Source organism: Patella vulgata, chromosome 8, assembly GCF_932274485.2.
Source record: "Patella vulgata chromosome 8, xgPatVulg1.2, whole genome shotgun sequence".
In the NCBI taxonomy this organism is placed as follows: domain Eukaryota; kingdom Metazoa; phylum Mollusca; class Gastropoda; family Patellidae; genus Patella; species Patella vulgata.
In genome coordinates, this window is record NC_065886.2 from 15,439,008 (window position 1) to 15,498,378 (window position 59,371).

The following is a 59,371-nucleotide window of genomic DNA, read 5'->3' on the forward strand; positions in this document are numbered from 1 at the left end:
GTTGTAGCAATCGTGTTGATCATATCGAAACGTATCGGCACGTACCAGATTGTGGGCTCAATAGAGACAACCCTATCGTAAAGCATCGCACCACAGTGGGAACCTAACATTAGTCACATCCTTGCGCGTGAGTTTGTGTGTCTATAACATACATTTTTCATTTAAATAGATTAATCAGAATTCAGGATGTTTACTGATTTTAGTTTTGTTTTGGCTTATTGTTGAACATGTATTTTTCAGTTATGAAGTGATAGCCTTTGTAGAGTAAATTATTGTGGGATCCTCGCTGGTTGCCGCCAATCAAAAGGCAACCACCACAATCCAGGATGAAAAACTATTGAAACTCGACTACAGAGAAATGTACATACACCAATCGATTGAATAAAAGCAATTAAATAATTAATTAATACAAAAAAACATAGACAAAATAATCAATTCTGGAAGAACGATCTTCAAAAAAAAACATCAAAAAAAGAAATTTTCAAGAATACTTGACAGAATCTTAATAAATTGTTGCCATTTAATAGCTTGATAAATTATAAAACAAAATACTAAAAGTGCATACATGTGAATATATCAAATTAATTTAATATTTATGAGGATTATTCATAGTTTTTACTTCAAGAAAATCACACAAACTAAATAACAGAATACATTAACAGAGTCAGATACATGTAATTAATCAATTAACTTGTTTGGGCTGAATATAAAATATTTTGGTTAAGTTTTGAAGGATACAATCCTTTCTAACAGATTCATCTTATTTTATATGGACTTTTTAAAAAAGCAAGTAAGAATGTGACATCATGGCAGCCATTTTGGAATTGGGACACCATATTAAAGATTGATGTCTGTCAATCCATTGTCCAAGAAACATGCCTACCAAGATTCATGTCAATCGTACCTGAACTGGCAAAGCCATATGCTTTTTCAAAAAACGTAGTTCCCTAGATCAACAAATGAAATGAAATGAAATGGGGTTTAACGTCCTACTGTTCTGCTCCGAACTGGGCTAATGAACCTAGATCAACAAGGTTCATAAGAGTCCTATTTATTATACACAAGGATTTGACCCTAATGTCAGTGGGAGCCACACCCATACCCAACATTTTACTGAAAACTGTATTGTAATGGTGTTTACTGACAAGTGTTCAAAACAAAATATCAGAAACAATTTGAAAGAAAGGTATCACACAAAATGTGGAGATATAATAAGTACTATTTCCTTTAAGAACAGCAGTTTTTCTTTTTAAAGTCCAAGAACAAACCAACCTAGTAAACACACTTACCTTATTTCACCATACATACAATATGTGCTGGATGTTTTTACTTAACGTCTTGTTATGGTTTGTGATTTCATGAATAAATATATTTTGAGAAGATATATTTTCCCTTGTCAATATCCCTTTGAAGTCATAAATAGATGTACATATATATATCATGCATGTTTATCAAAAAAAATATGATATTTTCCAATATACATATAGCCCTGTTCATTAATCCTTTTACTCCATTTGACTGGAATTAAAGGTCCAATAATGTCATCTTGACAAAACAAGGTCATTTAGGGACTAACATATGGTACAATTTTAAATAATTTGCTTGTGTATAGGGGTCTTTAGCAGTGGGAGGAAACGAGGAAACATAAGGACACACAGAAAACCAATGAGATTGGGTCGGTGGCCCTAATACATGTCACGTACAAGCATAGAATCAAAATCACATCATTTAACTCAACGACAGACCTAATGATCTAAAGTGCAAGCTTAAGATCACTCGATAACCCACCTCCCCATCCCCATATACTTTCACAACATACACATTAACATGTAGGCTTCGAAAAGGCATACCAGTCGAAATATGATTCAAATCAATCGATCATAATGTAACTCCTAAGTAATAATTGTTTAATAATTTAAAAAAGTACTATTGGTTGCTCTTCTCAAATACTTACAGTTTAAAAAATAACATTATTCACAAGACTTGATTGACTACATATTCATCAAGAACCAAAGAAATAAGATTTAAATTGTTTTGGCCGTAACTAAAACTTTTCAGTCCACATTTTTGTAAAATACAAACAAGGATCGTGCATCTGGCCTTCTGTTGGATTGTTTTATTAAAATTATTGCCAGCTTGTTTTCCCAAAAAAGATTATCTACTATATTCATTGTTAACTGGAAAAATTAAATCTTTATGCCAAATGGAATCTGTTAGTAGTCTCAACAACCAGGCCTCTAACTCAAATCTTTATGCCAAATGAAGAAATCCTTATGAACAGGGTTACTGAAGAGTGCGGATATTGCATAATGTAAGGTGGTATAACATACAACAGCATCCATGTTTCAAAAAAAATCTCAAAGTTTGTGAACATGTTGGATTGAAAATAAATATTTCTACGTTAGTAATCTGGACCTCCTCTTTTCATTTCAATTAATTATATCTTTAAATTAATTGAGAGTATGAAAAGAAATCACCACATCAATTGTGATATTTATAAAATTGGATCCAAAGAGAGAGACAGACGTGCTGTTTAACATGCATCGCTGTTGTAGAGATTAGATGTACTAAAATCATACAAAATGTCTAATAATAACTACAAGTCACATTTTCTCACCAAACCAAATTCGCTTTTCATTTATTTTGTATGTTGATCAAAGTGTTAAACAGGAGTAAATACTCAATGGTTCTGTATGTCATCATTTCGAAGGAGTTAATTTACTTTGACAATCGTCACTGATTTGTATAAAATAAATTTTCATTTTGAAGAGATGTTCTGAGTGATACACATGGCAGCTGCCTTTAAAATCCCAAATCGACGAGGACAGATTTGATAATGCAATTCAATTATGCTAAATTGCTAAGCGTCGTGAGGCAGCAGAAAACTTGGGGTACTTTTTATAAAATATATTGATTTTCATCATGAGACAATAACTTATTTGGCCAACGGCCAATAATGCACAGAATGTTGAGTTCCAATATGATGTTATCAGGGTAGTTATATATATCATACACATAATAGTGCCAAGTAAACGAGACGCAGCTGTACTATTTTATTTTCAAAGAAAAAATATGACAGCCTTCATATTCCACAAATGAGACATGACATTTATATCATAATAATAGAAATAACACCAAATAAATATTATTATATAACGGTTATATAAAAAATATTCTGGTTCTCAGACTTTTTCGTGTCGCATTTCGTGGTAAAGGGAAGTATCTCTTAAATGTACATTATAAATGAATGAAATGAAATGGGGTTTAACGTCCTACTGTTCTGCTCCGAACTGGGCTAATGAAGACGGGCATACAGTGTGCTATGAGGGAAATTTTGCCGGGACAGCAGCACAACGGCCTACTCTTATATCGAATTTGCTTAATTTTTTATAAATCTTTGGATTGCATATTTAAGTAGACGATAATCATAATCCTATGAACAACTAATGAGAAAGAAATGACTGAAATGATACCTCAAGGGGCAGACGGATAGAAGGAGTTGTATTAATTATAGAAATACAAAATCAGTGCTGAAATCTGCAAGACCGAGTTGACAATTTCTTGCTACTTATAACTTGTATAAACTTAGTTAAAACCTAGCGATGGAAATGAAATAAAATCTGGTTTAACCCAAATTAACTCTCTACTTTTCTGAACCAACTGGGCTAATGAAGACAGGATTTACTGACGGCAAAACAGCATTAAAAATTATTTAAGCAAATTTTTAGATGAATGTTTGAAAGAATAAGAAATTATTTAGTCACCACAATGATCCTTGGAGAAATAAAATAAAAAACTCCCGAATTATTGGCAGGACACATCTGAGAACCAGAATAGCTAGTAATTAGATATTTGTTTTAAAAAGAAGTTTTCATACAAAATAAACCCAAAACGAATTTGGTGAGAACTATGTATATAATAAGATATTTTTAAATAATAATAAAACTTTAAATCTGGATTTACGTTTTAAATCTTAATTATATATATATATATATATATATATATATATATATATATTTATTTTAATATATTACATCATGGCAAATTTTTTTTATAAAAACAAAGAAAAATACACAAAAATAACAACTTGGACTTGATTTAATGATTTTCAACTGACGCTATTTTAGATCCACTGTTTCACAGTATTCTCGTAAGTGTGGTGCAGAGCCCCCTACATTCTGTTGTGAACAACGTGTAACCAGATCGCTGTATTTACGGCCGTTAAGAAAACACACTAATACTACAGTCATATTATCACAACCCAACCCCCCCATCTGACAATCTGGAGCTAAACAACGCATCATTAATTCTTCGCATATCTAGAAAGAAAGAGAAAGGAATGGGTTTGTTAAAGTCTCACAGCCTTGGTATTAAAACTATTTTGTTTGAACACATCCAAAATCATTAAAGAGATTCCAATCTTCATGAAGACTTAGAAAAATTCTCTGTAATATATTTACATGTTGGTCTTTGCTGTGACTATACGCCCCCCCCCACCCTTCCCCCTCAAGGTTTGTGACAGTCAAGGTTCTTGAAACATGTTTTGGTACATTGACATTGTAATGATGGTAGATCATTAAAGCTTCTATTTTACTTAATGCTTAAAGGGCTAATCCCGATAATTTTTTGGAGATTAAAACTGTTTAATTTTGTTTTAAAATCCCTTAAGTCCTCTTCCTAAGGGCCGAGCAACTAACTCAATATTTGTGATAAGTTTTCAAATAACTGAAACCCGTCAGTCTTCATCTGTTAATGGAGACCAGTGTCCCAAGCTGTATTATGCGGTGTCTGGATAAAACCAGACATTTTTTGTATAAAAATAATGTGTAGGTGACATTTGCCATTCGTTTTCAAGTACAGCATTTGGTTCATTCACCGTATAGACCTCTAAAGGAACGGCAATCGATTATCAGGTCTCCCAGTGAAAAAATTGACCCAAAATCTTAAAAGGGTTACGTGTCCGGATAAGCAGTTTTGACGGTCACGTCCAAACGACTCAAAATTTTGAGCTGAAATTTTGAGATAAGGTCAATACACCATTCCTCTATATTTTGGCGTTTAAATTTCATACATACTCAGACTTTTATTTTTGAGACTCTGTTCAAATAAGGGACAGTCCCTTTAAACATTAACAGCCCAAACTTGTCTCAAATTTAAATATCACAATAAAAAAAACCTTTTGTGTATCACTGCTCCATTCATTACAAAGAGGGAGGGAGGATAGAACAAAAACAACTTTAAAATACTCACTACATCCGGTTCCATGCCCTGAGCAATTCTAGCTCGAACAAAGTCTACAACTTCTTGATTTGTTAAAACATCCCAAATACCATCACAAGCTATTACCACAAACTCATAATCTTCTGTTACATTCTTCTCTACCACATCTGGATACGCTAAAAATATAATACATTTTACTCATTAGATCTCCCAAAACTAGAGTTAGATCTCCCCAAATTAGAGTTAGATCTTCAAATACTAGAGTTAAATCTCCCAAAACTAGAGTTAGATCTCCCAAAACTAGAGTTAGATCTTCCAAAACTGGAGTTAGATCTCCCAAAACTAGACCTCCCAAAACTGGAGTTAGATCTCCCAAAACTAGAGTTAGATCTCCCAAAACTAGAGTTAGATCTCCCAAAACTAGATTTCCCAAAACTAGAGTTAGATCTCCCAAAACTAGATCTCCCAAAACTAGAGTTAGATCTCCCAAAACTAGAGTTAGATCTCCCAAAACTAGATCTTCCAAAACTAGAGTTAGATCTCCCAAAACTAGAGTTAGATCTCCAAATACTAGAGTTAGATCTTTCAAAACTATATTTACATCTTCCAAAAATAAATCTCCCAAAACTAGAGTTAGATCTCCCAAAACTAAATCTCCCAAAACTAGAGTTAGATCCTTCAAAACTAGAGTTAGATCTCCCAAAACTAGAGTTAGATCTTTCAAAACTATATTTACATCTTCCAAAACTAGAGTTAGATCACAGATTTACATTGTTATCTGTCTTCAAACAAGTTGAAATGGGCTCTATCCACCCTTCATCGGTTTGGATTTTGCTTCCGGACATCTCTCATCAGCAGATTTTCATGTATCTAGTTGCATTTTGTTTATTCTGAGTCAAACATCTGTTACATATTTTCTAAATAAAAACACTTAAAGATATTTTTCCAACATGCCGCAACGATATAAATATCTTGAGCTACAATCAATCATGAAAAAGTCATTCTTGTCTTAACTAGCTGATTTTTCTTGTGAGCTATGACCCATTATCATTGAATATGAAATCTATAAATTAGCCAGCAGCCATCCCAGATTTCTCTCCGTAATCATTGAGTTTTGGATTTAGATTTAATGATTCAAATAATTTTCCAGAATAAGTATTACTTACCTGTGACTATCTGTTCTTCAGCTCGTTTTTGAGCGTTTTTCTTAAAAACAAAATCACCTAATGCTCTAGATAAAGCTAAATTACCTGCAAAAATAAAAACATTATAAAAATTAAAAAATAAAATCACCTAATGTTCTAGATAAAGCTAAATTACCTGCAAAAATACAAACATTATAGAAATTAAAAACAAAATCACCTAATCACAATTTTTGTTTAGTGCTTTGTAAGTAAAAAGAATATTATTTCAAGTTGCATTTTAAGACAAAAATTATGGATTTTCAGAAACAGGCTACAAACTTACCATTAACTCTGTTAAATTCTACCCAGCCACCAGCTGATATTATACGCCTAGATTCCCCTTCATTACTAGGTTTATGATCAAAAGATAACTGTTCTACACGTCCACCAACACTAGCTACAGCACGTGAATCACCTACATTACCCTGCAATACAAACATTGCCCTGTATTAAAACACAATATCCACACAAATAATATTGTATTAAAACTCAATATCCACACAAATATTGTATTAAAACTCAATATCCAGATAAATATTATATTAAAACTCAATATCCACACAAAAATTATCTACAGCTTATTGTTACAACAGGACATGGAGCAATTTCTAATTGATCTCGATGTCTTTAAACTGAACCATCCATTAACCCAATCAACTCGTTCATTTTATGATTGTTTACTTTATATTGACCCAATCAACTCTATTTATAGTGCTCTAAAAACTTAGGTGGTGTTTGGATCTTCTCAAATAACCATCTATAAATACTACTTTGGGCCAACACCAGGATTGCCATACGCAAGGAAAACTCTAATGGAATGCTTACAACTTTTAAACTTTGAAGTCTTGAACTTTTAGTTAATTTTTAACAACATGGAACTTATTGGACGAACCCTTTTAATATGTAAATAATCTACGGGTCCAGCTATGTGGTTTTTACTGTGAGCACTTCGCTTTTCCACATAAAGCCAGCGGATTCTTTTTCCCCATGGGTTTTTTATTCAATCCGCCCTGACGACGCCAAACATCAGTCAGTTGGACCTCCTGTTTTAACTTTATTATGACAAAGGGAGGAGATGACCCGCCCTCTCTTCTCATGACAGCAAATTTATAAGTGTGCTTTAAGAAACTTTGGAATCCGAGGACCCCCTTTTTTTTTATTTTGTGTTTTTACCAATTTTCAAGTGTAAATAATTTAATTAAATCAACCTGTCCATAATATCATATTCATTGTATTGGACGTTAAATCTGTAATAAACAACAACAACAACACCAGGATTGAACCCTACTGGTTACTGAGCATGCACCTTGCTTACTTAGCCACAGTGCCTCCTTCAAATAGAGAACAATTTTTGTCGTTCTGTATTATAAATACTACTCTCTCTGGACCAACACAAGGATCGAACCAGAAAGCTCCTGTTTAGTGAGCATGCGCCTTACACACTGTGCCAACACCAGGATCGAACCAGGAAGCTCCTGTTTAGTGAGCATGCGCCTTACACACTGTGCCAACACCAGGATTGAACCAGGAAGCTCCTGTTTAGTGAGCATGTGCCTTACACACTGTGCCAACACCAGGATCGAACCAGTAAGCTCCTGTTTAGTGAGCATGCGCCCTACACACTGTGCCAACACCAGGATCGAACCAGGAAGCTCCTGTTTAGTGAGCATGCGCCTTACACACTGTGCCAACACCAGGATCGAACCAGGAAGCTCCTGTTTAGTGAGCATGCGCCTTACACACTCTGAGCCTGCTTTGCTCCTTCAAATAGAGAACAACTCTTTTGTTAGGTATTACACAAATGAGGTCTATATAAGTAACTTACACAATATAATTTTCTATTTTTAAGTAAAACTATAACGGCTGTTGTACCCGCTAATTCATCTTTCATTGCATCATCTGAATCAAACAAAAAACAAAAATTATACAAATTCTGTCATTAAACACAAACATAGTTCAATAAGATTAGGCTAACAATAGACACGCTAAATATAAACAATTTTATTTCAATAATTCCCCTGTGTGTAGGGGTCTTAAGCCGTGCGAGGAAACCACAGGACCTGGAGAAAACCCACAGAGTTGAGCAGACGACCTTACTCCTTGTCGCGTACAAGATCACGATCGCAACCACACCACTTGTCTCAATGGCAGATCTTATGACCTAAAGAGCACATGTTAGAAAAGAAAAAATTTTAATGTCAGTTAAACTGATTATAATGAAGGTCAATATTTTGAAGTCCTTGGCATGACTTTGTATCAAGACAGTAATAGCTAGAACAAGGGAAATAACTCTTGTAATATGACAAAGGCCTAAAGAAGGAAGTTTTAATGCATTGTCAACATAATCTTTCTGTAATTCTTCAACCTAAATATAGTAATGGTTATAGTTGTTGAGCAAGTAGTTTGTGTTTTGTCAAGGCACTAAAATCGACACTTTCCTGGAAGTTCTCAGATTTGGACCCAATGTGAATATTTATTATCAAAAATGCTGTGTCATAAACTGTAATTGGGGAGAAGTATAACAGGTATGAAAATAAATATTGTGTGGATAATCGGGGCTGTTGTTAAAATTGTCATAGAGTTAGTAAAGTTACATGTACCTCAATTAACCAAACACTGTGTGGATGCAAATCTCTAGCGAGAATAAGCTTCAATCTACTGAGAATCTATCAAATGTCATGTTGTGACATGCTATAACTTGGGGAATTAACAGGTCCCAAAATTAGCTCTTGTCATCATGGTAAATTAAAAATTGAAACACAGCTGTATGTACCTGTATAAGACAGGTATCAAGATATTTTTACCTTTTAGCATATCTTCATCAACTGTTAGAAATCCCTGTTTAATGGCTTCACTAATATTACCTTGTGCTAAAATATACAACATTTCAATAAAATGAAATGGAACATGCTTTAACCAGTCCTTCATGTTTATAAAGTTGTGCGGGAGCCATAAAAAACTCCTGATACCTTGAATATAATATGCAGTTTAAAAGTAAACAAAAACTGAAAGTAGTTTATTAATCTCAATATTTAGGAGAGCGATTTAGCTAATTTGCAGGAGTCTTTAATGACTCCTTCGAAGGAAAGCCGACGTGCGTCGAGAGGAGCAGGAGCAAAAGCTCCCCTTAAACGTGAAGGGCTGCTTTAACATCCTATTTGTCAGCTCCTACATGTATAGGGCTATTAAGGACAGAAATAGAGAAAGAGAGAAATGGGGTTTAAGGTCCACTCGACACAAACCCGGTCATTTCGGGACCAACACATGGTACAGTTTTATTTCAATAATTCACTTGCACGTAGGGGTCTTTAGCAGTGGAAGGAAACCAGGGGACCCGGAGAAAACCCACGAGGTTGGACAGGTGACCCTACTCCTTGTCACATACAACCGGGGAATCGAAACTACGCCAGTTGATTCAATGACAGACCTTATGATACAGCGCGCACGTGCTAACCATTCGGCAATCCAACCTCCAGGACAGAAATACACCATGCATTCAGGGCTTGCCACAAGCAAATTGGCGGCGAGTAGATGAATATAGACTTGCGCGAGTGAGGCGAGTACATGTATTTACTCACGCAGAATGATGTGCGTGAGTAGCCATTTAAATTTCATGTGCCTAATGGCAATGCTCTTGTCACTTCGGTGGAAGCGGACGTTGAATAAAGCTATTTCACACACAATGACAATGCATACTCTTTTATTTCCTTGGCAAAAAAAAATATCTGTAAATCGTCTTCCCATGACAAGAACGTTGCAAGAGAAACTGGGCTTCCCTTTGCCATCGTTGGCGTGCTGAGGGGATTCGGGTAAAGCTTAGAAAGGTAAAAGAACAGGCAAAACAATTTCAATCCCATCAATTTGCAGAAAAGATGCGGGATCGAAAGAATTGCTATTAATAGAAACGACAACATCCGCTCAATGTTTGATTATCCAGACACGGCAAAGGACATCCGCTTAAAAACCGCCTGGCAGTACGCGTCTCAAAGTATTTTTAGTAACAACAGTTGGCACTGGAAAGACACGCCGCGTGCGCAATAGTGCATCGATATGAAGGCATACAAATTGTTTACGGCTTTTTATATTACGATATTCAATTATTTCTGATTAAATTATTTTTTATATTTGCGCGAGTACTTAATCACTCAATAAATTTAGTTTTACGCGAGCGTAGCGTGCGCGCGAGTAATTACTCGCGTCTCGTGGCAAGCCCTGATGCATTGCAATACAAGGTAAATTATTCCTGTACAGCAGCACACCAGTCTACTCTTACTTCGAATTCCAACAGTCAAGGATGCTTTTACATGTACGCCAATGTGTACACAGGACCATCCAAACAACTAGACATGTGTTGCCAGGCAACAAAACATGGGCATGCCAGAAGCTACATGTTGTTTAAACTCATAAAAATTTCAGATCATAAATTAAGCCTCTAAGGTGTAAACGTTTTGTGTGGGGAAAAAAAAAAAAAAAAAAAAAAGCAGGAAGAATAACTTTGGACGTTATCAAAAATCACTGAAAATCAACAGGATCCTTCCTATCAATGAGCTACATGTACACACAACCCATAATAATGGGTGTATAAATTCTTCAAAGTCTTCGTCAATCAGTTACGACAGATTACTTCCTGTGATATAATAAGCATTTATAAAATCTTAAATGACAATATTGGCGTCAGTCATTATCACATATGTGATAGAACTGGTTAAACACATTTCAAATATAATTTTAACACAGAGATCATTGTTACAATAGATGCGTAAGTGATGAAAGCAAAAGGAAAACATGAGTTATCCTTCTATATAACTCACTGAAGTGACGAGTGATAACAGATACACAGGCGAATTTCTGCCAACTAATAATTCCTTCGAAGTAAAAAAAGTTGTTATGTGAGACTGTGAGAGGATATCTAACAATTCAAAAAGTCATTAAATGTCATTAGATAAGAGAAAACTAGAAATAGTTTGTGCATTCCCTTGTTTTTATTCATTCTATATTTAATAAAAACATGGTAATGCACAGACTTTTTCTATCTTTCTTGTTTTCTCTTATCTAGTGACAGTCAATTATTTGTTTGAATTGTCAGATATCCTCCCACAGTCACATATAACAACTTTTGGTCTTTGAAGAAATTATTAGTGAACAGAAATGCACCTGTGTATCTGTTATCATCCGTCACTTCAGTCAGTTATATAGAAGGATAACTCAGGTTTTCCTTTTTGCTTTCATCACTTACGCATGTATTGTAGCAATGATCTTTGTGTTAAAATAATATTTGAAATGTGTTTAACCAGTTCTATCACATATTGACTGACACCCATAATGTCCTTTAACAATAACATACGAATTGAACTGCATATAAAAAATCTCTAATATAATAATGAGGACAACAGTATGTGTGTCGAAAATTCAAGAGTGTAACTGATAACCTACCATATTGTGTGTGTAATACTATTTTCTTGTGTAGATTATTACCAGCATACTGGGCTATTTTACCACCTTCAAATATAAAATGTTTAAACATTAATTCTAGTGAAAGTGAATGGATACATGTATCATCTACAATAACCTTTGAATGAATCTTTGTTACAGAGCTTAAAATGGCTGTTGTTGGCAGTGTTGATTTACAGAGACAGGAGACATTTTTATCAGGTCATTAATGACCTCATACACTGGACACATTGTATGAATACAATTAGCCTACTGTTCATTACTGGGTGGCGTTTCAAATAGGCTTCACTCGTCTTTATCAAATGAAATGAAATGGGGTTTAACGTCCAACTGTTCTGCTCCGACTGGGCTAATGAAGATGGGCATATGCCATACAGTGTGCTACGAGGGAAAATCTGCCTTGGCAGAGGCACTATGGCCTACTCTTATATCGAATTCCAACTGCCAAGGGATCTTTTGTGTTCACGACATTGTGTACACGGGACCTTGTCTTTATCAAGCAATACACACATACATGTAAAACAATACATCCTTCTCAAATGTACCATTAAGTAACTTTTAAATTTTAAGAAACACAGCCTTTCATAAATCCTGGACGTGTGTATTAAAGGAGCTAAATCTTTAATCTTTCGCATCTAGAAATGGACACAAATGGGTCGCACCACATATAATAATGTACATGTAATATGAATGTATATAAACTGATTTACATTCAACCGTTTCTGTTCTTAATCTAATTTCTAATCAACTATGTTCGGCATCTGGTTATTCCAGTCTACATCGTTACAATTCTCCCCTGGAATATGTTTAGCCTCATTCATGGAATCGCGTTATTACAAAGGGCGCTCAAAAGCATTCTAGACTTGAACGCGATTTGTGTGCCAATTTTAAAATGTTCACTGTGTCTTAAATATTGGATATCAGGAGCCAAACTTTTCACAGTAAGGTAACAACATTAGTGTAGATTTAAATTGACCAATAAGTTGTATTTGCAATGTCGAAGACTGTGGATAATATTGGGTTAAAGACTTAGCTACTTTAATAATAACAATATTGGATATGACTCAAAATAGAAATCAGGAAAGAGAAATAATTCCAATTGAGTTCTTACCTCCATGCCCATCAAAAACACCAAAAAAACAGGATTCTTTATCCCCCGGTAATGATAAAAGATGTATGTGGGCATCTTCCATATCTAATGATCGTAAAAGATAAATAATTTGTTTTCACACAAAATCTTGTGTTAAATCATAATTCATACATGTATTCATACACCCACATATATGTATTCATACACCCACATATATGTATTCATACATCCACATACATGTACGAATAGGAAATTAAATAGAGTAAAAAAACTGATAACTGTAGCCTACTTAATGCAAAGAAAGCAGAAATCAAAAATAAATAAAATATGACTTTTATTAACAAAAGTATGAGTATGAATTAAAGTCCACTCTTGTCTAAGCTCATCATTCTTCAGATTTTAAAGTTACATTAGTGTTTTAGAGACTTTCTCCAGTTTCTACATAAATAATTTTCAATTTGACATGATACCTGAGTCCTATATTTACATGTACATGTACATGAGGCCACCATGGTGTTCAAATTAGATTGTACATGTACATGTATGCACAATTTTAGACGGATCAGTTAATACATCTAAATACATGTACATGTAATGGTCATTTCTAGTTCGGCAGCGCTTGGATTATTAATAAAATTAATAATGTCAGTCTAGGGTTTATTTTCTTTTAGAAAGTTATAATGCATTTTCGAAGGGATTGAAGTTATGGAGAGGGGTCTTACATAGGCTAAGTCTGTTCCCCAAGCCCATTCATTATCTGGAATAAAAATATTGTTTTTAAAAAAAATTGAACGAATTTATTGTTGTACAATTTAAGTGATATGCCCCAGAGTGTTTGTGGATATCATCGGTCTTGATACAGCTTTTTTTAACAAGGATACTTATTCGCCATCCCTGCATACAAGATGATCCAACTTTTACAAAATTATTTTCACATTTTGACGTCTCCTTTGTCGTAACCGGCTCAGATAATGTTTGTCCCATACCTAAAAAACAAAACATAAGATGTGATATACCACATTTATAAACATTGTGCTGTGTTTATACCATTAACTAGAAATGTTTTTCTCAGCTTTTATTGTTCAATTCCATTCCAATCTGAATAAAATACAGGTCTATATTTCGTTTTTTTATACGTTCGATGGCCTACACTACATGAAGATCTGACAAGTTATAGTGGGAGTTCACGTCAGGGGTCAAACGAGCGGCTTTTGACCCTATATAGCGTTGACGTTTCTAGTGGTTTACCCACAGTTCCATGCATAAAAAGGCCAAGAACTCGTCATAACTCGTTTCATTGGCTAGTTCCTCACATCAAGTAAAACGCCTGTTATATAACAACTCTTCCAGATCCTGGTGTAGTAAAGACAAGTAAAACGAAATTTTGAACTATAAAAACGAAATAGGATCTGTGTTTTAATCAGATTAATTTCATTCATTTCAGGACAATATTTTAAATGTCCAAGCAGGTATAAAATTATACAATAATTATGATTAATAAAAGCAAAATGCAAGGTCTCCATTTTAGTCATTTTAATTAAGTATAATTGGAATATACCACACTCTGATAAGTTATAACTCTGGTCCAGGGCTGTCGGTAATTTTTCACAGTTGATTAGCAGTAGTGTTAATCAAAAAGTCTAATTTTGCCAAATTTGATTAGCAAATTTAAAAATAGATTAGCAAATTTAAAAATTAATTAGCAAATTTAAAAATTAATTAGCAAATTTAAAAATTGATTAGCAGTTCTTCAGTTTCAACATACAACAACTAAATAACAAGATATTACTTTAATTCATAACAAATGATGAAATTTCATTCTTAGATGTTTTAGCACTGCTACGTACATGTAGCTGTGACAGTTTGTGAATGTGATGTAGACTTTTAGTTAGGTCTTATGTCTGAAGCCAATTCTTGGCAGTGGCTTTCGAAGCCTCACTCATTTTAATTGTCATTTCTTCGTCAGTAAACAATTTCGTCTGCTTGTTATTGTGTGTTACTATTTTTGTTAAGTCGGACACACAAGGAAATTAACGAATAAACTTGATTAACTAGACACAAACAATATAAACAATAATATTTTACGGGAATTCTTACTTTGATTTCCCATTTTACAATACGTTTACATGTATTTATTTTTTATATGGTATTTACAATACGTGGGGAATACACTGGATTTATTTTTTTTCAAATTGAATACCGATATAATTACTTGAAATTGACCTGTCTCGCAACATGAGTGGTAGTTCTTGATTCCCTTTTTCCAGTTTAATAGTCCCTATTCTTAGAGTTATGTCCCTGTATTATATAGTATAATGAATTGTGTCTAGGTAGTTTGAGATGAAAATGTCAGACGGAGAATTCAGTTTTGTTTATAAAATTTGATTTGACATTTTATACATGTTGAAAGTGTTGAGAAAGCCTTCTAGTCTTCAAAATGTGGATAAATTTTCATGTCAATATCCAAAATGACAAGCATATTAATAATTCACAGACTGTAAATCAAAAAAGTTAGATTTTAATTTTTGATTAGCAACAGACAAAATATGTATCGCAAATTGCGCTGTGATACTGGTTGTCGGCAGCCCTGCTCTGGTCAGTTGATTCTGTTGGTATTACAGCATTATTTATAAGTTAACATTGGTAAATTATTAAAGATCCATTATGTAAAAGCTAAATCTGTCTATTGCAGGTCTTTCTTTTGGCCTCAAATGTTATATAAATTATTAATTAGACATTTATTCACAGACAAGCCCATAATCAACTCTCTAAAACATTGGATGGTTGTGATTTTGAACTGATTGCAACACGATCGCTGTTTAAAGATGCATTATGTAAGATTTAAATAAAGAGCTGGCCATTCTTGCTATAATAATAATAGTTCAAAAATAGATAATGAAAATTAATATATTGAAATTTTAATTCAAATTACTTTTTTTCTGAACAAAGTTATGAGTGTTTGAAGATACAACATAGATTTTTCATTATCGTAGCAACGGTACTTGACAACTGAGACTTAGCCTAAATTGCCCATTTTATCGTTAAATCTTAAAATCTCGCAGATGTTTCAATCCATTTTAATCATGGCCATCTGAAATTCTAAAGAAATGATTATATTATAGGTTTGTCATGTTAATAAATGTCTAAATAATAATATACATGTATATAACATTTAAAGCCAAACGAAAGATCTGCAATAAGCAGATTTAACTCTTACATAATGCATCTTTAATAATGAATTTCAGAGAGAGAAACAGAGAGAAATGGAGTTACTGTCCACTCAACACAAATTAGGTCATTTCGGGACTAACACATTGTTCAATTTTATTTCAATAATTCACTTGCGCGTAGGGGTCTTTAGCAGTGGGAGGAAACCGGAGGACCCGGAGAAAACCCACGAGGTTGGACAGGCGACCCTACTCCTTGTCACGTACAACCGGGGAATCGAAACCCCGCCAGTTGACTCAATGACAGACCGTTTGATACAGCGCAGCATGCACTAATGAATTTCAAAATGGATAAGACTTTGTTTATCATTGTAACAATGGCAGCAATGAAAATCATTCATAATTTCGCTCAGAGTGAAGTAATTTCACTAACAAAATTTTCAATATATTCCTTTTTTATTATATATTTTTAAACTATTATAGAGAGAACTGTCACCTCTTTCTCTACATGTAAATCTTACATAATGCATCTCTAGGTTGTAAAAAAAGCGAGAGCTAAATTTGTCTATTGCCGTGCTTTTTTTCTGGTTTTAAAAGTTGTATATAAATTATTATTTAGACAATTATTTAAATAACATGCCCATTATAAAATCAACTCTCTAGATCATCAGATGGCTTGGATGTTGAGTGGAATAGACAATGCTGATAAAGACCAGACAACCAGACATGCAATTATACATAACATTCTACGGCTCATATGTATATTTGGGTTAAAAATATAAATACAAATTTAATTGCATCGGCTGGCATACATGTACATGTATGTACCTGTACATTGATTGACATACATTTATCGGTAAATTTCCTAGACTACATGTATATATAGTAATTTTATGTTCATGAATATTGTCGCTAGAAATACAATGTACATATGTCGTACATGTATGACAAACTGATCAAACTACTAAATAAAATAAAAATGTTTGTGAGCTAAAACTGTTAATCATCTAATTACATCATAGCAACTTGAATCTATTTTAAGAGTATTATAACAAACAGATAATTAAAGTATTAATAGTATCAGCTCTAGATCTCCTTCACACCTGACTGAATTCTATCATATCCATTTAGAGGTAAAGGTAAATTATAGTAACAGAGAGAGAGAGAGAGATACAATTTTATTTCAATAATTTGATAGTGGGTAGGGTGTTTAACAGTGGAGGAAAGCCTGTGAAACCAATGACTTTAAGCAGGCGACCCTACTCCTGAGTCCTTGTCACATATTCAAAATTTCATTTAAATTACATTATTCGGAGCGAAGTTACATGTATCAATAGTTTTGACAAGATGTGTGCATTGATCGGTACCACTATACTGTTCATTTCAGTCTTAGACTCGCTTCTCCATTTTTAAATCAAACCAATAAATGACCAAACCGTTCTAATCTACTTAAAATTAAAGCCATCCGATGGCATCACGAGTTGATTTTGGTCTTGTCATGTAAAATGGTTAGACGACTCAACCACTGAACAGCCCTCACAGTATAACAGTAGGCCTAGGTAGTTTCCTTTCACTACAATGTCGAGTGTTCAAAAGATGTTGATGACAAATGAGAAACGTTTTATTTAGGTAAAACTGAAGCCCTTGCATTTCATGTTTTAAACACATTTAGTTCACTAATGTGTGTAACTTGTCAGATATGAGACAATAATACCCAGCCTCCAGTACATGTACATATATGTCAATAAAAAATTCACGAAACTGCAGATCAGGCAGTGTTTTTATATTTGTGTTCAAGAATCGTTCGTTATTGCGTGTTTATCTACCTTAATCCTTCCCACTATCAAAATTTCATATTTTGTTTGGCCTTTATTATGTCTCAACTAGCCAATTCGATAGCATCTGAGACACTTCTTCGGCTTTTGACTATTAACTTGAAACAAACCAGGATGCCTCCCTCAGTGCAGTTACAACATGTAACATAAGACTAAGAAGAGCTTCCTGCTAGCTGGTATCATAACATTCTTGGCATTTAGGAAATTAAATAAATAACAATGTCAGGCACCATTTTAAAGAAACATTTGTTCGGTTTCAGCCAGAATGATTCACATCAATTAGCTATTGCCAGAAAGAACCAATTAGTTTCTTTTCACTACAGTTTCCAGTGTTCAATCAATTGCTCCAATCAGTGTTCTATAATGATAGGTTATGTTCATGTTGGTTATATTGACTGGTCAAAAACTTGGCAAACATTCTGTTCAATTTTGATCGAAGTAAATCTTGACAGCATGATTTCCCATTAAGTAAAATAATGTAGTTTTAGATTATAGTGCAATTACCTGCGTATGCCGCATATAAAAAGTGATATTAATTAAACAAAATAGTAAAACTTTTATGTTGATTCTCGGCTGCTACACTGCTTCATTCATTTGAACCCTTTCACAACCAAAACAAAATTAAATTTCCACAGAGAAGAAATAGATCCTATGGAAATTCGTTTCTTCTAGTTAATTCAAACCTTTTGGAGAAAATCATTAACTCCGAAAAGTGTAAAATTAATATGGATATACAAATATTGATGATAATTCCTTCCAAAATGACTTAACCTTTGATATAACGTATTAATTTAAACTGCTTCCTTAGTTCAATGACCTTTCACCTTTCTGCGGAACTGTTGTAATTTTATAATCTTTAAAAAGGAAATAACCAATCTGTCACTGAATAGACATTGCTTATGCATTCTATGGTCATTTTTGAATGAAAATTCTTTTCGGTCAACAAAACTATATCATATTAAATTTACTGCATTCTTACAGCAACAGATTTTATTATACTTCCGGTCTCCTTCCAAAGTTCTATTTTTATCTTTGAAAAGCGTTTTTTTTTTTAATTCTGCTTGACCTAGAAAATGTTGAGTGGGCGACCATACCTTGCAGTGGGAGGTTTACTAGGTGGCATTGGAATTGCAGTATACTTTGCAATCATACAGCCTTATATGAACCCTGGGATGTGGCGTCAGTTTTGTTTTTTTGTCTTCACTTGACTTGTATTTTACTTTTTGGTCAAAAGAGAGTTGTCTCCCTTCAATCGTAAAAGATAGAGAGAGATGGGGTTTAACGTCCACAACAAGGTCATTTCGGGACTGACATATGGTTCAGTTTTAGTTAAATAATTCGCTTTTGCGTAGGGGTCTTTAGCAGTGGGATTTAATCGGAGGACCCGGAGAAAACCCACAAGGTTCGACTGGCGACCCTACAGTCCTTGTCAGGTACAACCCAGGAATCAAAACCATGCCAGTTGATTCAATGACAGACATGATACAGTAGCGCGCATATGCTAACCATTCGGCCATCCAGCCCACCATCGTATTAAAGCACACTATTGTTAACTCTTACACATAATATAGCCTGCAATCATGCATATATTTGAATATTTACAAGCGTCTCCTTTACAAACTGTCGAGCCTTTCTAATAATGTCCATGGCCCCCCTCTTTAACCCATGTGTACTAATTGACTGCTTCTACCGCCCGAATTAGGTATTATAAAGAGTGAAGCAATTTTAATACTGGGTGTTAATCAGTCCTTCATGTTTATAAAATTGTGCGGGAGCCATAAAAAGCTCCTGATACCTTGAATATATGCAGTTTAAAAGTAAACAAAAACTGAAAGTAGTTTATTAATCTCAATATTTAGGAGAGCGATTTAGCTAATTTGCAGGAGTCTTTAATGACTCCTTCGAAGGAAAGCGGACGTGCGTCGAGAGGAGCAGGAGCAAAAGCTCCCCTTAAACGTGAAGGACTGCTTTAATATAGTATACAGTTCATCTCACCCCCGGGACATGGGGTTGGATGGCCGAATGGTTAGCACATGCGGGCATTAACATAAGGTCTGTCATTGATTCAACTGGTGTGGTTTTGATTCCCCAGTTGTATGTGACAAGGAGTGGGGTTGCCTGTCCAACCTCATGGGTTTTCTCCGGGTCCTCCAGTTTCCTCCCACTGCTAAAGACCCCTACACCCAAGCGAAATACTGAAATAAAATTTAACCATGTGTTAATCCGGAAATGATCTAGTTTGTGTTGAGTGGAGTTAAACCCTCTCTCTCTCTCTCTCTCTCTCTCTCTCTATATATATATATATATATATATATATATACCCCTGGTATCACAGGAACATGTGTGACCTTTATACCTTAGAGTTCAGTGATTTAGGCATTTTATGGAGTGCTGTAATTTCAACAAATTTCAAAACCGAGCTAATAAACTTAAATGTAAAAAGAACGTCACTTTCTCAAATTGTGAAAACTGCCACGTATCTGACCATCTCAAATTCAGAGAAATAGCAACACAACAAATTTCAGATCAATATAGACCTACATGTAGTGTACTGTAGATTTTGGGCAAAACCCTGTCATATAGTAGGCCTATCTATCTATATTAGTATTACAGGAAGAAATTCTGATATTGATAATGGTCTAGATGGCCATCTGTTTATACAATAATGGTTATGCAAGGATGTGTTGACAGCAGCAGAAATCTTTCTGAAATTCAACTTGAGTAACTTTTCACACATCTGAATAGGAATGATTCGAGAACGGTTCCACAAGAGACAATTTATTGTCCTTCTACTCAGCAGAACCATTATCAATCTACTTGATCAATACTATAGTTTCTCCATTTTCTTGTAAACCATCTTTGTTCATTTTGAGTAAAGCTTGTACCATTAAAGGCCCGGGTCTGTACAGTACAGTGGACGCTTATGGCTGGCCCCCAGAGCCATTCACTTGGATTGATATTTGTTTATTTCTTGCAATGTCTATGTACGCTATTCTATCTTGTCTGCAGGTTTATCTTGTAGATTTTGTTTTGTGTGTAGTGATGTTCTCCTGAACTTACTATTAGGTTGAAATCTTTGTTTAGAATGTTAATTATTTCCATCTATTGGTAATAGTCTATTTCTCCAAAATTATCCATCGATTTGAATTGTGTTTTGCAGAGGAAAAGCAGAAAATAGGAAGAGCAGGAATTGATAGAGAAAAAATACAACCTGGAGGTAGGTTTAAATGATATTAGATTATTTTGATACTGTAATTAAAAATTTCAAATGTATTGTATTTGTATGAACCAGCTGCCACTGGACTCGGTCGACTTAGGGACATACTTTCTGTTCATGCATTTTTACCAGTTTATGTTTAGTAAAACATACAATGATGACTATTGAATGTAACCAATTTCTGGTAATTAATTCTAGAGTTACTTATTAAATTGTCTCAAATAGTTGATGAGACACATAAACCTGCAGAATTTTATAGATTTCCAATAATAACTATCACAGTTTTTGCCCTGCTTGATCACTTTGGAAGACTTTTTGGCAAGGAAAAAGCATCTAGTCATTATAATGGCAATGGGACAGAAAACCAAGGTCCAGTCATGTACTCATTGGCAGTTGGAATTCAAGGAATAGTAAGCTACAACACAAAATTCATGTGGTGTGATGTTTAAAGCATCATTCTCAGTACTTCTCACACGTGTTCAAACTCCTCATCTGTCATGTTAGTGAAGCACCCATGTAAATGCATTTTAATATTGATAAGCATACTATTTACATTGGGATACTTTCAAAAACTTTGCGTAACTTAAACAAACGATTACGTCTTGAGGAAAGTTTTATAACGTTGCTAGCAATAACTAGCCCCGGTTGACACGATGAACAAACCTAATCATTTTTTCAAATACTTCTTAATCTATACCAAGATGGACGCCACCTCCCGATGTAGTCTCTGTGACACCTCTTTTACCAGACGACACAATCTCTACAAACATCTTAAAAATATCCATCATCAAGATAGTAAAAATGAGAAAGCAGAGTATCTTCAAGCATAATTATTGAAGAAGAAGAATAAAACGGATGAGTCTAAGAAAAAGACTTGCTCCAAGAAGAAGATAGTAACTGATCTACCCCCCAGCTGCATTCCGACACCTCCATCTACTTAGGGCCCGCCTTCGACCAACACTTTCAACTATTAACTTAGATCAACTGAACCAGTTTTCTACACCAGAGTTCGATTTACTTAATCAAGATCTAGAAACAGTCACCCCCGCAGTGATTGAAGAAATAACAGAACCATCACCTATCCTGGAAGAAGGAGACCCATATGAAGAAATATGGAAAGAATTAATCAAAGAATTTAACTTATAATCATTTTTTATCTATTTAATCCTAGTCCAGGGATTAAAAAATCTGTTTTAATCTTAACTTTCAAAATCCCAGTATAGGGATTATTTTTTACATTAAAATTTTTTTATAATCCAGGGATTATTTAATCCTATTTAACATTTAAGGCGCATGCGTCAAAATTTGTATATATAACATCTATCTGATTATTTTTATTATTATTGTTAAAACACCAGCTGATGAAGGGCTAATAGCCCAAAACGCGTTCTGGATTAGATTTTTTATTTCCAATACAGTTTTGTCTCGTTTGTTGCTGGGGATACTACTTTATGATTTAAATGCATTTGTTTTAAGTGACTGTGAACCAATTTTACATTTATTAGAAATTGGGTATAAATCGATTTACATTTATTAGAAATTGAGTATAAATCGATTTTTAACAAAATAAACATTATGTAACATTAAATGTGTGTGGCACTGAATTGAATTTTATAATAATGAATAAAAATATGTTGATAAAAAAAATTTGTATTTTACAGGTATGAAGGTTTGGACAGATCCATTTGATAGAACAAAAGACCAAGGGAAATAACTTATGGCGGGTACAGATCTAAACTTATAGATAATAAAATTATTGTTGGATTTGATTTTGGAAATGTGAAATAGTGAAACGAACATTTGTGATATGAAATAATGAATTCAGATTCAAAGTGCTAGTTATATAATGTATTGGATTTGTGAACATCATGATTTCATGTTTTCGTAACGATAAGGGGGATAATTATGTTAAAACTGTACTGGAATATTTTTAATAGAAATTATTAAAATGGCATCATGAGACACTATGGTATAATATGACTTCCAGTACCAACTGTAGTAAGGTGTTATTGTAGACTTCTGAATTATCATAAATTAATCACAAAAGTGAACAGTTTACATGATCAAAACAGGCCTAGAATAACTCTTTTATAGCATGCGTAACAGGCCTAGAATAACTATTTTGTAGCATGAGTAACATGCTTACAATGACTATTTTGTAGCATGCGTAACAGGCCTACAATAACTCTTTGTAGCAAGAGTAACAGGTCTATAATAACTCTTTGTAGCATGATTGACAGGCAAAGAATAACTCTTTTGGGATAGGGATCTGACATAAGCATTTTGCCTGTTCCCCAATTTCCCATTCATTTATAGTAAATCAAATATGTCTTTAAAAAAACCCTCTTTGTAGCATGAGTAACAGGCAAAGAATAACTCTTTGTAGCACGAGTAATAGGCCAATAATAACTCTTTGTGGCACCAGTAACGGTTGAGTATGAAAGAGAATATACATGTATTTTATTTTTTAAAAATGAGTAAAATAATATTAGTGCTGTAAGGGTGTGTGTGGATAGGTATACTTTATCTTTATTAATTTTTTTCAATGAGATTTATTAATTAAACTGGGAATACCCAGGTCACATTTCTATGGAATACAATTACTGTTTATTATTGAGCGACGTCCCATTCTCATCATATTTTATATTGTTTTATTGTTGATAAAGACTAAATAATGCTAGTCGAAACGTTGTTCAGTAATAATCGTATTCCATAAATTTGTGACCTGTGTATTCCATCTTTATTAAAGATGACCACTGTTCTTGATTTAGGGTATATACCTGTCAGGACATGGGACAAGAAGTTTATTAATGTCTCCAAATTGAATAAGATAATGTGGAGAAATAATCTATTTACTAGATCTGAAAGTTTCAGCTTAAAATACTGGGCCATTTGGAAACGAATACTGTGACAGTGTATACGAGTCAAAATCTGGTATCTCTTTTAGAGCTCTCACTTCCAGTTTTTCATAAAGTAATCTGATAAATGTGATCTGATCAATTTAAAACCAACAATATCCTGCAGAACATAACAGTTGACAGTTTGAATTGGAAGTAGAGCAAGTGGAATGTCCGTCATATTACACTGTATGGGTATGTCTGTCTTAATTAGCCTGGATGTTGCTGAAATATAGGATGTTAAACCCCATTTCATTTTATTTTTAAAGGATCAAATTCATTTGTTTTTGTCTGCGATATCACCCTAGGTGGAAGTGAAGGTAAAGCCCTAGGAATGAACGAATAAGGTTTGGTTTTGGTAAGATGTATTGCCTGTATACTTTAAAAAATCAAAATAATACTTTTACGAAACAATCCAGAGGGGTTATATTTAAAAAGAGAGAAAATAGGTCATAGTTTTTCAAATTATCTTGTTCTTATTTGATGGATTATCTTTATACCAATTCAAGAAAATCTTTATCAACATAAAATATCCTGATTATTTGGTATTTTCACAACACTGATAAAATGAAGATTTGTGTGTTATAAAGATTAATTGACTACCCCATTTCTTCTATGTAGCAATTTGCGCTAAAAAATGGGAGCCACAATAGCTCAGTGAGTAAGGCGATGATGTACTAACCGGGAGGTCCGGGATTCAATCCTGGTGTTAGCCGGAAAAGTTCTCTGGAATTTTCTAGCATGGTTTCCCCTTGTCAGTGGTGCAGGGCGTTGACGAAGACCGATTTCCTGTCTACACATTGACAGTTAAAATTCAATTGCTGTTCATGGCAAAGTTTCCTTAGCAGCACACTGTGTGGTGTATGCCCATCTTCATTAGCCCAGTTGGTGCAGAAAAATAGAACGTTAAACCCAATCTCATTGATACAAACATGTACTAAAATGCCTCAAAAATAACCCTAGAAACCGGCATTTTTGCTGGTATTCATCTTTCAAATCCATTATTTGAAAAAAATATGCACAAATGGTCCATATCCACGTAAAGATGCATTATGTAAGATTTAGATAAAGAGCTGGTCATTCTTGCTATAATAGTTTAAATATAGATAACAGATAATGAAAAATGAATATATTGAAAATTCAAATTATATTATTCTAAGCGAGGTTATGGGTGTTGAAAGATGTAGCACAAATTGGTTATTATCGTAGAAACGTTATTGGACAACAGAGATTTAGTCTTGTTTGTCCATTTTATCGTTAAATTTTTAAATCACACAGGCTTCCTAATCCATTTAAATCTCTGCCATCCGATGATCTAGAGAGTCAATTATGGGTCTATCAGGTTAAAAATGTCTAAATATAGTTTATATAACATTTGAAGCCAAAATAAAAACATGCAATAGGCAGATTTAGCTCTTACATAATGCATCATTAACCTATATGAATAATGATAAATGTATATAATGTACAGTCTTTAATCATGTGATATAACTTACTGTATGTATCATTTTAACTTGAATATGCATTTGACAAGGGTGAAAAATGAAATTAAAAATAGTATTTTATTTTGTATTTATTTCTTTGTATATGAAAAGAGATGGTGTTGATATTTCACCATCCTGGACAAAAAGAAGCAATGAGGAACCGGGGTGCAGAAATGGAATTCAGAACGCACAATCATTATACTCATTTTCTTCTTTAAAACGTCAGTAAAATATTAAAAATAGCATTCTACAGTTTATTTTCGTCTCTAACTCAAAGACAGTGGCTCTGCTAACTTATAAGCTTAGATGTTATGAAATGGGCTTTTTGTTCTCAGACTACAACCACCTTTAAGATATCTGGAAAATTAACTTTGACTTTATTTGTCGTGGTATTTGGTATTTTTTTGTTAAAGAGATCGACGCCATCCTCGCCAATTTTCTGCTGGTCGGCTTTTGTGCGTCAAACTTCTTTTCAGCGCAATATAGGCAACAGTTTTTATCGGATTTTTCTGGAACTTTCAGGACACTTGTATTATGAGAAGACGAGCCCCCCCCCCCTCCCCTGTTGCCGAAAATTGGTGTTGTGATCGATGGCCTCTACTGCATGAAAATCCGGTTGTTGTGGAAGGTCGCGTCAGAGGCCATAAGAGCGTCTTTTGACCCCATGACGCCAGACATTTGATTAATCAATCAGTGTTGATGTTTCTAGTGGGTTACCCATAGTTCCGTGCACGTCACGCCAAAACCTCACCGTAACAGACTGTTTCATTGGCTAATCCCTCATATCATTCAGAACGCGGGTTATATAACAACACTTCCAGATCCTAGTGTAGCGAAGTCAAGTAAAACGAAATTTTGAACTATTAAAAACGTAACGAAATAGGATCTGTGTTTTAATTAGATTGAGCAGAATACTATCCTAATAGACAGTATTTTTAAATTGATACATTGACGGACTGGAAGTAAATGGCGATCTTTCAGAATTGGTATCATATGTTAACAGAGAAGTTGATTCGACACAGCTAGTTTGTCAGTCACATCCAAAAGTACCACCATGAAACCATTTCGTTTCGTAAAAACCGACAAGTAATTATCTTTTGACACCCATCATGTTGTCTTTATAAAAAGCGAATTATTGTACAGGTTTACTGTTTGCTTACTCTAATTTATTCTGATCAAAAGGACACAGGGAATATGGCTACAGAGACTGTCTTTGTTATTGTATTATAAAACAAATCCTAAATTGGATCTTAAACTAAAATAAATTACAAAACAAATTATTCCGTAGTCAATTATTTTGTTTAATTAGGGGATTAAAGAATCATTCAGGCGTTAATGAGTACACATTAAGGAATGAACATTCCGAATATTGCATTCGGTCACTGTGACGTCATTGACGTATGGGGGAAGTGTTTTCGATAATTGGCAAAGTCGTTTTTACGGGAGATCTATATTTACGACTTTAAGTGAAGATGGCTGATTTACTTTTAATCATACTGGCATTGTGTGAACTTGCCGTAAAGTGCATATAGTAAACACTGACTACAAGTACATAACATTTAGTCTGGCGTCCTTATGTAAATGAAATTGGGTTAACGTGCTACCTCCAAATGGGCTAATGAAGACGGGGGGTGACCTTATGTGCTCTTTAATACAATCTAATTCCAATATAAATATAAGCGTAATCTATTTCTGAAATGAAATGAAATGAAATGGTGTTTAATGTCATACTGTTCTGCTCCGATCTGGTCTAATGAAGACGAGCATTCGCCATACCGAAATACACCGTGCATTGTAATACAAGGTAAATTATTCTCGTACAGCAGCACACCAGTCTACTCTTAATTCCAACTGTCAAGGGATCCTTCACGTACACGCCAATATGTACACAGGACCTCGGGTTTTTGTACCGTCCGAAATACTAGACAGCTGTCCTTGTCTGGCACTCCTTCCTGCACCACGTAATATATTTCTGGGTAGGGGCTTGGCAGGGGCCCACACTTGTTTTGTTGGAAGTACCATTACAATAAATTATGTTTAATTTTATCGATTATTTACATGTTTTTCTTATGGGTGGTTTTGTAGATAAGGGCATCAGTGCACCGTCTTTTTAAGGCCCCTATACGTCTTAATCTGTCACTGATTGGTCTCGAGAGTTTCTTGAGAATTTTTAATTTTACTTCCCTACTATGTCATATTCGAACATTCATAAGCCAAAAAACCCCACAAGGTTTGATATAACTACTTCTTTGTTAACTTATTGAAGTCACGATTTCAAGTTGATGATAAATGTACATCAAATCGTCCTATTTATACCTAAACACGATTGCAGGGGCGGATTCGGGAATATTTGCAGGAGGGGGTTTGCCATGATCGTGAGACAATTATCTTTTGTGGGGGGGGGGGGGGGGCACAATTATGACTCCAAAGGGAGGGGGAGGGGGTCCTGGATTGTCAGTCATAAAGAGAGGGAGAGAGCGAGATATGGAGTTTAACTCCAATATAATGTATTGTAGATATAAAGAATTGTAAATATAAAAGATTGTAAATATAAAAGATTGTAAATATTGTAATTATACTAGTTTGTAAATATAATTGACTGTAAAATTGTAATATAATAGATTGTAAATATAACATAATTGTAAATATGATAGCTTGTAAATAGAATAGAGTGTAAATATAATAAATTGTAAATATGATAGATTATAATATAATATATTGTAAATATGATCGCATGTAAATAGAATAGATTGTAAATATAATAAATTGTAAATATAATAGATTGTGATATAATATATGGTAAATAGAACAAATTGTAAATATAATATATTATAAATATAAGATATTATAAATGGAAAGATTGCAAATCTGATAGATTGTAAATATGATAGATTGTAAATATGACAGATTGTAATATAATATATTGTAAATGGAATACACCCTAAATATGATAGATTGTAAATATGGTAGATTGTAAATATGGTAGATTGTAAGTATAATTTGGGACAAATCGTTCAATCCATCACTGGCATTTCAATTGTCAAATGTCCACTCTACCTTCCTAGAATATATGAGCATGAGCTATATAAAAATAAACATCAAAAGTTTGGTACTAGCTTGTCATACAGGACATGCATATTTTTTGTTCGTGACAAGCCATACGTTAAACTCAATTTCTATACAATCCGATTTGATGTACTCGCCACTGTCTGTCTGCCTGGCTGCCTGTCTGTCTGTCCAACATTTCGCAGCCACTCTACAGGACAGACGTATTCAGAACAAAAAATGAAAATTTGCTGTGATTGTTCGACTAGTCATGAACTCGTAACTTTTTGAAGTATAGCGTGTTATAGCACAATTAAAGTCGAATTGTCATGACTTCGGTCAAAAATAAAATTGTGCATTTGTTAAATTTTATGTATTAATTTGAGATGACATTAATTTCGAAAACTATCACGCCAAATACTTAAAGAGCGTATGTCTCTATTCATTGGGACCATAAAATCGACGAAAATGGGTCTAAAAGCACATAATTATTAATGTCGTATGAATCTATATAAAGTGTTTTGTATTCAATTTTTTATTATTTCTTATTGTAAATTTTAATCATTTATGTTCTGTGAAATACGCACGAACAGTTCTACATGTATTTTTTTTATTGTTATTTTGTCTTTTGTGAATCAGCCATTACTAATTACGTCTGCATTGTCTTTTGTATGATGTTTTTCTTTGTTCATTACATATGGCGACCGCAACCATGGAATACACACGACTCGTGCACTGATTTTAAAATGTTCATTTTATCTTAAATATTGGATTTTAGGATCCCATTTTTTTAAGGCAAGATAACAACATTAATATTGAATGATATGGATTTTAATTCGTGTTTTTAATTTCGAATTTTATGCGAAAATTGAGATACAGGTTTAGCTTCTTTAATACGGAGTAGGTCTGTTTTATCGCACGTTCACACCTGCAGATACCTTCCAGTTGCTGAAGAAAATAAACCCTAAAACGTCATTCCACGATATAAATCTCATTTACAGATAGATTTGTTCTTTCCATTGCTATTTCTGGTGTACGTAAAATGGCATCAATATGCGCGAAATGTTAAAATATCGTGGTCAATAAAATTATATGATGCGAAAGAAGAACCCCGAGGCGGGGATTCGTTGACGTCTACGTATATTTATCAGTATCAAATATGTATGGTGGCTGTTAGCGGCCATTCAAATGAATCTTAATCGTCGACTTGTCGCCTTCTTCACGACAGGACAAAATGAAGGCGACGATCGTCGGGTTATTTTGTCGTGTCGGCGGTTTGATTTTGTCGACTTGTCGCCTTCGACTTATTCACAACCCGACAAGGCGACAAGTCGACAGTCGACAAAATACAATTATGTCGACTTGTCGTGCGGCGACTTGTCGCCTCGTGTCGACTTGTCGCCTTCTTCATAAGGCGACGATTTAGATGGCCGCTAACAGCCACCATAAATATGTGTAAAATACCAAACAAAAAAAACAAACAGTAACATCATAAGCAGAGTTACATAGAACATGAACAACACAACACAGAGTTATATAGAGCAGTTACACCATAATCAGAGTTAAGTAACAGTTTAAAAATAAACAGCCGGTATACGCAATCAGTATATAAATATCTTTTGATATTATGTTGAATATTACGTAACAATGACAATGGTAACAATATTCTCAAAATATTAAAATATTGTGGCGAAAAATTTTGAAACAAAAGAAGAACCCTCGGGCGAAGATTCATTGACGTCTATGAAACTGTCAGTCACATGACTATATGTATGTTTAAAATACATATAGAAATATTAACAACAGAAGCAGGCATATATAGCAGTTTAGTATTAAACAGCTGGTAAGCAATGTTTGATTAATTTTGTTACGAACTGAACATTTCATTAAAGAGTGAACATTTCAAATTAATTAATCGGAAATCTCACCGAAAAGAAAACCGCTGCTACTGAAAATACATTTATTGGTATGTTTAGATCCCAACAAGAGGATATTTGTTTTTGTATTTGCGATAGATCATAGAGTTTTTAACGGATTCGTTTCAATTTGGTCATTGTGGTTATCAAAGGACAAACCCTATCGATATTCCGCGTTCTGCAACTTTCTGTGCCGCCAGTTGCCGAAAAACCTTGTCAGTTGACGACATTTGCCCACAGGCAAGATAAATATCTTGATGGCCGTTAAAAAAACATTAAAGTTTTAACACCAGATCTTGAGTGTACGGAACAATACCTAATTGTTATTCTTCTTATAGTTACTGGTTCTTAAGCCTCAATTTGTGGAACCTGTAGTGGGGCAACATTAGATATTGGTAAGTATAGCCTTGTATTTCAGTGCTTTACAGTTCCCTTTTCCTGTCAGGCTGTTTTCAAAACATAATTTCAAACAATTTTCTGACACGTCAATAGTTTCAGATTAGGTTAAAGATACATTATGTAAAACTAAATCTGCCTTTTGTAGGCCCTTTAGCTTCAGATGTTATGTAAATTAATAATTAGATATTCATTCACATGACAGACAAGCCCATGGTTAACCCTGTAATCCGTCGGATTGCCGTTATATTGAAGGATTAGCGAAAATCCGCCATTTAATGATTTAACGTTAAAATGGATAATCAAGACTTTGTTTATTATCGCAGCAATGGTACTATTGCTACCTTGTCAAAACCCATAACTTAGCTCAGAATGAAGTAGTTTTTCTGAAATTTTCAATACGCATGTATTCATATTACATTATATATTTTTGAAGTATTATAGCGAGAACAGTCAGCTCTTTATCTGAATCTTACACAAGGTATCTATAATTATATTCAAATAGTTTAGTCTTGTTAATGGCATACGAGGGGTCGTATCATAAAGTTATACACATCCGGGACCGGTTATTCAAAGCTCCGTTAACTTTTAACGAATCGTTTACATGGAGTTAAGGGATCGTTATCGTTAACGGAGAGAAAGTCTGTTGCTGGAAGACCCATGTCGTTAACCTGCCGTTATATTTACGGAGGTGTTGGGCTCCGTTATCGGTTTAACGATGGCATTAGTCGGTTGTCAGTCGAAGTATACCCTTAATAAAAAGTCATAGATTACCAGTGTAATTTTCTATAGAACATTCTACAGGGTTGGACGATGGGAGGCTATTCCATTTTCTATAGGATGAAATTCTATAGTATTCTACAGAATTTTGGGGGCCTGTAGGAAATAATGACCCCAGATATTCTACAGTTTCTGTAGTGCAAATCCCACAAGACAATACTATAGTATTCTATAGATTTTTTATAGTGTTTTTTGTAGTAAACTCTACAGTTATCATTTTGTCTTTAATCAAGTTTTGTGAACAGATTGCACAGTTGTCCCACTGTCTTAAAGTTTCTTGTTAATACTAACTTCTATGAAGTTGTTATGCATGTACATTGAATTTAAAACTTCAAAATTCTGTCATCTCTTGGATTAACTTTAATTAGTTCGTTAGCTAACGGGTAATGAAATTGACTTTCCAGCAACATAAATTTAACAGATCGTTATAACAAACGACACGTTAGCAAGATAACGATCCGTTAGAGTTTAAATAACTCAGTTTTGAGCAACCGGCCCCAGTTCAATCCAATAGGCCATGTTGATTTAGAGGTCAATATTTTATATTATTTTACTATAGTTTATCAATGGGCCATGTTGTTTTAGAGGTTAATATTTGATATTATTTCACTATAGTAACACAATAGGCCATGTTGTTTTAGAGGTTAATATTTGATATTATTTTATTATAGTTTACTAGTATTAAATCCAATAGACCATGTTGTTTTATAGGTTAATATTTGATATTATTTGACTGTAGTTTACCAGTATTAAATCCACACAATCCATCAACATGCAGATGTTAGTATGTCTAGTACTTGTATCCATTGCTATGATAATGCCTACAGATGGTTACCGCACCCATTTTCAACTTATTAATCAGTTATCAAGAACCATAGCGTGTAAGTAAAACATATTAATCATTCATCGTACGGTACGTTGTACATTTTAGCTACAAAAAAGCGCCAACCGAGATCGGCCATGTTGAACTAAGTGCGATTCGGGCACATCTTCTGAGCAGAACAAATCAATATTAATCTTAATAGCGTTCATTATTTGTTCCATCTGTTGATAGGGGGAATTGCCGAATGGTTAGCGCGTGTGCGCTGTATCATGAGGTCTGCCATTGAGTCAACTGGCATGGTTTCGATTAACCGGTTGTAAGTAACAAGGAGTAGGTCACCTGTCTATCCTCTTGAGTTTTCTCTGGGTCCTCCGCTTTCCTCTCATTGCTAAAGACCCCTACGCGCATCTGAATTATTGAAATAAAATTGAATGATATGTTAGTTCCGAAATGATCTAGTTCGTGTCTCTCTCTCTCCCTCTCTCTTTCCCTCTCTCTCTCTCTCTCTCTCTCTCTCTCTCTCTGTGTTGAGGCATCAGTATTCCAAATGGGTATGATAATGGTGTCCTATTTTAGATATGAGGGAAATTTTGCCCGGATAGCGGCACTACGGCCTACTCTTATATCGAATTCCAACTGTGAAGGGATCTTTTACGTGCACGCCAATGTGTACACGGGACCTCGGTTTTTCGTCCGATCTGAACGACTAGACAGCTGTCCTGCATAACTGACACGGGGGGGGGGGGGGCACGCCGGAAAATCTGGATGAACTTTTTCGGCCAATGCAGACATCGAACACTCGACCTCCAGGCTAGCGAGCCAGCGTCTTACCCACTTAGCCACCGTGACTCCCCGATCTAATTAGAAGAACACCATAAAAGGTCCAATTTGCACAGGTTTATGCATCTTCCAAATACAAGGATAGCATGAATGAGCCAATATATTTGTAACTGCTGATTGGCTGGAGATCCAGTGTGACATTGTCAATACGATACAATAACTGTGGTAAATTCCTTAAATTGGTATTAAAGAAATCCTCGTAAAACGCGAATCCCCGATAATGGGAGAGAGGGAGGGGGGAGAGAGAGAGAGAGAAAGAGAGAGAGAGAGATTGGGTTTAACGCCCACTCGACACAAACTAGGTAATTTCGGGACTAACACATGGTTCAATTTTATTTCAATAATTCGCTTGTGCTTAGGGGTCTTTAGCAGTGGAAGGAAGCCGGAGGACCCGGAGAAAACCTACGAGTCGACCCTACTCCTTGTCACGTAACAACCGGGGAATCGAAACCCGGCCAGTTGACTCAATGAGAGACCACGTATGGTTCAGCGCGCACGTGCTAACCATTCGGCCATCCAACACCCTCCCGAAAATGGGGTTAAAAATGCAACAACCAAAAACGTAAACCAAGGTCAGTCAGCTAGCTTTAACACTTGTGTCTAAAAAACGGGGAACAGGTAGTTTTTCCAAGTCATTTTCAGTGCAATTGAAGAACTTCGCATTTCGTTAAGAATTTGAGCTCGGATAACTCTCGAAATATTATGGAGTTGGCCAACATTATCAAGATGCTTGATCTATTACAGAATTGTACTTCACACCCATTTATCTAATTCGTATCGTTTACAGCTCCAGCGGCTCCAATTAAACCACCACCTCGGGCACCAGCTCCTGTATTTCAGCCTCCAAATAGATCAACCAATTGGGTACCTGCTCCTGCATTCCCGCCCCGAAATAAACCAACGCAATGGGAACCTGCTAGATCACCTCCGCTTCAATATAAACCAATACCCCAGGCACCAGCTCCTGCATTCCCACCTCAAAATAAACCGACACAATGGGCACCTGCTCCTGCATTCCCGCCTCCAAATAGACTACCACCTCGGGCACCAGCTCCCGTATTCCCGCCTCAAAATAAACCAACACAATGGGCACCAGCTCAAGTATTTCCGCCCCCAAATGGACCAACACGTTGGGTATCAGCTCCAAACTTTCCACCACCAATTAAACCATTACCTATGGAACCAGAAGAACTACCAACTACCCCAGCACCTCCGACGCCAGCAGCTGCAGCAGCAGCAATAATTTTAGCCAATTTCTCTTCAATGGGAGTTGAGACACTACACAAACTTGATATGGAGTTGAGCAGGCTAAGACATGAATCAATGACACAGGTAGGCATACTGTTCTGTGGTTTGTGTTAAATAATGTCTGCAGAATATTTATTTTACCACTGATTCTGATTCTCGTTGGCAATGGTTATCATAACTAATATATAACTTATATACAACTGATAATTATTAGGCAGTGGATATTTAACCGTATACGGCACTTTACTTTATTTACTATTTTGCCGTACGCTTCCGTTTAACATGCGCAGTTCTCTGATACCTGGACTTGGCAGTTTTCGCTTTGGCGTCTGACATTAACCCACAACCCAAACCCAACAGTTCTATTCGTTCTTTGTCTAACATTGCTTCTTTTTCCGTTTCTTATAAAGGAACGAAATAGCCATACTTGAATTTCTATGGTAGAAACTGGAGAATTATTTTTAAAAGAAAATAAGATAATAAATGTAAATTGTAGAAATGCATGTAGAATATTATTCTATTTTTGGTCGAGGGCGCATTTCTGCGGATTTTGGTTTTAATTTAAGTACTAAAACTGTCAGTGGTTTATAGCCATACTTGAATTTCTATGGTAGAAACTGGAAAATTATTTTTAAAATAAAATAAGATAATAAATGTAAATTGTAGAAAAGCATTTAGAATATTATTCTATTTTGGTCGAGGGCGCATTTCTGCGGATTTTGGTTTTAATTTAAGTACTAAGACTGTCAGTGGTTTATGTTTTTCCCGTAAAATCGTGCTTCTGCGCCGAAACGATGTACGGTAAAATAGCGGAAGTAGATACTTTGCCGTATACGGTTAAATATCCACTTCGTAATTATTATAACTAATATACAACTAGAGAGAGAGAGAGAAATCGGGTTTAACGTCCACTCGACAGAAACTAGGTCATTTCTGGACTAACATATGGTTTAATTTTATTTCAATAATTCGCTTGCGCATAGGGGTCTTTAGCAGTGGGAGGAAACCGGAGGACCCGGAGAAAACCCACGAGGTTGGACAGGCGACCCTACTCCTTGTCATGTACAACCGGGGATTCGAAACCACGCCAGTCGACTCAATGACAGACTTTATGATAAAGCGCGCGCACGCTAAACATTCAGCCATTCACCCCCAATATACAACTAATAACCATAAATAATATACAGCTAATATACAACTAACAATTACCGTAACTGATATACAACTAATATACAACTGTTAATAACCATTACTAATATACAGCTAATATACAACCAACCATTACAATAACTGATATATAACTAATAGTATCACAACTAATATACAACTAATAGTTATCATAACTAATATACAACTAATATATAATTAATACGCAACTAATAGTTATCATAACTAATATACATACACAACTAATAGTTATCATAACTAATACACAACTAATAGTTATCATAACTAATACACAACTAATGATAAACATAACTAAAATACAACTAATGATAAACATAACCAATGTATAACCATATACAACTAACAATTACCGTAACTAATATATAATTAATAACTATCACAACTAAAGTACAACTTATAATAACCATAACTAATAAACAACTAAACATTATCATAACTAATATACAGCCAATAGTTAGCATAAGTAATACACAACTAATATTTATCATAACTAACATACAACTAATATACAACTAATATTTATCATAACTAACATACAACTAATATAGAGTCAATATTTATTATAACTAACATACAACTACTATAGAGCCAATATTTATCATAACTAACATACAACTAATATACAACTAATATTTATCATAACTAACATACAACTAATATACAACCAATATTTATCATAACTAATATACAACTAATATTTATCATAACCAATATACAACAAATATACAACTTATAACTATTATAACTAATATACAACCAACTAATATTTATCATAACTAACATACAACTAATATACAACCAATATTTATCATAACTAATATATAACTAATATGCAACCAATATTTATCATAACTAATATACAACTAATATTTATCATAACTAATATACAACTAGTATACAACTAATATCTATCATAACTAATATACAACTAATATTTATCATAACTAACATACAACTAATATACAACCAATAGTTAGCATAAGTAATACACAACTAATATTTATCATAACTAACATACAACTAATATACAACCAATATTTATCATAACTAACATACAACTAATATACAACCATATTTATCATATACAACTAATATCTATCTTAACTAATATACAACTAATATACAGCCAATATTTATCATAACTAACATGCAACTAATATATAACTAATACACAACTACTAATCTACTGATAATTATCAAGATTAAATGCAAAATATTTAATTAATGTTCCTCATATTGTTCCGACCATGTGCTAAATATCAGAATCCATTCACCACTCCCATTACCCGTATTACACCTGCCCTGGAGAAGGTTAGAGTTCGGGTAAGCTAAAGCTGCACAACGGATTCAGAAATCCGGACATCATACGGTGTATTCGAAGGATACCGAAAGCTCCATGACCGTTACTAAAGATGTAGAATCAGGCCAGGCATTAATTTGCTTCTTTCATTACAAGTTATACGACTCGTAGTTTATTAATATTTCAATATGTTTTTTACATTATTCAGATAGACCTAATTCCTGTTGTGGATGTTCTGGAGGATGTTCTGCCGCTGATCGAAGATTTTTCCATAGAATTAAAGGACTCGATGATAAAATTTAAGGAAATACTGCCACTTTCTGTCATTCCCAATCTTAATACTCCCAAACTATCCCCTCTGTTTCGGCGTATGATGGGAACCGGCGTCAGGCGTCAAGTACCGACACAGTACAATTGGATCTGAATATTAGGAATTTTGTAACGTTTAACAACGCAAAATTTTACATTATTGATGGCAATTATTGAACATGATGCCATAATGTATTTAGTTACATATATGATGATCTAAACATTGCGCAATTGTTATATAAAAAATCTCTTTAAATATTGAAAATCTTTACCCATTTTCATATAAAGTTTTTTTTATTAAATCTCAACCTTTGTTAATTTGACTATAGATTAATTATCAAGGCTCTGCATGCCAAATAATAGACACAACTATATTAACAGTCAAATTTTATGAAACCATATTACTGCTAATAATGTTATTACAATCAAAGTTTGAAAGCATACGAGCATAAAAAAATTTTGTATAAATAATGCTCCGCTTAGTATAGTATTATTATTATTGATATACAAAGACGAGTAAAGAAATCACTAGAAACTTCAGTTACAATCTGATTAAAATACAGATCTATATTTTGTTTCGTTTTTTTTTTATACTTTCAATGGCCTACACTACATGAAGATCTGACCGGTTGTAGCGATAGGTCGCGTCAGAGGTCATGCGAGCGGCTTTTGGCCCTATGACGTCAGACATTTGATTAACCAATCAGCATTGATGTTACTAGTGGATTATCCACAGTTCCGTGCAAAACACGCCTAAAGCTCGCCGTAACAGACCGTTTCATTGGCTAATTCCTCACACCATTCAGAACACGTCAATTATAACAACTCTTCCAGGGGCCTATTTCACGAAATTTTAACTAAGATAAAATCCAAATTTTAGTAATTTGATTGGACAGTATTAGGTTGATTTTAGTGCTTAGCCAATCAAAATTGAAGTATCTACTAAAATTTTGGATTTTATCTTTAGTTAAGATTTCGAGAAACAGGGCCCAGGTCCTAGTGTAGTAAAGACAAGTAAAACTAAATTTTGAACTATAAAAACGAAACGAAATAGGATCTGTGTTTTAATCAGATTGCTTCAGTTAGAATTGATAAATCTGGGTACTTTTTGTACGAACATGTTTGCTGTGTAAGAATATTCTACTTGTATATAATTAGATTGAAATATCGGGACATTATCATCAGACAATGCTCTGTTGTTATTGTAATATTATAAAACCTTTGGATGGGGACGACAACCCGAGGTCCCAAGGAAAAAAATGTCTCTATCCAGTCCGTTAGACTAACTTATTTTATTTTGGATGCCAATTAAAAGTACTCTGTCCAATTAAAGTTTAAAAGTTAAATGGTTATGTGTGTACAGCGGTTTTAGTATATATTTTTTTTCTTTTTTAAAATTAAATTTAAGGTACATTTGTACAGTGTAAAAGTGAAATGCTTAAGTGTACAACGGTTTTGGTTTCTTTTATTATGCCTGTCCTCATTAGCCCAGTCATTTACAACTCAACAATTAAATCCAAGAGAAATAGGGGGTGGGGTGGGGGATTTACTACATTGATATACTATTGTAAATATTATAAATTTAATCCTATTTATGGAAACAGCGGTGGCTCGGTCACTAAGATGGTAGCTCGCTAACCAGGAGGACTCGGGTTCACTTCCGGTGCTGACCGAGAAAGTTCCTCTGGGTATTTCGTTGTATTTCCCCCGTATCAGTTGTACAGGAAGGAAGATCTGGCAATGATGGTGTCTAGTACTTCGGATGGGACAAAAAGGCGAGGTCCCGCGTACACATTGGCGTGCAGGGAAAAGAACCCTGACAGATGGAATTCGATATAAGAGTAGATCGTAGCACCCCTTCCTGGGCAAAATTTCCCTCATAGCACATTGTATGGGTATTTCCATTTTCATTAGCCCAGCCGGAGTTTAAGTACAATGCTAAACCCCACTGCATTCCTATTTATATTACAAGTATACAGCTACTTGCTTCAGTATGTAATAATGTATAATTATTTTTAAAAATTTGTTAGTAAAGCAAGTTTTATTGGCATCGATGGATTATTGTTGGTTTTCTTGTGTCGGTAAATGCTAGCTATAGACATAATACAGCTGAAATTTGGTGTTTTGGCCTGTTTGTATGTTGGACATTTCCAAATCAACAACAATTAAATACAAGAGAAATGGGGCTTAACTCCACTCAACACAAACTAATTCATTTCGGGACTAACATACGGTACCCTTTTATTTCAATAATTGGCGTCGCGTACGCGTAACTGGTCTTTAGTAGTGGTAGAAAACCGGATGTCTCGGAAAAAAAACATGCGTTTTCTTCTTGCCACGTACAAGTTGAATTGCAGAACTCAAAGTCAAAAGCCCCCGTGTTAGACAACCCAAACCCCGCCCCCTCACCCTCACCCTCACTCCACCCCCAACAACGCCGCGCATGGATGAGGATGAGATCAACGTCTTGATGGCAGCTTCATACTCTTTGGCTCAGTGTCGATTTGACATCGGAATAAAACCTTTCTTCACTAAACGTTAAGGGGATAATACCGGATTACTAATTCACAGTACACAAGTATGCCAATTAAAGTGCGACAAAATAGCCAAAGTGTCAAATCCAAATAATGAGTCGTGCAGGACTGGTCGCTAGATTTGCTTTAGGAATTACATAACACATTTAAGGAGTTTCGTTTTTGTTTATTTGTATGGCAGATCTGAAAATTTATTTCTCTTCGCAAAAGTACCAGAATTGTTCAGAACAAAAGTTTCTTTGTCTGCGATATCACTCTAGGTGGAAGCGGACGTTAAGCTCGACAACAACAACAACTTTACACAGAATTAACAAGTTTTATTCACTGAAATATATCTGAGACGACTCCTTAAAAGATAACCAATTTTGTGTGGAGCATTTCGACTAAAGCAACGATGACCCGTCGAATTAACTAGTTGACATGTTCGATTCCTTCCCCAGCGAACACCAGGTGATGTTGTGTTCGACATGAAACGAATACCAGGACCAGATTAAGCCCTGGTCAAGTTGAAGCATTGTGGGGTCAGATTAACGGTAAGTAAAATTAAGGTGCTTTTATAAATATTAAAATATTACGTACTAGAAAAACATACTATAACGTCACAATTTACAATGAATTTTACAATATCAGGTCCGGGAAAAACAACGTCACAGTTTACAATGAATTTTAAAATATCACGCATGGGGAAAACGTAAAATTGAGTACTATACTACGTCACGTCACAATACAATGAATTTTAAAATATCACACACGGGAAAAACATACCAATATTGAGTACTACACTACGTCACAATTTACAATGAATTCTAAAATATCACGTACGGGAAACTATACATATTTATCGCTCGAAAACTAAATATAGCTAGCTCTTTTATCTCCGCGGGTCTCTTACGTTCAGAATGGGGAAAACATAATACCGAGTATCATACTACGTCACACTTTAAAAACAATGTACAACGTCGACCATATACTAATTTGATTTCAATGTCACTTTTTCTTTATTAATGCCCTTGGCAGTTGGAATTCAAAATAAGAGCAGGCCGTTGCACCACCGTCCAGGTAAAATGTCCCTCATAGAACACTGTGAAGTATACCCATCATCAATAGCCCAGTCGCTGCAGAAAGGAGGAACGTTAAATCCACATTTCATTTATGACGTTTCAAGCACTGGTAAATCTTAGCTTACTTTTTTGAAAGTACGTTTAATTCCGTTCGCAATGTCAGCAGTCTTTTAACAACAATCCAATTTTTATCGTATGTAGACAACCCAATATATCCATTCATCCAGAAAAATTGTGTAACTTTCTCAAATAATTTTGTCAGAAACAGAATTAATTGACTTATAAAATATGTCACATGTCACGTGTCACATTAGAAACTGACGAAATGTTACCCAGATTTTATCACATCTAATATTAAAGGAGCTAAACCTCTAACTCAGTATTTTCCATAATATTCGAAATAAAAAAACACGAATTAGAATTCAATGTTGGTCTATTTCAATCAATAATGATGTTATCTTGCCGTAACAATATGGATCCAATATTTGAAAGACATTTTATAATCAGTACACGAGTCGTGTATTATAAAGTTTCGGTGCCATTTGTAATGAGCAAAGAAAAACATTTCCTACAAGACAATGTGTTAAAAATCTTAGTTTTATGATGGATTCTGGTCATCTCTAAATATGAAATATGAAAAAATGTCGTGATTATTTCGGTAGTAGTCAGGAAACATCCTTCATCAGTTAACGCTCAGTATAAATGGACCTTAAAACTTTTGTACTTACACCCTTCTGAAAATGTCCTATAGAAAATGTGAAGAATTCTACAGAATTCTGTATTATTCTAAAATATTCTATAGAATACTACAGGAAATATGCGTGTTTCTGTAGTTTTCATAGATGGTGTAAATATTGTTTCTGATAAACTGTAGGTTCCTGTAGTTTTCTGAGGGGAGATCAAGTAAATCTGTAGAATTGTTATCTGAATTATAGTTTCCTATAGATTTTGTGTAGTAAACTAAAGTATGTATTGAATACTATAGTTTCCTATAGAACCAGAAAATATACCATTTCTACGTTATGGCGCACTATAGTATTCTATAGAATTTTATACGAAATAATATAATATTCTGACGAATAGAGCAGTCAACTATAGTAACCTTGTCAATTTGAATTGCATTCTATAGGAAAGGTTCCTCTTTTTTACTTTGCTGAGTTGTTGTTTTGTACCGATGTAAAGGACTTCAGTCGTGTCTGGATTTACTTTTTAAAAAATGAAGTGCCATCCAGTTGTGAATTTCATATAAACAGTTCTCAACATCATGTACAATGGCAGTTTCGGATGAATGATCAAAGCTGATGTATAACTGTGTCCATATTTCTGGGCTATTGCATTAAGTGGTCTTGTGAATATTATAAATAAGATAGGCCCCGGGACTGATCCTTGAGGCACTCCGCGGGGCGTTGAAACAAAGCCTGAAGAAGTCCCATCAATGCACACAGCCGGCCTTCTGTTGGTTAAGTAAGATCGGAACCAGCTGAACACACTGTTACATAAGCCAATTTCAATCCATAGTGTGTCTAGGAGATCCTTGATGTCGAGAGTATCAGATACAGCGAATAGGTCCAGCAAAATCAGCAATACGCTCTGTTGTTGATCAATGCACTTGTGGATATCATCAACAATTTTTATACGGGCAGTTTCCGTACTATGCAATTTCTTTGTAAGCCGACTGAAGAGGATTATCAAGAGCATTCTGACTAATATGTACGTTAAAGCGCTGTAGCACGCATTTCTCAATGAGTTTTGATATGTAGCTCAGGTTACTCACTGGCCTGTAGTTCTTCAGCAGATCAGCATCTAAGGATGATTAGGGGTGTGATCATGGCTTGCTTCAGGGCAATTGAAAAGACAACGTCTGGATGCGACTTGTTCAGAACAATTAAAAATATTGGTAGGAAAGCATCCAAATTGTCTTTTAGAAGCCATGTTGGAAGTGGGTCTAACTGGCAAGATTTCGTTTTGGTTTAAAGCACCACAGTTTTAAGTTCCCCTAAGCTGCATGGTGTAAATTCTGCTAGCAGATGAAGAGTGGGAACTTTGTAAGATGGACATTGGGTTTGGTCAAGAAGGGGCGGGGGGGGGGTCTTTGTGATGATGTCATCTCTAATTTGCACAATTTTTGTTATTCAAATATGTCGCAAATTTATCGGCAAGATTGGATAGAGATTTATGATCTGGTAGAGTTTGTTCTTTCTTTGAGTTCAGTAACTCATTTGATAAATTAAATAATTTCTTTTGATCAGAAGCACAGTCGAAGACTGTCGACGACTTTAGTATTGTAGTACTCCGGGTTTTTTTTGGTTTTGGTTTTTTTTTTTTTTTTTTTTTTTGATTGAACCAACTTTGCAACCGTTCGTTCGTTCGTTTATAGAGTATTACGTCCACTTCCACCTAGGGTGATATCGTACACAAACTTTGCAACCAGTTTCATTTATGTAGATTTGTTTGTGAACAGATCAACCCGTCCTCACCCAGGTGCGTGGTAGCTTTCCTCCTGACTTTTCTGGCATCCCGAATTGTATCACAGAACCAGGGGTTTTCAAGTTTTACAACTATAATCTTTAAGAGGCATTTAGTAACTGGGTAGAGCAATACACAAAAAACACATACTTATGGAAAAACAGCTACTTATTTATTTGGGCGACGTTTCGAAGAGTATTCTCTCAACGTTATCAAGCTAATACAGTAATACAAGAATAATGAGATCAATATATACAGAAAACTGTAACAACAATTCATGAAACCATACAGGACAACAACAAGATCAAAGGGGTTTATTCTACAACAACTAATTAAGTGTGAAGAGTAGCCATTGAGTATAGTTAAGCAATTAGGTAGCTATGATATTAGATACAATACTACCGGCAGAATGGGATAGTACCTACAATACAATTATGATATACCATGGTTTGTTTAGATAATGGTAATTAACTTTATATGTCTGTGTGATTAAATGTACAATTAGACTAGAGTAACCCATATGTGTAATAATTCTAAGAAATAGAGTGGATATAACTGATAAATTGATAATAATATTAGAAAAATGAAAAATAATAAAACTCATAAAAATTCAAAGGTTTCTTATCCACTGTACTGTAGAATGAGTGGGGGTGATGGAAAACACATAATTTAGGTATATTTAATAAGTTCATCATAAGCACTAGGCAGGAATATCCCTGTGTCGCGGTTGAGGTCTGGACTGTTTCTTTTAATGTGTATGGCCTCAATAATTTTGCGGGTTTTTTCTATCGGTAGGTTGGCCGCCAGGGTTCTATACGTTTTAATTCTGTGTCCTGGGTTGGATTGTGTGTGTTGGGCCACAGCTGAATTGGTAGTAGAGGATTTAGATTTATGCTGACTGATTCTCTTGTCTAAAGGCTGTCTAGTTTCTCCAATGTATTTTTTGTCACACGTGCAGGATATTTCATAAACACATTCTTTTGGGTTCAGTTGTTTGGTTGGGGGAAGTTTGCCACTGGCCTTCAGGAGATCTTTGAGAGTTCTTCCTTTGGAAAATGTTACCTGGATGCCTGTTGGGGTTAGGAGTCTTTTGAGGTGGTACGATAGTTTGCCTTGAAAAGGTATTGTTATTCTCACTGGTGGTTTGTCTGGTTTAGGTTGGCTTATATCTGTAGGAGGATTGGTGGTTGCTTTGATGATTTTCTGCACTAATTGTCGGGGGTAGTTATTGAAGTTGGTTAGAGATGTTTCAATGTGATCAAGTTCTGCTATGATGTAGTCTTTGTCGCAGATGTTCACGGCTCTGCGCGCTAAAGTGGATACAGTAGCTTTCTTTACGCTGTGCGGATGATTCGACTTATAATTGATGTACTGGTTGGTATGTGTGGGCTTCCTATATACGCTGGTGTTTAGTTTGTCAGCAGATCTCTTAACTAGGACATCCAGGAACGGGAGGGATTGGTGCTGTTCTTTTTCTATCGTGAATTTTATTCTGTTATTTTGGTTGTTGAGGTGGATGAGGAGGAGGTTGGGGTCTTCATTCTGTTTGAGAATGACAAAAATATCATCTACCTTACGAAGCCAAGCTGTAGGTTGAACCGGTGAAGTGGATAGGGCATCCTTTTCAAAACTAGTCATATAGATCTCGCTGAGGACTGGGGACAAGGGGCTTCCCATGGGTAATCCATGTACTTGCTCGTAAAAATCATCTCCCCAGGAAAAGTAGGTGGAATCAATGCAGGTTTTAGTGAGGTTAATGATGTCTTCCGTGCTGAGGTTGGTGTCAAGTGGGTTCTCTAGGGAAGATAATCTGTGGCGTAGTGCTTCAATGGCTTCATCTCGAGGAATATTAGTAAAAAGATCGATGACATCGTACGATAGAATCTGTATGTCTTGTGGTTGGTCCTGTAGTTTTTCGCAGAAATCTTTAGAGTCTTTTATGAACGAAGGGGCTTCTTTACCTAATGGGGAGAGGAGTTTAGACAGGTGTTGCGCTGTATTATAAAATACAGAGTCTCTGGAGCATACTAGGAGTCTGGCTTTAATAGGATTCTTGTGGGTTTTAATCGTGGCTCTGGCATATGGAGGTCTGGGATGAGAAGGCTTGAGCTTGTAGAATAACGGGTTGGTAAGTCTTCCTTGTTCTTTCAGGTTCAATAACTGGGCAGTATGTTTATCGCTATAGCTGTGGGTGGGATCCTTCCTAATCCTCCTGTAGGTGGCTTTATCTGCCAGTAGATGAGATACCGTGTTGAGATAGTCAGTGTTATCCATTATAACAGTGGATTTCCCTTTATCAGCAGCTACTATTGTGATGTTATGGTCTTTCTTCAGTTCCTGCAGGGCGGTGTTTTGGGACTTGTTCAGGTTGTGGGCACCTCGTCGCATCTTGGATTTGGTTATCAGATCGGTAATTTGATGTCTCAGGGAGTCAATCTTTCCACCGGGTGCCAGCTGTCTCAAGCCTCTTTCGATATTCGCAATTAGAAGGTCTTGGTTGGCAGATCGGTGGGATGGCACAAACTTTAGTCCTTTACTTAGGAGTGTGATCTGATCATCGCTTAGATTCTTTGTGTCTTCTTGGGAGCATGGACATCAATAATGTTTTTAATGAGCTGATTATAATTATTGACAAGTTCTTCGAGAGGTCTATTGGGTAGAGTTAGCACCTCATTCTTAAATGTATCTTTATTGATATTTTTGAATTTTCTATATTCCACATGGCAAGGTGATGACATATTCTGTGGTTTAAACGGCACGATAAACTGGACAGCACAATGATCGCTGATCTGTGGGTCAATTACAATAACTTGAGCAACGACGGATTCATCAGCCTTCGTCAGGAGAGGATCTAGGATATGCCCAAGACGATGTGTTGGGTTATCCCGTGTACACATTGGCGTGCACGTTATAGATCCCTAGACAGTTGGAATTCGATTTAAGAGTAGGCCGTAGTGCCGCTGTCTGTGCAAAAACCCGAGGTCCTGTGTACATATTGGCGTGTACGTAAAAGATCCCTTGACAGTTGGAATTAAGAGTAGACTGGCGTGCTGCTGTACGAGAATAATTTACCTTGTATTACAATGCATGGTGTATTTCGGTATGGCGAATGTTCGTCTTCATTAGCCCAGTTTGGAGCAGAACAGTAGGACGTTAAACTCCATTTCATTTCATTTTGTATAGCCCAACAAAGTAAGATTAATTTAGCAAAAGTTGTCCAGTTAATGAAAAGCACCCTCGTGTGTCTTAGAAATCACGCTTCATTCTATGAAGAACAATAAATAATATCTTTTATATCTATCACTTAACTATAAGGTACCTCCCATAGGTCACTTAAAGTTATGTAGATTTTTCTCACTGGCCTTGAATACCACTAATTAGGGCGGCTTAATTTTAAGGCAAAATTTGATACTTAAAGATACATTCCCGGGTACAAACTGGGTGATTTGATGAGATATTTGGACTAAAAACATATTCAAACTAATTTGAATCGGGCTGTCGATTAAGGAAACCCTTACATTTTCGTCCTGTATGCGCTCCATGAGTGTTTTTCAGGGAATCCAGTATTTTTCTAGTAAGATTGGATATTTCTGCTTTCTATATATACCAAAATTGCCATACTTTTATTGGAAATAACCACCCGATAAATACTTTTCTGGGAACCAATCTTTAACACGTCCTTTGAATACCACTTACCCTTAACTTACAGGAAGTTACGTATATTTAAGTGAAATATAGTACATGTAGGCTAGTTAATTGACTAGGCCTATCTTAAACTTAAAATATCCTTTAAAAACGGACAGGTTATTATGGGGGTAGGAACCCAAAAACAGAAAGTTCAACGGGATTTTCCGACGTGGTTTCCCCTTGTCAGTAGTGCAGGAAGGAGGGTCTGGCAAGCACAGCTGTCTAGTCGTTCGGATAGTACAAAAACCTTGGCAGTTGGAATTTATAAGAGTAGGCCATATAGTGCCGCTGTCCAGGCGAAATTTCCCTCATAGCACACTGTACGGCCTATGCAATATATGCCCGTCTTCATTAGCCCAGTCGAAGCAGAACAGTATGACGTTAAACCCCGTTTCATTTCATTTCATTTGAGAACAATCGGCGGTCGTCGGCGGTGAAATGACATTGTGATTGACAGTATGACAGTGACACACCGCCCTGGATGCCAGAGGTCAGAGGTGAGAAACAATCACTACTCTTGTCTGTTTCGTTGCGGTCTGTTTCACAGGGCTATACGTTTATTTATTTATTTATTCAAAATGACACAGTATTGTTCGCGGGAAAGTAATCTATTTTAGAGTATGTATGCTGCCCTTGCTTAATGTAATAGGAGCAATGTGCAAATAAAAGTACAAAATTTAGTGGTCTGTTCCCCTGCAAACTTCCGGTTGGGTTCTGAAAATTTTTACCACGGCATTATCGCAGAATACTGGATCATCGATGAGTCGCTATATACTTCAATGGCGGCATAGATAATACCGTACGGTATTATCTATGATGGCGGCAATGGCGATACTAACGATTATCCAGTACCTACTTCCAAACATGTCTAAATTACCACGTTTTACCTTAGAGGCCACGACTACCGTCTTCACGTAAGGTTTTGTTTCTACTTACTTTTACGAAATTTCTTGATTTCTTGATCATTTTAAAAGCAAAGCGGTCATGGCTGAACTTTGTCTATTAGGTCATTCTTTCATTCGTCGCGTAGCCCCGAGCGTAGGTTATAGACTACCAATTGAGTTGGGGGGTGGAGGGCGTGTCCATCAATATCATGTTTCGCATAGCGGTGGCACTTCACGAAATTTAAGACAGGATGTTAGAAAGATTCCTGTTAGCGTTGCTGTAGTTTTCGTTCAGACTGGGGGTAATGACATAGGTCCACACTATCAACAGGCTGTTCGCATTGTTGACGACATAATTAACTTAGTTAATTTGATTCGTCAGCAATGTCCATGGGCTGTTATTGTTGTGGGCAGTTTGTTTGTTCGCCGCAAACCTCGTGGTCTGACCGAAAGCCAGTACAACGACGTTAAGGCTTCTGTGAACAGCCTGCTCCGCCACAGGTTGTCATATTTATATCGAATGCTTTTTTGGAATTCCAGTCGGAAGATGAGGTATAGGGAATTGCACTTTGATCATGAGGGAGTTCACCTTAATGCTGCAGGCAATCGTCTTTTTGCGAGTTCGATTCGTGCAGCATTTAAGAATGCTCTTTCCCTATTCTAGTGAACTGTTCACTTATTAATTTTATCGTTTTCCCTTTTCTTGGTGGAAGCATTATTGTTTAATAATGCACCACAATAAAGGCTACCGGTAGCCTTCAAATCAAGTAATACTAGTAATAGTCAGTGATCCTGATTGACCTGAATGTGGTGTTAAAAAAAACTGGTGTTTGACATGTAAGTTTACATTTTTTTTTTTATTGAATACCGTATATTACTTGACCTTGTTTGTAGTTGTAAACAAATAAAGATATCATCGATCTTTTCTGTATTGAATTTATATGCATTATTTAAAATAAAGTAATTGAATTTCAATAATTTCCATTAATTACTTCTTTTACTACTGTTCAGTAGTTTTAATGCAGATGATGAAAGGCAAACTTTCATACCGTACACCTAGCCTAGAACTAGTAGAAGAACTTGGCATAACTTTCCTGTCTTTTGAAGTTGTGTAATTATGAAATAAATGGTGATAGTAGTTTGTAATTAAGTCCATTTATGTTTACTATGTCCAGGTAGCATAATAATGAATAATGCCTGATACTATTTGCAATATACATCTACATTACTAGTGTTTGATAGTAGTACATGTACATTACTAGTATTGTCTATCACAAATTATTGAACAATTGTTTATATCAATTACATTTTCAGTGAAAGAGGTAAAACTGCATGCCCCAATAAAAACAGAAAATAATAAAGAAGTTAACAAAAATGAAAGTATTGACAGTAGATGAATTTGAGGATATACTGAAGTAAGTAAAGGCAATCACTATATTATTATTAGTTCAAAGAGAAAAAGAGCATAACATCTTCTCACAGCTATGCCAACTATCATAGTACTTGAATTAGGGGATTCCAGGTAGACCATTCATTATTTTCTGTCAATGTATTTTTGTGTTAAAGTTACGTTCCCACAAAAGTATTAATCAGATGGTTATTTCCAATGAAAGTATGGCAATTTTGGTATTGGCTATTTTCACAAAAACATACAAATACCGGAAAAAAATGGTTTACCCAATATGAGATATAAAATTTTGCAACCATGAAAAAAAATTATATATTGTACATCAGCATGGAAGTAGCCTACCTTCTTTGGGAAATATTTTGACAAAGTTATTATTCAAGATAAAATCAGTATAAATTGTGTGGTCAAAATGTCCATTCCATTATGTGGTAAGACTTTTCATTCTCAACTTTGACCTTGAAAATCTGCTTTTAAAATTGAAAGGTCACTATTAAATCAAAGACAGGGTTATGGTCAAGCAGGAAAATCCCACAATAGAAAGAAACAGTTTATACCAAAACTTTGATAGATTAATTAGTTTGAATAGGTTTTTAGTCAAAGTATGTCATCCAATCACATAGTTCTGTCTACAGATCACTTCCAGACTTGATATTTTTGTTGAATTTGTTAATTGACCTTTTGCCACATTATATCTTAACAAATTCTTCTCATTTTCTTTGCAGGTGTGTATTTTGTTGAGATTAATCTAAAAGACTTTTCTTCTAATATGATGATGCAAGAACCAGATTTACTGATTTCTACTCTCAACATTAAACATACATTATGCAAGAGCTAAATCTGCCTATTGTAGGTCTTTCTTTAGGCCTGAAATGTTATCTAAATTATTAATTAGACATTAACGTATCCAGACCATAATCAACGCTAGCCTGCAATAATTGTTGGATTATGATCTGATTTGCTGCATAACTTTCCTTCTCGATTTAATGATTAAATGGATAATCGAGACTATGATTTTTGTCGTACCGACTTTAATAATGATGACCGAGGCTATGCGGGCTTTCGATCGCTTATTTCTCGGTTCATAGTGGATCAATTTGACTGACATTTTCAACAAATTGCCTTTACATTATCTAATTTTTAACCATTATAGTGAGAACTGCCAACGCGTTATCTAATCTCCAATAATGTATCTTTAAGACACTGTGGCAGAATCTGTGAAATACAATTACAAGGAGGATATATAATAAAATATATTATCTGTTGATTTATTTAGTTATTAACATTTATCTGTATGACAATATATTGTTAGCAAGCTGTTTGATTTAAAAGGAGCTGGAGAGAGAAATGGGGAGGACCCAGAGAAAACCCACAAAGTTGGACAAGTGACCCTAGTGCTTGTCACATTCAATTAGTTACTGGTATTCTAAACCATGCCACACAAACTAGGTCATTTCGCGACTAACGTATGGGTTAATTTTATTTTGCTTGCACATACAGGGGTCTTGAGCAATGGGAGGACCGAGAGAAAACCCACAAGGTTGGTTATCCTACTGCTTGTCACCTTCAATTATTTATTTGAAACCAGTCCACTTGACTCAATGACAGACTTTGTAATTTCACTAGACCCCCTCCCCCACCCCACCCCTCAAAGGAGTGGAAATAAATGATTATATTGTAGCTCTATCAACATATATCTACCAGTACATTAGTGTCATAGATTTGTAATGATCGAATATCTACTACTAATTAGAACCCACAGGGTCAGATTAAGTTTGTATGAGGCCCCTGGCTGGAAATGGTAAGAGTGTCCTTGAATTAACAGGGAAAGGGGGCATATTCTGCTCTGCTAATTATCTGCCACATTCATACCAATAATGCAATCCACTTTTTGGGGTATCCGGCAGACTCCCATCGTAGTCATTTTAGATAGTCACTCATTTTGTAGTTATTAACCATATCATCTGTATAAATATGAACAAGTGGTTCACATTTTCCAATTTAACAACAGATGAGAATCATGCTCAACGGTGACAGATAATTCAAGCTGCAGTTCATTTAGACCTAACCTTCCCATCTCCCAGGAGTCACTCTTTCAATTTGCCAGAGCTACTAGTCATATGGAAATGATTGAGACAATACAAGTGTGCAAGTTTCTGCTCCAATAATGGAATGGCTTTTAATCTTTGTTCATTCATTAATACAACAGTGCAGATAAACATACAAAAGAAATCTATAAAAAGTGTCTGGGGGTGTTGGGAGATAACTGTCTAACAAAGTCTCCAGGGTCTTCCATAGTAGCGCACTGCCAAGAGAGAAATGAAATGAAATGGGGTTGACTGTCCTACTCCGAACTGGGATAATGAAGTCGGTCACACGCCATACAGTGTACTATGAGGGAAATTTTGCCTGGGCAGCAGCACTATGGCCTATTCTTACATCAAATTCCAACTGTCAAGGGATCTTTTATGTGCATGCCAATTTGTACACGGGACCTCGTTTTTTCGTCCCATCCATCGTGGTGGGAGATAATGGTGTAAAAAAGTCCCTAGGGTCTTCCACAGTAGCGCACTGCCAAGAAAAAGACTTGGGGCTTAACTAGGTCATTTCATGATTAACATGGTTAAATATGTAGGGATCTTTAACAGTGGGAGGACAGTCGACCCTACTCCTGAAAATGTGGAATCAAAACTAAGCCACATCACTAAATGACAGACCTTATGATCTACATGCATTAATCATTTAACCCCACCCCCTACACAGTTACACAGTGACTAAATGAAGGGTACCCAGCAAGTATAAAGATATGGTAGCCCATGATCGTCATACTAATCTATGAAATGATTAATTTCGTATCAATTTGTTATGAACTTCTCATCTCACCTTCAGGTTTCTAATAAATATTTACTTTTAAGCTGAAAACTGTTGCCAAATTTAGATTACTTAAACAAGTCCTTCACATTAGACCTTATCTGCTATATTGCTGTAGCACTGTTCTATTTTTTGCATGTACTCGATATGATGACACTGTCTTCTACGAAGGCGGGTGACGACGACGAGTCATGAGTGAAATGATGTTATTTCGTTTGATCTATATGTTATACTAATAAAGAGAAAATACAATTTACATTTTATGGATACAACTGTAATAATGAATAATGCATCTACGCAAATTTTAAGTAGGAATGGACATATTTCAATCAAAGTAGGTAAGTATTGTTTATACATGTATTCCCATTATGCGTGGTAGTGGAACTGTGACATTGACATAATATTGTACATCATTGACTTCAGAGTTAGGTTAACATCTTCCACTACACTGCAAAGTCAGTAACATCATCAAGCTAACCTTTGCCAAAAGGTTAATGTTACTAATATCCGCCAATTTGATTAAACACAAGACCAGCATTCAATCTCTGTGATCTGTAAATAATTCATAAAAAACATAAACTTACTTCAAATTTACAAACTACACTCTATAACTTATTACGTAAACTTTATGTAGATAACAACAGTGAATTTTGAGATGCACTCCAATGACAAGTAGTTGAATTACAGAAAATTTACAAAAATAAGAACTTTTAATGAAAATAATAAAATGATTTACCTCAATTATATCTATCATTAATACATGTACTATTACATATAGGGCCTAAGTACATACATGTATGTAGGCCTAGTCACGTGACCTCTAGTCTAGTGCACAGACATCAAATCAAATCTTGTTTGTACATACATTAAATACATAACTAATAAAATAGTTAGAACTTTTTTACATTCATTCAGACTGGATTATTATAGTCAACTGAATAATAATGATTGATAATGTAAATGATAAGAACTGAATTCGACAGATCCATGTTTTTTCTTATCATTATCATTCAATCAATGCTCCATGCTGTGCAGTGGTGCTGGTGCCTATTATTATTAATTTAATATGCTTGAAATAAAGTTAATGTATTATATAGTATTAGTATAGCCTACGGCGGGTGTCTACATTTAAACTAGCCACCTGCAGGTCTAGCGACTTGAGACCCCGTCTCCGACCAAGGCCAATTTATAGGCAATACATTACATAATATTTCACTTTAATTTCACTTCAGCGAAAAAAGATTCTTCACTCATTCATGAAGTCTGTAGTCTAGTAGTAGTACAATATTAAACTTTATACGTACCAAGATCAGAAAATCTCCTCGGAAATAAAAGACAACTGTTTGTGCTAGATAAAAAAAAATATAGGCCTAAGTAATAAGAACGCTGGTGAACGAAGTCCTACTTTTAGTTTTAGCCTAACGTCCAGAAAAAGCGCTAAATCATACGAGATATTCTCGAGAAGATAACTCTGTTTGGAAGAATGCATCAAGTAGGTACTGGATAATCGTTAGTATCACCAGACTAGCAATTATTTGCCCATTGACTTCAATGTTAAATGACTGTAACATCACAGGCTGTAGCTTTTTGCTCAACATTCCGTTGGTTCCAATCTTTATAGGCACAATGGGGACAACATTTGGCAATCTCCTCATCATAATTTTGTAGGGGGTTGACCCTTTAGATTTTTTGCTACACGGATTTGAAGTTGACAGGGGTGAAAATCTCACTTCCGACACAATGATTGCTCTGCAGAAAGACACTTTACACCCCCTATCCCTCCGCTGTAATATCATCAGTATTACCCAAAACTGCTATGAAATTGCAAATTTGATCCCTTTTCTCCAATTCTAGACTAAAAAGTCAACCCAAAAATGCAGGAAGAGGGGAGAAAAAAATTAAGGGAAAAATTGTCTATTTATAACTCGCACTACATTCGTAATTACTAGTCTTAGTCCATATAGCGACTCATCGATGATCCAGTATTCTGCGGCACTATCTGCGATTACAGAAGATTGTCTTTAAAATGTTAAATGGGAAACAGTTCTTTACCGTGATATCTTTAATGGGTTCCGTATATTGTTTGATGAAAATATATATGCTCCAGAGTCGTATGTTCCCTGACGATTGGCGTATGTTATAAAATATCTTTCACTTTTCTTCTTACTTACTGTTTTCTTACGAAGAGCAAGAGATAAAGTTATCTCCCTTAAATTGATGAACAATTATTAATTTTAATTAAAAGTTCACACTCTAATTGAAGTTTGATTCATAAAACACAGAATGAAAATTTTCACTGCCGAATAATTAGCCTGTAATCCAAATTAATGTTAATTTGAGTTCATTTGGGGGTAACTGTGAGAACTTACACGGTTATTATTATAGGCCCTACTAAGATAAGACATTTAATTACTGTGTAGGCTATACAATGTATGTCACATGTACTTGTATTTTAGCTACGATTGGATGCCTTTATTTTCACCTGAGAAACTTAATTTCTTTATTAATGCATGTAACATCTTAGAAATAAGTTAAGTTTAAGGAGCAAAATCGCCATTCTTTGGCAACTAGAAATGTCCAGACACAAATGGGTCGCAACGCATATTGATATGTACAGGTAGCCTACCTAGTAGTAGTAATATGAATGTATCGGTATATAAACTGATTACATTCATTCGTTTCTGTTTTTACTGTCACTTCTATTCAGTTATATTCAGCGAAATACGTGAAGAGTACAAACTGAATGGCAGTCTTTGGCATCCGGTTATTCCAGTCTACACCGGTAGTATTCTCCCGTGGATATGATTAGCCTCGTTCATCGAGTCGCTTTATTACAAATGGGGCTTGAAAGCATTCTGGCACGCCGTTCATTTTGTCTTAAATAATGGATATCACTCAGGCCATCATTTCTTTGTAAGATAACAACATCAATGTTGATTTAAATTGACCAATAAGTATTTATAAGTCGTGCTTGCTGTATGCTGCGAAAAATGTAATAGAGCCAGGCCCTTATTCAGAGCATACATCATCACTTTTTGTAAACAAAATGTTTGCATTTCAATAAGCAAGAAATTTCAGTGACGTGATTTAGAGTAAGGGTCAACCAATATCAACTATGGTTTAAAGTTCTTATTGTGTAGGAGCTGCAGTGGCTTAATGAGTAAGACGGTGGCTGGCTAACTAAAAGGTCCGGAACATGTTGGCTGATTTCTTTCAGTGCGGTTTCCGCCTTGTCAGTGATGTAGGATGAGGACCTGGCAAGGACAACATCTAGTCATTGGTATGGAACAAAAGAACCTGAGGTGCCATGTAAATGTTGGCGTACACGTAAAATGACCCTTGATAGTTGGAATTTGATGTAAAAGTAGTCTGTAGGGTACACTGTATGGTGTATGCCCAGCTTCATTAGCCAAGTAAAACATTAAACTTACTGTAAATAATAACCTATTTGTTTCATTCTTCAATATTTGTTTCAGAGAAAATGCTTAAAAAAGGGGGATTTGCAGCAGATTACAATGAAGATAAAGTACAACCTGAAGGTGAGTTTTTTCTAGTTATTCTTCCATCTGCAGGTCTAGTTGTATCCAAAAAAATGTCAGACTCTAATGACGTTGTACCAGAAATCTTGAACTTGTGCCGGACACGTATTAGAATATCATTAAAAACTTTGAAAAACGACAAATCTTTGCCGAACAAGATGACAGGCACAAGAGAGATTATGTCTGACAAAGTGTATATTTGTGAATGACAATGTCTGTGACATGTGCCTATGTCCAGGTTTGTTCATCTGTAAACTTAAAAGTACCTTTATGGAATTAATAAATGAATATCCATTTTAAGAAAAAAATGAGATAGCCATTGCCCCCATCCGTAGGTCCATCCGTCGGTCCAGCGTCCACAACTGCTTGTGGACGATCTAGAGGCTAAAGTTAGTATTTGATTTACTTTAAATTTATGCAGATGAGACGAAGAGGTCAGGGTTATGGCCCTTGATCACTTTGAAAAATCTTGCTTATGCTCTAGAGGTTACAGTAAATATCAGATAGACTTATACACAGTGTTTACGGTCATGAGACGAAGAAGCCTGTGGATTTTCAACAATATCCGATAATTACTGCCTGTGTTATGGCCCTTGATACCTTTGAAAAATCTTGTGGATGCTCTAGTCTAAAGTTAATATACGATTGACTTTAAATTTATACACAGTGCTTAAGGTCATGAGACGAAGAAGCCCATTGATTTTCAACAATTTCCCATAATTACTACCAGAGTTATGGCTCTTGATCACTTGAGAAATCTTATGGACGCACTAGAGGCTGAAGTTAATATAAATTTATACACAGTGTTTAAGATCGTGAGACAAACAATCGAAACAAATTCTAATGATTTCTGATAATTATTTAATGGGTTGTTACTAGTAATCGGATTTTAGTGAGTTGTAAATGTTTTCATTACTGACAATTTTAAAAAAAAAGATGCGTCAACCCTTGTTGACTGGTCAGAAGTCTTAGCTCCAGTAGGCGCATGTTTCTTTGCTTGGCAACCCATCTTAATTACATGTATTTTTTTTATTATTCAGGTAAAAAAGAATAAAATAAATGAGGGTAATAAAGGACAGATTTATTTTTTGATGCTTACACGTAATAAAGCAACATTTGATAAATGAAATCTGAATTGGTTAAATACTACTACTGCTACTACATAATTATTTGATGAATGAAACAGAACATGATTCATCTAAATTATACTGGTGTGTGTTTATCTACTGTGTACTCTGTGCTGTCTGTGATGCTTCTGTTAAAGGCCTGATGCATCAATTAACATTATAGGCCTGATGCAACAATTAACATTATAGGAATGTCTAAATGAAATCTCATCAATGTATGCTGCTCGAGTGTAACAAGATGCCACCATAGGCCTAGTTTAAATCCAATTTAATCCAAGCTGAGAGATTATCTAGAGTTGGCATTTTGGTTTCGTTTTCTTAATTATAAGCTAAATAATCAATCTGAGTACATATTTGGTGTGTATTAAGCCGTGAGAAATTTGATATTTTAGCAAAAATGCAAATGGCGCATCAAGACTTTAAGAAAGAGGAAATTCCAGCTATATATTAAATCTTGACTGACCTACAGTATGAAATCAACAACTGTGTTTGCAGATGTATCAATATAGTGCATTTACAAACCATAATTTTAGTTCAATAGTAATTTAGTTATTATATGTAGCTAAGCTATAAGAAAGACTTTAAGAAAGAGGAAATTCCAGCTATATATTAAATCTTGACTGACCTACAGTATGAAATCAACAACTGTGTTTGCAGATGTATCAATATAGTGCATTTACAAACCATAATTTTAGTTCAATAGTAATTTAGTTATTATATGTAGCTAAGCTAATGCATCTGCACAATGTCAAGGTGAAAATGGTACCATTGTAATTGAGAAAGAAAAATTAAATCAGATGTTTTCTTCAGAACCAAACTCATATTTTATTTTTTTCAGACAAATTCGTTTCATCATTCATTTTAGTTCACTTCCTTTAATTTTCAAATAATTTAATTTGTATAATCTGGGGCCCCTGCTGAACTTAAAGCGACCTCCCTCCCCCTCCCCCACCCCCACCTCACCCCTGACCTTGGTGTTGTGGCTTCCAACTGGTTGTGTGTTTGTCAGACTTTTGGAAGTAATTTTATGCTGAGTGAGAGAGACTTATTAAGTGGTATTCAAATTCATTTTAGGAATAAAATTAGGAATAAATGTTAACATTTCAATGCTGTAAATGATAACTATCAATAACAGAATAGTCAAGAGTGTATGTGTGTAACTGACTATTTGTTGTGACATTTGCAATATCTAATAAGTTCCATGCCTCTAATATTATTTGATTTACAGTGTTTGGAATATGGTTTAATTATGTGTAAATATAGAATTGAGTAAACATTAAAACAAAAATTTTAATTTGTTATTTTATGAATTTGTTGATTTGTGCAGAGGTGATGACAATATTGGCAACTAGTGCATGGGGTGGTGATGACAATAGTGGCAGCACATGGGGTGCTGATAACATTAGTGGCATTAGCAGTACATTGGGTGGTGATGAAAATAGTGATATAGTGCCTGGGGTGGTGATGACGATAGTGGCAGTGCATGGGGTGGTGATGACAATAGTGGCAGTGCATCTGGTGGTGGTGACAATAGTCACAACTAGTGCCTGGGGTGGTGATGATGATAGCAGCAGTGCATGGGGTGGTGAAGACAATAGGCGCAACGGATGCCTGGGGTGGTGATGATGATAGTGGCAGTGCATGGGGTGGTGATGACAATAGTGGCAGTGCATGAGAGGGGGGTGGGGGAAGAGATGAAATGCCCGAAAAATACCTTTTTAGAGCCTCTGAGCAAAGTGAAAGTTAGATGGCTGCCGTTTGAGTACAGAAACTAGAAAGTGATCCAATTAGCAATGAATGAAATGAGTTTAACTTCCTACTTTCCTGCAAAACGATCTAATGGAGATGAGCATATATGCAGTGTTCTATGAGGGAAGCTGTGCCTGGAAGGCAAGGGATTTTTTTACATGCACGCAAACGTGTAGCCTACCGTAGGCTTATCATGGGACCTTGGTTTTTCATCCCATTCAAACGACACTGACATCGGGCAACCACTCTGGAAAATCATGGGGAACCTTCTCGGCCAATGCAGGGATCAAATCCCCGGACCTCCAGGTTAGTGAGCCAGTGTCTTACTGAGGTACCGTAGCCTGGGGTCCAACTTTGCTTTACAAATGACATATGAGGTGGCCAAAAAGCCAGTGGACTTTATGAGGCAAAATAACTTTTTTTCAATAATATACTAAATTAAAGTTTTTTTTAGCTTTAACTGTCTGTCTGAAAATACAGCATTTAATTTTGGATTTAATGTTGAATTAAAATTAAATTAGCACCCTTAACTAAAGTTTTCTTTATATTTTAACTCATTTCATTTAGTGTTTTAGACTTTAGATGATCTATATTTAATTTAATATTTTATATTTTTTTTAATGTTATTTCATATTTGGGTTCTTTTCTGTGTTTTTTT

At 35.2% G+C, this 59,371-nt stretch overlaps 2 protein-coding genes and 4 long non-coding RNA genes across 7 annotated transcripts; 4 read left to right on the top strand and 2 right to left on the bottom strand.

The window, feature by feature from the left end:
* Positions 1 to 4,035: 4,035 nt before the first annotated feature.
* On the bottom strand, positions 4,036 to 18,718 carry LOC126830120 (probable protein phosphatase 2C T23F11.1). Its single transcript, XM_050560389.2, has 10 exons — positions 18,452 to 18,718; positions 13,827 to 13,931; positions 12,967 to 13,050; positions 11,838 to 11,903; positions 9,209 to 9,274; positions 8,230 to 8,303; positions 6,688 to 6,829; positions 6,387 to 6,470; positions 5,251 to 5,396; positions 4,036 to 4,319 (listed from the first exon to the last, which is right to left on the bottom strand). Exons 2-10 carry the CDS (start codon positions 13,927 to 13,929, stop codon positions 4,119 to 4,121), a joined length of 966 nt encoding a protein of 321 aa, XP_050416346.1. The 5' UTR covers positions 13,930 to 13,931; positions 18,452 to 18,718; the 3' UTR covers positions 4,036 to 4,118.
* Positions 18,719 to 18,914: 196 nt separating this feature from the next.
* Positions 18,915 to 25,626, top strand: LOC126829772 (small integral membrane protein 20). Its single transcript, XM_050559890.2, has 3 exons — positions 18,915 to 19,126; positions 21,108 to 21,164; positions 22,826 to 25,626. The coding sequence occupies exons 1-3, from the start codon at positions 19,021 to 19,023 to the stop codon at positions 22,876 to 22,878; spliced, it is 216 nt and encodes a 71-aa protein (XP_050415847.1). The 5' UTR covers positions 18,915 to 19,020; the 3' UTR covers positions 22,879 to 25,626.
* A 4,345-nt stretch (positions 25,627 to 29,971) lies between these two features.
* On the top strand, positions 29,972 to 39,407 carry LOC126830289 (uncharacterized). 2 transcript variants are annotated; one of them, XR_007683790.2, is made up of 6 exons: positions 29,972 to 30,433; positions 30,845 to 30,901; positions 31,339 to 31,383; positions 32,422 to 32,563; positions 34,133 to 34,677; positions 37,290 to 39,407. It is a non-coding gene; the product is annotated as an uncharacterized LOC126830289 (long non-coding RNA). The 2 variants fall into 2 exon arrangements; XR_007683789.2 differs by lacking the exon at positions 31,339 to 31,383 and having other exon boundaries at positions 29,976 to 30,433.
* An 8,430-nt stretch (positions 39,408 to 47,837) lies between these two features.
* Positions 47,838 to 50,694, top strand: LOC126830328 (uncharacterized). The gene is made up of 3 exons (XR_008789013.1): positions 47,838 to 48,859; positions 49,337 to 49,437; positions 50,153 to 50,694. It is a non-coding gene; the product is annotated as an uncharacterized LOC126830328 (long non-coding RNA).
* Positions 50,695 to 51,576: 882 nt separating this feature from the next.
* LOC130014085 (uncharacterized) lies at positions 51,577 to 54,226 on the bottom strand. Its single transcript, XR_008789055.1, has 2 exons — positions 53,603 to 54,226; positions 51,577 to 52,850 (listed from the first exon to the last, which is right to left on the bottom strand). It is a non-coding gene; the product is annotated as an uncharacterized LOC130014085 (long non-coding RNA).
* A 12-nt stretch (positions 54,227 to 54,238) lies between these two features.
* On the top strand, positions 54,239 to 58,258 carry LOC126829905 (uncharacterized). The gene is made up of 3 exons (XR_007683579.2): positions 54,239 to 54,430; positions 55,775 to 55,837; positions 56,878 to 58,258. It is a non-coding gene; the product is annotated as an uncharacterized LOC126829905 (long non-coding RNA).
* Positions 58,259 to 59,371: the final 1,113 nt, after the last annotated feature.

Coding starts and splice junctions, on each gene's coding strand:
- LOC126830120 (XM_050560389.2), bottom strand. CDS start 13,929: ATGGGACAAACATTATCTGAGCCGGTTACGACAAAGGAGACGTCAAAA. Junction 6,471..6,687: donor AGAATTTAACAGAGTTAATG/GTAAGTTTGTAG, acceptor TTATTTTTGCAG/GTAATTTAGCTTTATCTAGA. Junction 4,320..5,250: donor AGGGCATGGAACCGGATGTA/GTGAGTATTTTA, acceptor CTTTCTTTCTAG/ATATGCGAAGAATTAATGAT.
- LOC126829772 (XM_050559890.2), top strand. CDS start 19,021: ATGTTGAGTGGGCGACCATACCTTGCAGTGGGAGGTTTACTAGGTGGC. Junction 19,127..21,107: donor TATGAACCCTGGGATGTGGC/GTCAGTTTTGTT, acceptor TGTGTTTTGCAG/AGGAAAAGCAGAAAATAGGA. Junction 21,165..22,825: donor AGAAAAAATACAACCTGGAG/GTAGGTTTAAAT, acceptor TGTATTTTACAG/GTATGAAGGTTTGGACAGAT.